The sequence below is a fragment of the Nomascus leucogenys genome, chromosome X (genome assembly GCF_006542625.1).
Source record: "Nomascus leucogenys isolate Asia chromosome X, Asia_NLE_v1, whole genome shotgun sequence".
NCBI classification, from domain to species: Eukaryota; Metazoa; Chordata; class Mammalia; order Primates; family Hylobatidae; genus Nomascus; species Nomascus leucogenys.
This window is the reverse complement of record NC_044406.1, coordinates 47,519,550-47,591,638: the sequence shown is the minus strand read 5'-3', so window position 1 is coordinate 47,591,638 and position 72,089 is coordinate 47,519,550. Positions and strand designations below refer to the sequence as shown.

General features: G+C 40.1%; 1 protein-coding gene across 2 annotated transcripts; it reads right to left on the bottom strand.

Annotated features, from left to right (window-relative positions):
• Window positions 1-40,525: 40,525 nt before the first annotated feature.
• Window positions 40,526-65,372, bottom strand: NDP (norrin cystine knot growth factor NDP). 2 transcript variants are annotated; one of them, XM_030807315.1, is made up of 4 exons: window positions 65,082-65,366; window positions 60,781-60,917; window positions 50,245-50,625; window positions 40,526-41,777 (listed from the first exon to the last, which is right to left on the bottom strand). In XM_030807315.1, exons 3-4 carry the CDS (start codon window positions 50,416-50,418, stop codon window positions 41,550-41,552), a joined length of 402 nt encoding a protein of 133 aa, XP_030663175.1. In that variant the 5' UTR covers window positions 50,419-50,625; window positions 60,781-60,917; window positions 65,082-65,366; the 3' UTR covers window positions 40,526-41,549. The 2 variants fall into 2 exon arrangements, with proteins under 2 accessions (XP_030663175.1, XP_030663174.1); XM_030807314.1 differs by lacking the exon at window positions 60,781-60,917 and having other exon boundaries at window positions 65,082-65,372.
• Between the last annotated feature and the right edge of the window lie 6,717 nt (window positions 65,373-72,089).

Genomic DNA, 72,089 nt, shown 5'->3' with positions numbered 1-72,089 from the left:
ACTCATTAGGAAAAAAGCAGTTTAACTCAAATACTTAGACCAAAGTATAACACTACCTAAACCAAACTGCCCCACCTACCAGCAAGAAGAGAAGAAATAATTGCTTAAGTATCAAAATAAGCTTAGTATTTCGTACGAGGATAACGATGTTCCGACTCCCGAGAGAGTGCTCAGAAAGACTAAAGGTGGGGTGAAGGCAATGTCTAGGGATTAGTATCCCACAAATTCTTTAAAAACCCAAAGTACGATAAACAAACTCAACTTGTCTATGAATTAGAGAACAAGATATTGCTGCTACTTCTTTTTGTCTTTTGAAATATACAGTATTTTGTAGGCCCTTCAATGTGAAAGCAGGACATTCAATTTGAAATTATTTGACAACTAAATTTTTAGGACCATCTAACTTTAACTGCAAAATTAAACAGATCTACCTTCTCCTTCCTTCAAACTATCTCACAAAAATAAGATAAAACAATCCAAACATGATTTTTTTAAAGTACTTGAAAGTATTAAAACTCTTAAAGGAAAGGAAAGGAAGAAGGAAAAACAAGAACAAGGAGGGAGAAAAGCTTTAAAAGAAAAGGTGGGTTGGGGGAATCAATGGGCCTTTTATTTGGTCATACGGCTCCACTCATCCACAAGGCAGCGAGGTAGTGAAATTGTACCACATACCCAGAAGAAAGAAAACACTGGAAACAGTCGATAAGCAGCACTTAGGAGTGCCACAGCTGTGCAAAAGGAAAATTCCCTGGTTAGGGCTCCACCACTGGGCACTGATGGTCACCACTAGTGTCACCAGAATGAAGCCTAAACTGCCTTCATCACCGATTCTGAATTCAAAGACCATAATTTGACTGGGCTAGGGTCAAATGACCCATGGCCTAGCTGCCAGTAGCTGTCTCCTACCATGTCATTGTATGAATTCCATGGCAGAATTCCAAATGTAAAAAGAGGCTTAGATCCTGTCCTAGACAGTCAATAGGAAGGATCATGTCCACTACATGATACATGTCTAATACATTCAAAGTGCAAGAGAAAATAGAAGAGCATATACTTAAATGGTCCTGTTCCAAGTGTCATTTCTACCTGTCCTCTGATTAAAGTGGAAATTAGTGCTACATGGCCTATTCACTCATATCTCCATTCACATATTCATTTAGGTACCAAATGTTCATTGAGATCTCACCTGCTTCCAGGCACTCTGAAGATACCAAGATGAATACGACATGGTCCTCCAGAGTGTTGTATTCCAATAGAGAAAACAGACATTAAATAAATAATTTTAATGCAGTGTAGTAAGTCTTTATACACAGATTAATGCTAAGGGCTGGCCGCAGTGACAAATGCCTGTAATCCCAGCACCTTGGTGGGGTGGATTGCTTGAGTTTAGGAGTTCAGGACTAGCCTGGGCAACATGGCAAAACTTCATCTCTACAAAAAAATACAAAAATTAGCCAGGTGTGGTGGCACGCACTTGTCATCCCTGCTACCCAGGAGGCTGAGGCAGGAGGATCACTTGAGTCTAGGAGGTGGAAGTTACAGTGAGCCATGATCATGCCACTACACTCCAGCCTGGGCAACAGAGGGAGACCCTGACACACACACACACACACACACACACAAACTAAAAAAAAAAGAGAGAGAGAGATTAGTGCTAAGGGGTGGTGTTGGCATGAAGTAGAGAGTAATTAACTTAAACCGAGGTGGGGTGCATTAGCCAGGGATGGCCATTCTGGGAATAAGCTATAGTAGTGGCAGATGGGGGTAAGCTGCAAGGTACCTGCATTAAGTAGAGATGAGTAACATAGTGTATCAGGGGCACAGAAAAGCAGATAGAGCTGAGGGTGAATATGAAGGCCAGATCGAAGAAAGCCTTCCTGGTCATGCTGGGCACGAGCTTTGTCCTGCAGAGAGTAGCAGTGCTGACATTGGGAGTGGGATGGTTAGTCCAAACTAAAGGAGGGGTGGGCTGGTGCATAGAGGCTGGTATTTTCCTTGAGATAGGGCAGAGATTTCCAAAGGACAACCACATAGGAAGGACAGAGAACCCAGATGACATGTCCAGAGCCACTGAGGCCCAGCAAGGTGAGGAAGGGTCATTTCAGCTAGACTAGGATGTCTTGCTACACGTTCTAGTTCCAGGGATAGGGTCTCAGCCATTGGGCTGGAGTAAGAGCAGTGCCCACAGCTGGAAGGTGTGAAGTCACCAAGTTCCACCAGTTGGTAGCAGGTGGAAGGGAAGCACAGGACTAGAGCCTAGAGCCTGCAGCCTGGGGCTTACAGCAGTGACTTGAGGGAGCCAGTACTTGACACCTGGAAGCTCAACTGAGGAAACCTCTGGAGTAGACAAAGCAGGAGACCAGAAAGCTAGTGAGCTAAGTCTGCACAGATTGTAGGCGGCCTCTTAAATGGGAAAACTTGCTGGCCCACAGTTCTTCTCTTAAAGTGATAGGTACAACAGAGTCTATAAAACATGGGTGAACAGGGCCGGGTGCAGTGGCTCACATCTGTAATCCCAGCACTTTGGGAGGCTGAGGCAGACAGATCACAAGGTCAAGAGATGGAGACAATCCTGGCCAACATGGTGAAACCCCATCTCTACTAAAAATACAAAAATTAGCTGGGCATGGTGGTGCATGCCTGTAATCCCAGCTACTCAGCAGGCTGAGGCAGGAGAATTGCTTCAACCAGGGAGTTGGAAGTTGCAGTGAGCCAAGATGGCGCCACTGCACTCCAGCCTGGTGACAGAGCAAGACTCCATCTCAAAAACAAACAAACAAACAAACAAACAAACAAAATATGGGTGAACAGGCTAGATGGCCCAGGCCCAGCTTTGGAGGAAGCAACAGAGGTATTGGGCACATGTACCAATCTGAGCTAGGATAACTAGCTTACAAGGTAAAACTGATTACAGAATGATGGGGGAAAAAAAAAAAAAGGCAGAAACAAAAACAGAAACAACACAGAGAGCCGGACACAAGGCACATCTTGCAGAAGGTTGATTGAATTCTCAGCAACATCTGTTATTGAAACATAGCTCCTTAAATTCTCCACAGCCCAGGCTGGACTGGGCCTGACCATGGCAGTGCTATGGCCTTGCTGCAGGAAGAAGAAAGAAGGAGTGTGGGGACAAGGAGCTACGCATGACTTGGCAGACATGATTAGAAATGATGGAGATGGGAGAGTTGAGAAAATATATAGCCTTGCTGCAGACATCCATGCATTCTGAGTTTGAAGAGTAAATCGTCTCCTCTAGCCTTCTGTGTTTTCTAGGAAATGGAAACAAGAATTAAGTATAAGCTTCTTAGCATGGCACACCTATCCCCTAACCTGGTCTCTACCCCTCTCTAGCCTCAGCTGCCACTCTACTGTCTCATATTTGGCCCTCTTATAATGCCACACTCCTGGCTAGTCTCGCCTCTGTGCCTTTGTTAAAGTAATTCCCTTTCTCCAAAAGTAGGGCTGCCAGATTTATCAAATAAAATACAGGATGTCCAGTTATTAAATTTGAATTTCAGACGAACAATGAGTTTATTCTGTGTAAGTATGCCTCATGCAACATCTGGGACATATTTATATAAAAATTTATTCATTTATGTGAAATTTAAACTTATCTGTGTGTCTTATATTTTATCTGACCACCCTAACTGGAATGCTTTCTTACACATTCTTTGGGGTGCATTTCAAATGTCCTGTTCTCCAGGAAGCCTTCCCTGAAGTCCTGGGTTGGTCCAAATGCCCTCTTCTGGGCATCTTTGGGTTCACATGTGTGCCTCCAGCCTTGCACATTGTTGTGAAGTTATCTTTGGAGGCATTGTTTTCCTCCATCAGCCTCTCAGTTTTGCCAGAGCCTGATGAAGCAGGAACGTTGTATTCCCAGCATGAAGGCTGCTCAATAAATATTGGAAGACCTGAATTAATATCTGTAGGAGTATACTTGTAGCCTTGCAAATAAATGCCACAATATACCAGCCCAAAGAGGTTAAAAAAAAAGTTTGTCATTACTCTCTCTGTTGCTCAGGCAATAAAAGAAAAGAAAAGCAAGACTCTTTCTGATGCCTGAGCTTACACCTTGCCCCTGGTGCTGGGTGAATGTAAAGGGCAGTTATAAAGAGCACTAAGAAACCATCTAGTACTCTCGCAAAGCATCTAAGTTCAAACACTGTAGAAGTTTGACCTTTCAGAGTAACTATACGTTTCTATGACTCTTTAGGAAAAAATATGGCTGGGTGCAGCAGCTCATGCCTGTAATTCCAACACTTTGGGAGGCTGAGGTGGGCAGATCACTTGAGCGCAGGAATTTAAGATCAGCCTGAGCAACATAATGAGACCCTGTCTTTACTAAAAGTTAAAAAATTAGCAGGGCATGATGGCACATGCCTGTGGTCCCAGTTGCTCAGGAGGCTGAGGTGGGAGAATTGATTGATCCTAAGAGGCTGAGGCTGCAGTGAGCCGTGATTGGCCACTACACTCCAGCCTGGGCAACAGAATGAGACCTTGTCTCAAAAAAAATAAAAAATAAAAAATAAAAAATAAAAAAAATGTATATTGGTTGGGCGTGGTGGCTCATGCCTGTAATCCCAGCATTTTGGGAGGCCGAGGGGGGTGAATCACTTGAGATCAAGAGTTTGAGGCCAGCCTGGTCAACATGGTGAAAACCTGTCCCTATAAAAGTATGAAAATCAGCCAGGCATGGCGGTGCACACCTGTAGCTCCAGTTGCTCGGGAGGTTGAGGCAGGTGGATAGCTTGAACCCAGGAGGCAGAGGTTGCAGTGAGCTGAGATCATGCCACCGCACTCAAGCCTGGGCTACTCATGCCTGTAATTCCAACATTTTGGGAGGCCAAAGTGAGACTCCATCTCAAAAAAAAAAAGTGAGAGTGAGACTCCATTTCAAAAAATAAAAAGTATTTGTATTAAAAAGGAAAAAAGAAAACGATATTTTGAATTTTTCTATCTCCGAGTGCTACTGGGACAATAAGGAAATGTGAAATATTTGATGATTTAAGAAGAAAAGCATTATTGCAGGCTATGGAATAGCCTAGGAAGGAAATCTAGCCCATTTCCTTGACTTGAGTTAGGAATCATTTCAGCAAGATGACAATCTAGCCAAGAATCAAGGATGTTCCTTATTAGTCCAAAGACGCCACTTTAAAGATGAAAAAATTAGTGACTTATCCAAGGTCATGGAACTGATTAATGACTAAGGGTTAAGGGTCTTCTGATCCCCAGCCCAGCAGTCTTGTAATTGTCTAAAAAAACCTTTGAGGGGGGTTTCCAACATCGTGGAGTAATCCATTCAAGTGTTTATTAGAGGATCCTTATTATCAAAACAAATTCTTCTTTCCTTCCATTTTATCAAAATTTTTCATTCTGTTTAATTGTTATTTCAATTGAAAGGAAAAAAATAAGTCTCACCCTCATCAGCCAGTGCTTTGTATATTTAAAGACCACTGTACTTTGCATATTTAAAGACCACTACTCAACTGACCTCTACGTCTTCCCATTCTCAAACAAAAACAAAAACAGTATTTGGTGGGGTTTGTTCTCCTGGGAAAGTGTCTCTCCTTTGAACTATTACTTGGGTCTTCAGATCCTTCTTTCATTGGAGCATATAGAATGGATATGGCAATTTAATATGGATCTGCCCAGATTGGGAATAAAGGAAGAACTACTTTTATTTGTGCATTTTCATATATCCCTACACATCTTATGATTATATTTTCTTTAAAGAAATAAAAGGGGAAAAATATTTTTAATTTTTGTTTCATGATCATGCCATTCGCTTCAAATCACAATTGAGTTTTACTATTATCAACAGTGAAGGCTCAGTGAGTTCCCAAGACCTCTGTCCTGTAACTAAGCATTAGTAACTCACATGCCCTGTATCTTAAAGGGCTTCCTTTGCTAAAGACTGGGCTTAAACTCATTCTCTTTGCTATCCTTATGTCCTGCCCTAGGTGAATTTTACTGAGAACTCAAAATCACAAGCATGCAGGCCATAAATCTTACTTAGGGCAAAATGTATTAAATATCAAGGAATTTAAGTATAGAGTTCCTTCTTGGCCAATTCTCACTCAATTTCCAATATCTATTTTACTTAATCTCCCTCCCTCTCAGCTGTATTATCTTTATTGTTAATCTACAAAGTCTCTAATTGCCCTGTAATAATACAAGCTTATCTTCTTAGAGACATTTCCTTGCCAGTTTACTTAATAATCTTTAAAGGTACATGATGCCCATACTTTAAAGAGGGTAAGCATAAATATTTACTTATAAACTGTAATATTGGGGAACTGAATTAACATTAAAATCATGTGATTTATAATCTGGCGTGAGAACCTTTTCTTCTGACACCTTTGCCTAAAAAATGCCTGCCTTCTCTCCAACTACCAAAATCCTCCCTATTCTTAAAAGTTCAGCTTAAAAATCTCTCTCCCCATGATACCTTCCTGATCCTCCTGGCCCAAGTAATTCCTCCTTAACTTTAAACTCCTATATTGCTCACTTGACCTTTAATGTTTTTATAGAATCTTACATTTTACAAAGCGTTTTCCCCACACTTGTATATCTTAAAGCATTTTATTTTTTTAAAGGTAGTATATTTTTATTTTTTATGATTTCAACTTTTATTTTAGATTCAGGGGGTACATGTGCAGGTTTGTTACATGGGTATATTGTGTGGCACTGAGGTTTTGGGTACAAATGATCCCGTCACCCAGGTAGTTAGCATAGTACCAAATAGGTAGTTCTTAAAGCATTTTCTAAGGGCTTTTGTGTCTCACAGGGCTGGTTGGTACTTTTGTTTTATTGTACTAAAGCATTTTTCAGTTGATACTTATTTGTTCATTAGTTTGTTATTAGATGTCTCTCTTCTTCCCTGTTTGTCTCCACTGGCAATCACCTCTCAGCAGTGTAGCCCCAGTAACTTGAATAATACTTGGTATTTGTTGAATAAATGAATGAATGAAAGCAATCCATCACCATAACATTCCTGTCTGTGAGCATTATTATCCTCAATTCCCCCATGAGGAAACTTAGTTTCAGTGGTTGAGTAATTTACCCAAGGTTACACAGTGTCTGACAGAGCTGGATTTCTCCAGGAAGGTTTTCTGATTTGCTAGTTGTGAGACTGCACAAGCTTCTTCCCCTTGCTGTGTTTCCATGTCCTTGTTGTAACAGTGGAGCCAATACCATGCTATCTGCCTTACAGGATTATTGTGGGGATTAAATGAGCAAACATAGGCAAAGTACAGGGCCCTTGCGCTCACTGCTGGGCATGCCTAGTTGATACTAATTCATCATTCATTGAGTAATACCATTCAAATAGCTACTAATCTAACAATTTTGTTCACAAAGATATAATGAAATACTTTGTTAAATACCTTGCTGAATTTAAAATTCTCTCAACCTATGAAATCCCTTACCTGCTGGTTTCATTAACACTATCTACAAAGGAAGTGAGGTTTGGTTTATTTCTTGGTGAACTCATTCCGTCACTCAATGGCCATGGTTTCCTTGTGTGTGTCCCAGGCTTTCCCTCTGTTATCTGCTTTAGAATTTTGCAGAGGAATTCCACCAAGCACATTCTTCCCTTGTTTCAGAACCCACCTTCCTTCCCTTTTGGAAAATGGGAACATTATTCCAACTTCAAGATAGATTCATTTAGTTTTTATATTTTGTTCCCACAGTGTCTGGTAAAATGCATTGCTCGGCCGGGTGCGGTGGCTCATGCCTGTAATCGCAGCACTGTGGGAGGCAGAGGTGAGCGGATCAATAGAGGTCAGAAGTTCAAAGCCAGCCTGGCCAACATGAAGAAACCCCATCTCTACTAAAAAATACAAATATTAGCTGGGCATGGTGGCACACGCCTGTAGTCCCAGCTACTCGGGAGGCTGAGGCACGAGAATAGCTTGAACCCAGGAGGCAGAGCTTGCAGTGAGCTGAGATTGCACCACTGCACTCCATCTTGGGTTACAGGGTGAGACTTTGTCTCAAAAAAAAAAAAAAGACAAACAAAAACATATTGCTCAATTAACTTTTGTGGATTGCTTGATTTGGTACTGAATTCTGATATAGATTGGATCTCTGTGTCCCTACCCAAATCTCATGTTGAATTGTAATCCCCAGTATTGGAGGTGGGGCCTGGGGGAATGTGATTTGATCATGGGGACAGATTTCTTATGAATGGTTTAGCACCATCCCCTTGCTGCTGTTCTTGTGATACTGAGTGAGTTCTCCTGAGATCTGTTCCTTTAAAAGTGTGTGACAGCTCCCCTCTTTCTCCCTTGCTCCTGCTTTTGCCTTGTGGTGTGTCTGCTCCTTATTCACCTTGCATCACGATTGGAAGCTTCCTGAGGACTCCTCAGAAGCAGATACCACTATGCTTCCTGTACAGCCTGCAGAGCCATAAGCCAATTAAACCTCTTTTCTTTATAAATTATCCAGTCTTGGGTATTTCTTTGCAGCAATGCAAGAATGGCCTAATACAAATTCTTACAATGTCTTTGCAATTGATGAGAATGTACCCAGAACTTTAGTATTTAAATGATCCATTTGCCTCATAATATAATAACTAATATTTTTATGTGCCAAGGAATGTGCTAAGCCCTTTACAGGCATCATTTCCTATAAGTTTTACAATATTACTTTGAGTGAATTAGTATTCATTACCCATTTCACAGCTGAAAAGCTAGGACTTATAGATTGTATTTCATGCTCCATGGTGACAAAAAAAAAAAGCAAACAAACAAAAAACATCAGAAAGAGTAATTGACAAAGAGGAAATACGATAGATACAAAATGAGAAGTGCAGAGCTGCCAGGATTCCTAGAGGATTTGGTGGTTTTCTAATTCCTGATTTTAGTCCTTTCTGGACCCTTAATAAAAAAACATTTTTTCTCCCTTAACCTAATTCTACATCATATCTGTTACTTGAAAATTAAGTCTTAAGAAGGCTTTCTGGAAGATGTTACAAACAAAAAATTGTTTTGAGGAAGTAGGAGTTTACAAGGTGAATAAAGGGCATTTGCAGAACAAGCAGCATCCAGTGAGAAGGGTATAGTGGCTCCATGCAACACTGTGTTCCCAATAGGAGGGGAATCTGAGAAGTGTGATAGGAAGTGAGGTGAAGAGATAGACAGAAGCGTAATCACGTTGTGCCTTGCATATCAAAATTAAAGAACTTTAAATGTATCCTGAAAACTAAGAGAATAGTTTCAGTGTTTAGTAATAATAAATATAAAACTAAGATAATGATTTAAATATTTAATAATAATTAAGATGAATAATTTTAAGCTGGAGATAAAATTTGGATTTTGGACTGGTCATGCTGAGTGTAGCCACCTGGTGAAATCTGTGGGGAATTTTCGACTGCCAAAAGACCATGGATTTCAGTGATCCAGGAAAGGGGTGGAGGGGACCTGAACCAAAGCCAACACAGTCTCACCATTATCTAAAAGGTAGAGGGTTTTTCTTAAAAAAAATAAAATAAAATAAAATAAAGAGACTGTTATTTATTCTTTTTTTCTGTTTCGTTTTTTTTAACTTTTATTTTAGGTTCAAAGGTGCATGTGCAGGTTTGTTATATAGGTAGACTCACGTCACAGGGGTTTGTTGTACAGATGATTTTGTCACGCAGACACTAGACGCAGTACTCAATAGATATTTTTTTTCTGATCCTCTCCCTCCTCCCACCATCCACCCTCAAGTAGGCCCCAGTGTCTGTTGTTCCACTCTTACTGTCCATGTGTTCTCATCATTTAGCTCTCACTTGTAAGTGGGAATACACTGTATTTGGTTTTCTGTTCCTGCATTAGTTTGTTAAGGATAATGGCCTCCAGCTTCACCCATGTTGAAAAGGACATGATCTCGTTCTTTTTTATGGCTGTACATTTCAGGTGAAAGGTATCCTTTCGGCCCAATTGCACGCATTTTCTTTCTGACTCTCAGTGAACTTGGAGGGTATAAAGACAAAGCAAATGTCCCAGAAGGAAGTAGACGTATGCAGTTTCATAGTTCATCTATGCACACAATCCAGATACATTGAAGTTTTATCTTAGGGACAAATAAATTCATAAAATTAATTTGATTCTGCAGGCAAGTTGGCTACTGCAGTACACTTAGAATTCAGGAGATAAACAACAAGGCTTGAGTTTAACTTTCTATGAAACTCTTGTTGAGATTCAAATATTTTATGCTAGTTTCAAATAACAGGTTTCTAGGGTTGTTAGATTAAAAATTGTGCCTGAATTACATTTGCATCTTTTTTGCTACATTTTCTTCTCATTTCCACATGAAAATAATGGCAAATAATCTCTCCATTTCTTTAACAACCCCAGAGAATCTCAATTTTTCTAAAGAAGGCTTCTGGTTTTGTTCGTTTGTTTGTTCACTTGGTTTTTAGGAGTAAGGAGCAGCAGCTATGTCCATTATCTTTGTGTGTTTCAGACTTAAATGCCCCCTGTATTTTTCCTACACTATTAAGCTAGCCTGTTGGTTCAAGACTCTGCCTTTCGTTTTGCGAGGGCTGTGCCTTTTAAGTCATTCTGAATTACGTCAGTACCCAAAGCACTTCATATCTAGGACCTCTTTATACTGAAAAGCATATAACAGAGCTTGATGCCACTGTCCTGAAAAAGGTGGGTGTTATTGAAATTCTAGGGGGAAAACAGAGCTTGTTCATTTGTTTTTTTAAGGTAATTGCTCAGACCCAAACAATCCGAAGCAATGAACAATTTTATCTAAGACAAATTTCATTATATTATATTCTAATTGTTTCAGTAACAACTGTAGAATATCTAATTCTAATCATAACAACACCGAACATTTTTTTAATAAGCTGACCAGATTTCAGAGATTGAAGTTCTGATATTTTCTTGGCAATAAGATCAAAGTTATGAACTACATGATCCTGAAATCCTTCCTAGAGGAAGACAATGCTTCCTTTATTTAGCCTGAGTCTCTCAAAACAGAAAGACATCTGTCTCAACTTCAAATTCCAAAGGTGTTCTAAGTATGAACATGAAGCACACAAAACTTTGTTATTTATAAAATTATTTTAATGCATATATTTTAAGTTTTTTGTGATTCATATGTTTTCATATTCATATGTTTTTACTAATGCAAATGTTTTGTTGTGTTTTCCATTTTTTTGTTTGGCTCTTCCCTTTACCTCGTTGCTCTATGCTCACCCACAATTACCCCTCCAACACACCAGCGCACACACACGTGCACACAGAAACGTCATGTTGACTACCCGGTGTGTATCCTTACCAAGCTTACGTAATTGTATACACACATAACAAACATATGAGTGTTTGTCATCGTATATTTCATAAAAGTGCATCATATTATATTACACACTCATTTTTGCATCATTTTTTCCTTAACGTTCCTATAAAAATTCCTCCAAATCAAGTGGCACCTTTTTTCTTTTTCTTTCTTTCTTTTTTTTTTTGAAACTGAATCTCACTCTATGCCTGTCCAGGCTGGAACGTGTGCAGTGGTGCCATCTTGGCTCACTGCAATCTCTGCCTCTCGGGTTCAAGCAATTCTCATGCCTCAGTCACCTGAGTAGCTGAGATTACAGGCGTGCACCACCATGTCTGGCTAATTTTTGTATTTTTAGTAGAGACAGGGTTTCACCATGTTGGCCAGACTGGTCTCAAACTCCTGGCCTCAAGTGATCCACCCACCTTGGCTTCCCAGAGTGCTAGGATTACAGGCATGAGCCATGCACCCAGCCGGTACTTTCTTTTTAATGGCTGCATAATAGTCTACAGTTTAAGAACATAGTATTCAACCGTACCTCAGCTTTCATCCAAATCCGATTTCTATTATTTTCAACTTCAGAATTCCAGAACTGTAAAATAATAAATTTATGTTGTTTTAAGCCACACATGAAGTGGCAATTTGTCACAGCACCAACAGGAAACTACTACAATTATAAAGAGGTGGCAAATAGAAAGTAAGAAAAAAAAGGCAAGGCAGAGAAAGAAATCACAAAAGAAATCAGAAAAAAGTAGCCAAAATTTTAAGGAAGAGTATGTATGCAAGATAGGAGGTTTCCTCTATGATGTTCACCCAAGAGTAGAGAAAGAGTATATCCCTAAATTTTATAGCTTGGTAAAAGAAGGCAGAGAATATCTGCGTTAAGTCCTAGTCAGTATAGCTTCCATAACAGGAAGCTGATAAAATAAAAAGACAGAATAACATTTTATTGGAAAATGTAAAAATTACCACTATTGGGAGACTACATAATATTTTCCTAAAACTTCCAAGGAAATAAATTTGAAATTCTTGTAATTAATGAGTGAATTTATTTCAAGGGCTCAATAAAAAATGTACAGAAGCATTATCTTTCTTATATATTTGTCATAGTGAACATTATAATTCATTTTATTTTCTGCATATTTGAATTTTCAGACTCTTATACAATTGTGTTTTATGACCTGAGTAATAAAAAAGAAATAGTGGATAATGAGAAAATGAAAAAAGTCACTGGTTTCAAGTAATTTTATTATGTTGTAAATCTGTGTTGTTTTCTTCATGTTTCTTATGTTTGAAGTTTATTTAGTTTCTTGGATTTATAAGTTTATAATTTTCATCAAAATTGTACATTTAAAACAACTTTTTCTAATTCTTTTTATTGTCTTCTTTTCTTCCTTCTTCTTTGGAGATTCAAACTACACCTACGTTATGTCACCTGACTTTGTCCCACATCTCACTGATGCCCTGTGTATATATTCATGCACGGCTCAATGACAAGGATACGTTCTATGAAATGCATCCTTAGGTGATTTCATCATTGTGCAAACATCAGCATGTACTTATACAACACCTAGGCTATACGGTATGGCCTATTGCTCCTAGGCTACAAACATGTACACCAAACTTGTCCAACCCACACCCCACGGGCCGCATGCAACCCAGGACAGCTTTGAATGCAGTCCAACACAAATTTGTAGACTTTCTTGAAACATTGTGAGATTTTTTTTGCAATTTTTTAAAGCTCATCAGCAATAATTAGTGTTAATGTATTTTATGTGTGACCCAAGACAATTTTTCTTCCAGTGTGGCCCAGAGAAGCCAAAAGATGGGACACATTGGAAGAAGAAAATTTTCTTCCAGTGTGGCCCAGGGAAGCCAAAAGATGTTACGGTACTGAATACTGTAGGCAATTTTAACACGATGGTAAGTATTTGTGTGTCTAAACATATCTAAATGCAGAAAAGGTACAGTAAAAATACAATATTACAATCTTATGGAACCACTGGGATATAGGCGGTCCATCATTGACTGAAATGTCATTATGTGGTGCATGACAGTATTTTTTTTGTCTGTTTTCTCACTCATTTTGAATGGTTACTATTGCTATGTCTTCAAGTTCACCAATCTTTTCTTCTACAAAGTTCAATGTGCTGTTAATTCCATCCAGAGTTTTTTTTCATCTCAAATATTGCAGTTTTATCTCTGGCATTCTATGAGCCTTTTCCATTTTTTCCATATCTCTGCTTAATATGCTTAATCATCTTCTAATTTATACGATATATGGAATAAAACTATAATTGTTTTAATATCCTTATCTACTAATTCTATCTTCTCTGCCATTTGTGGATATGTTTTGATGGGTTTATTTTTCTCCTCATTTTGGGTCACTATTTCCTGTATTTTTGCATGCCTGATCATTTTGTATTGGTTGCTAGACATTGTGAATTTTACTTTGTTGATGGTTGGATGTTTTTGTGTTCCTAAAAAGAATTCTTGAGCTTTGTTATAGGACGTAGTTACTTAGAAACAGATTATTTTGGAGGCTTTGTTTTAAGCTCTATTAGATGAGATCTGAGTAACCTTCTGGTAGATTTGATTTTGCCTCATGACTCTCTCAATACCCATAGGATTACTCTACCTAATACTCTGTGAATTATGAGATTTCCTCTCTGGCTAGTAGTAATACAAACTATTCCTGACCTTGTGTGAGTCCTGGAGATTTTTCCCTCTACTATTTTTGGGTTGTTCTTTTGCCCAGCCTCTGGTAACTGCCTTACACACCTGGGTCAATCAGCTCTCAGCTGGAAATTCAAGGGGCCCTTTGTGAGCTCTCTGAGAAAGTCTTTTTGGGTACTCTCTCTTCTTCGGAACTCTGTCCTGCAAACTCAACTCAGGGAGAGAACCAGGCTTCATCTGGGTTCCCTCTTCCTGCACTGCTCCCAGGAAATTCTCTCTGAGCAGCAAGCTGGGATAGTCATAGAACTCACCTCATTTGTTTACCCTCTCTCAGGAATCACTGCCCTGGACAGCCTGATGTCCAGTGTTTGAAAACCACTGTTTCGTATATTTTTTCCATTGAAAAAATGGTTTCAATTCCCCGTTATTACATATTGAATGGAGGCCAAAATCTAAAATAAACATTTTTACATACATCATTAAGTTTCAATAATTAAAAACTTTTTAAACTGATGCAAGAATTCCTTGACCGATCATTAAATCTGTTTATCATTGACAGGTGGTCATGTAATATATCATAAAGATGGCACCATAAATTAGTGGCCAAAAGGAGGAATTAATCAGAAAAATAGGGTGGAAAATTCTTTAGCTATTTGGGAATAAAATAAATTTGTATATTCACCACACACAATACTTGAAATAAATTTAAGTTAAAATAAAGAATTAACTATAAGTCAAAAATGAGCAAATCCACTAAAAAGACATGAATATTTAATTCCACCACACAAAGAGTTTCTAAGCTTAAATTTAAAACGGTGCTAGAAAACACAGAAGAATGAACAAATCTGACTTATAAAAATAAAAAATTACATGTCAAGAACTATTCATAAAATTAAGGAGGAACATTGAGAAAATATTTTCAACATGCATTTAAAATTGCTAATAACTTTTTGTAAATTAAAATAAATAAAAATGAATATCACTCCAAAGTATACATGAGCCCATGTTATGAGTATATACTCCTCAAAATTGTAAATTAAATTACTAAATAAACTTGTGATAAGCTACCGAACATGGTGGCAATCAAATAACTGCAAACTTAAAGTAACAATGAGAATCTATTTTTATCTACCAAACCAAAGTAGATTCACAAAGGCTAAATTTCAAAATTGGCAAGGTGAGTAAATGGAATGAGTGCTTACCTATACTGTCAATGGAAAGAAAAATAAGATTTCCTTTTATGAAAGCAATTTGACAATATTTATCAGCAGTCTTGAAAGTGTTTCTTTCTTCTGATTCTGTAATTCCACTTCTGGGAACATATCCTAAGCAATAACAATTCTAAATGTAAACATTTATTTGTACAGAAACAAGTTCAAGTTGTATAAAATGGAAACATCTAATATTGATTGAACACATGATAATGTGCCTAAACAATGAAATGGTATGCCACCACGAATAATGTTTACAAAGAATTTAGATACAAATATAGTTATTAATTTCAGAAAAACAGGAATAGAATAGAATATATAGTAAGTACTAAGTAACTCAACCGTGTTAAAATTTTATAGAAATAATGACTGGGATGATATTCACAAATACATTATTGATTATCACTGGAAACAGAAAAATAAGCTACTGTATTCTTTCCTCATACTTCTCTGTATTTTCCATATGTTCAATAATGAACACATTATTTTTATAATCAGAAGAAAGTTAACACTTAAAATAATGCCAATTCTCAAGCTGAATTTAAAATTTCTCATAAGGTCTATTTTTTAAAAGATACTATGCTTGCGATCTTCTGGGTAGTCTTACAAATAAAATATGAAGACCGCCTCCCCCCACCCCCCTACATCTCTGGTCTAGGAATCATCATTATTGTTAATGTTGTCAATGTCATTAATCATCTTCTGGAGCTGATGATAAAACTTCATTAGTGATCAATGACCAGGCAGTAGTCTACTTCTAAGGAAGTAGAGTTTCTTCCTCATGGTCCTCATCATGGTTCTACTTCATTTCTATCTTTGTATATAATTTACTAAGCCTGCAAGGTTCCTAACAGTTAAGATCTTTGTCAGAAGCAGTTCTGAAGTAATGCAGCACTAGAGATATAAAAGGTGCTATCAAGTAGACTGGACCTTAAATTTACCTGCCTACATCTAGAAAAGCTAATCAACTGAGTCTCAGGATTTTTACCTACAAAAATAGGGAAATAAAACCTAGAAATAAAATTCTACCTTCTAGAATTGCTAAATGTTAAAAACAAAAGTAGCTACAAAAAAACTATTACTTAGTTAAGTATTCAATAAATTGTAGCTGGTAGTAATATTTCATGCAGTAAGTGCTAAATAGGAATTTCTTGCTGACTGATGGAAGAAATGATACAATCAGTTAATCTCTTTGGAAAAATAGCAAACCAATCCTGAGAGGCACATTATTTACCCATTATTATTTACATACCTTCTCCTCCCCAAAGTAATATTTTTTAACAAGATGCTTATAAGAGCAATGTCTTCACCCAAAGAATGAACTTCTAATAGCACAATTTGATAGTGTAACAAGTGTGCAAGGGAGTGATTTGGGAGCAGCAGAAATCTTCCAGAAATAACCTCCAATCTTCCTTACTTTGCCTATGGATAAGGCCGTAAGTATAATAACGGAATGGTGAGATTTCAGGCACAGATGAGATCTTGGATGTTTTATTATCCACCAACACTTAATCAGTAACTTTGTTGTGAACTTCGAAGTTATATATATGTCGTCTGCTAGCTTTTGAATTTGTTTGCTCTTGCTTCTCTAATTCTTTTAATTGTGATGTTAGGGTGTTGATTTTAGATCTTTCCTACTTTCTCCTGTGGGCATTTAGTGCTATAAATTTCCCTCTAAACATTGCTTTAGCTGTGTCCCAGAGATTCTGGTACGTTGTGTCTTTGTTCTCATTGGTTTCAAAGAACTTATTCATTTCTGCCTTAATTCAGGAGTAGGTTGTTCAGTTTCCATGCAGTTTCACGGCTTTGAGTGAATTTCTTAATCCTGAGTTCTAATTTGATTGCACTGTGGTCTGAGAGACTGTTTGTTATGATTTCCATTCTTTTGCTTTTGCTGAGGAGTGTTTTACTTGCAATTATGTGGTCAATTTTAGAGTAAGTGCAATGTGGTGCTGAGAAGAATGCATATTCTGTTGATTTGGGGTGGAGAGTTCTGTAGATGTCTATTAGGTCTGCTTGGTCCAGAGCTGAGTTCAAGTCTTGAATATCTTTGTTAATTTTCTGTCTTGTTGATCTGTCTAATATTGACAGTGGGGTGTTAAAGTCTCTCGCTATTATTGTGTGGGAGTCTAAGTCTCTTTGTAGGTCTCTAAGAACTTGCTTTATGAATCTAAGTGTTCCTATGTTGGGTGCATATATAGCATATATAGCATATATATTTAGGATAGTTAGCTCTTCTTGTTGCCTTGATCCCTTTACCATTATGTAATGCCCTTCTTTGTGTTTTTTTAATCTTTATTGGTTTAAAGTCTGTTTTATCAGAGATTAGGATTGCAACTCCTGCTTTTTTTTGCTTTCCATTTTCTTGGTAAATATTACTCCATCCCTTTATTTTGAGCCTATGTGTGTGTTTGCACATGAGATGGGTCTCCTGAATAAAGCACATCAATGGGTCTTGACTCTTTATCCAATTTGCCAGTCTGTCTTTTAATTTGGGCATTTAGCCCATTTACATTTAAGGTTAATATTGTTATGTGTGAATTTGATCCCGTCATTGTGATGCTAGCTGGTTATTTTGCCTGTTAGTTGATGCAGTTTCTTCATAGTGTTGATGGTCTTTACAATTTGGTATGTTTTTGCAGTGGCTGGTACCGGTTGTTCCTTTCCATATTTAGTGCTTCCTTCAGGAGCTCTTGTAAGGCAGACCTGGTGGTGACAAAATTTTGGGTTAAACATTTGTTTCTTTAAGAATGTTGAATATTGGCCCCCACTCTCTTCTGGCTTGTGGGGTTTCTGCAGAAAGAACCACTGTTTTTCTGATGGGCTTCCCTTTGTGGGTGACCCGACCTTTCTCTCTGGCTGGCCTTAACATTTTTTCCTTCATTTCAACCTTAGTGAATCTGACGATTATGTGTCTTGGGGTTGCCCTTCTCGAGGAGTATCTTTGTGGTGTTCTCTGTATTTCCTGAATTTGAATGTTGGCCTGTCTTGCTAGGTTGGGGAAGTTCTCCTGGATAATATCCTGAGAGTGTTTTCCAACTTGCTTCCATTCTCTCTGTCACTTTCAGATACACCAATCAAATGTAGGTTTGGTCTTTTCACATAGTCCCATATTTCTTGGAGGCTTTGTTCATTTCTTTTTATTGTTTTTTTCTCTAATCTTGTCTTCATGCTTTATTTCATTAAGTTGATCTTCAATCTCTGATATCCTTTCTTCTGCTTGATTGATTCAGCTATTGATACTTGTGTATGCTTCACGAAGTTCTCCTGCTGTGTTTTTCAGCTCCATCAGGTTATTTATGTTATTCTCTAAACTGGTTATTCTAGTTAGCAATTCCTCTAACCTTTTTTCAAGGTTCTTAGCTTCCTTGCATTGGGTTAGAACATGCTCCTTTAGCTCGGAGGAGTTTGTTATTACCCACCTTCTGAAGCCTACTTCTGTCAATTCGTCAAACTCAAGCTCCATCCAGTTTTGTTCCCTTGCTGGTAAGGAGTTGTGATCCTTTGGAGAAGAGGGGTGCTGGTTTTTGGAATGTTCAGCCTTTTTGTACTGGTTTTTCCTCATCTTCATGGATTTATCTACCTTTGGTCTTTGATGCTGGTGACCTTCGGATGGGGTTGCTGTGTGGATGTCCTTTCTGTTGATGTTCATGCTATTCCTTTCTGTTTGTTAGTTTTCCTTCTAACAGTCAGGCCCCTCTGCTGCAGGTGTACTGGAGTTTGCTGGAGGTCCACTCCAGACCCTATTTGCCTGGGTATCACCCGTGGAGGCTGCAGAACAGCAAAGATTGCTACCTGTTCCTTCCTCTGGAAGCTTTGTCCAGAGGGGCACCAGCCAGATGCCAGCTGGAGCTCTCCTGTATGAGGTTTGTGTTGGCCCCTGCTGGGAGGTGTCTCCTAGTTAGGAGGCACAGGGGTCAGGGACCCACTTGAGGAGGTAGTCTGTCCCTTAGCAGAGCTCGAGCACTGTGCTGGGGGATCCGCTGCTCCCTTCAGAGTTGGCAGGCAGGAGCATTTAAGTCTGTTGAAGCTGCTCCCACAGCCACCCCTTCTCCCAGGTGCTCTGTCCCAGGGAGATAGGAGTTTTATCTATAAGCCCCTGACTGGGGCTGCTGACTTTCTTTCAGAGATGCCCTGCCCAGAAAGGAGGAATCTAGGGAGTGAGTTATTTTTTTTTTAATCTACCTGTGTTCAAACATATCCTGGTCTCTGTAAAAATGTCTGTCCCTACTATTCCCTACTTAGCCAGAAACATCAGGGACCTGCAGAAGCAAAGTAGATTTGTGGGATGTTGTAGATAATTTTTTATTTTTATTTTTTAAAAATTTTTGTAGAGATGGCATCTCACTATGTTGCCCAGGCTGGTCTCAAACTCCTAGCCTCTAGTTATCCTTTTTCCTCAGCCTCCCAAAGTGTTGGGATTATAGCCATGAGCCACTGCACCCAGCAACTATTTTATTTTAAAATTAGAACTCTTACTTTGTCATCAAATAATATCTTCCTAACTTAGGCACAATGTATATCTCATGGTAACTCTCCAGTGACTGATCATATAAGCCCTGATAGCAAATTCATACTCGTGAAGGTTTTTTTTTATTCTTTTCAAACAGATAAAAAGCTTCTGAAGTAAATATCTTCAGGCTAAGATATTATATTTCTGTTTTTTTCTTGGAGATCATTAAAATTAAAATTGTGGCTGGAAAAAAAACAGTATGTAAAGTATCATCTACTGGTTTCAAATACCATGAGTTCATTAGAACAGCAAGACACTAGCTGATAATTTATCAGAAACTGAACAAGGGGGCACCTAGCAAATGAAGAAAAGTAAATTTAATCTGCAGTTTAATTAAAGAGCAAAGGGATGAGATGATTATATTAATCATATATTTTCATGGGAAAAGTACCCATAGAAATCTAGGACATAATAATTGACAGTATCTTTGCAGTTTTAACATTTGGAATTTTCATGCAAGAGTAAAGACACAGTTTGAGCAAGGTCTGGGTGCCAGGAAATTGCATGCTTAGATTTAATGGTAATCCTTGGGATGACTTTATGTAGCTCTTGGTTTCAGTTCCTTCACACAATGGAAGTCATCACAATTCTTTATTTTCTCACATAAATCTTGATAAACGTTAGTTTAAGAAATATACCAACCAAAAATATTTTATTATGTTGAGCCTTCTGGACACATGTGGTCTGTACTATTACATAAACATTTTCAAAATAGACACAAAGAATGATTAAGAATAAGCAACTTGCATTCAGACATGATGAAGTGATCTTCTTTCCAAAATGCATCCTATTTTCCAGAACTTGTGGGAATCTTAGTCCACTTTGTGCTAGGCTACTAATACCTGAGACTGAGTAATTGATAAACAATAGAAGTTTATTAGGCTCGCAGTTCTTGAGGCTGGTAAGTCCAAGAGCATGGTACTGGCATCCATTGAGGGCCCTTATGCTGCATCATCCCATGGTGGAAGGAGAAAGGGCAAGAGAGCAAGAAAGGCTTCACAATCACAAAGCTACTCCAGCGATAATGTCATTAATCCATTCATAAGGGCAAAGCCCTCCTGGCCTAATCACCTTTTAACAATCCCACCTCTTAATATAGTCACAAAGGCAATTAAATTTCAACATGAGTTTTAGAAGGGACATTCAAACCATAGCAGGGCACCTGGTATTATGAGACAAGAGATGGAGAATTCTAATTGCTGAAACGGAAATAATGCGTCTGCTTTTTGGGCATTTAAAAATCTTCCTTTTTTTTCAGCCATGAAAAAACACCAGACTAAAAAACACCAAATAGCCTTTATTTAATTATGGGCTAAGTGCATTCTGGTGGGAGAATAATGCAACTTAGTGATACTATGTTAATATTCTCAGTTATCAAAAAAAGCAGAGTCTCACTGATTTCAACATACATTTTGTCAAGATTTATATCTGAGAGTCTTTATTTGCAAATTCTCTGCTATCTCTTATGAATGTGCCATCCAATTATTTAACCTGTCTGCAATGTCTATCAGCATACGAGATATGGATAGATTGATAGATATTGACAGATGAATAGCTGTGGAGCTGTGTGTATAATTCTTTTGACAAATTACTCTTTAATTCATAAATGTGTAGAAATATTATGAAAATAAGTGAATTCAGCCCTTTCTTGCTACTCTTGCCCTTTCTCCTTCCACCATGGGATGACTACTCGAAAATTAAGTTTCTGAAAATAATCATTTTTTAGCTTACAATTTTACAAATTGGCAACTTGAGCTTGGGCCAGTTAGGAAGGTTCTTCTGGTGGTTTTGGCTGGAATTATTCATTTATCTAGAGCAGGAGTCAGCAAACTTTTTCTGTAAAGGTCCAGATAGCGAATATTTTAGGCTTTGTGGGCCATACAATCTCTATCACAACTACTCAACTCTACTAAATAAAGCACTAAGGGAGCCATAGATGGTAGCAGATGAATGAGCATGGCTGTTTTTCAATGAAACATTATTTACAAAAATAGGCAGCTATTCAGAGAACTCTAGTTGCCATACTCTGGTTTAGGGTCAGAAGTCTGTTGGCTATGGGCTGGCTGGTCTAGAATGAACTCAGCTGAAATGTCCTGCACTTTTCAAGTTTCTGCTTGCAACCTGTTTGCTAACTCCCCATTAGCTAAAGTAAATTGCCAGCCAACCCAAATCTAAGGGCTGCAGAAACAGACTACACATCTTGATGGGAGGGGAATAATTTGTGGCCATTTGTAATTATTTAGTTCCCAGTCAACCATGATCTATGTATCTAAATAATCTTCAGCAAGATATGCTAAGAGACAATACACAATTAAAGCTCATAGTAGCCACACATATTCAGTGAGGAATCCTGGGTAGATCCTGGATGTCCTCATTGCTGACCAGGGCTGGAATTCACAAAATCTCTTAGAATGCTTCTTCTCCTTCCTGAAGAGGTGGGATGGCCCTGGGAAGATTGCCACCCTATGCATCTTATATGTAGTGAGCAACTAAGTAAGATAACCTGAGAATATAAAAGGACCCAACTGGTGCAAAAGCATCACTCACTACCAATAACATCTTCTACCATTTGAGCCACTTCTTTGAGGTTAACAACAGTGAGGCACTTATCCTCCAGAGTATCTGGTTAAAGTGCATTCAGGCCAGCAGAAAGCCCAACTTCTAGCTCAGATTTACTGCCTGCCACCTTGTGGTTTGTCTCAAACCTCTCACAGTGCTTTCATGTTGTTCTATAATGGTCTCTTTGTTGTTTGTTCTGTTTTCTCCTTATCATTGATAATAAGAATATGTCTTACCCAATATCTGTTGAAGGGCCAGTCAGATGTAAATTTGGGATGGGAATATGGATACTGTAGGGTGAGAGAAAATGTAGGCACAGAGGGCAATTTATGGGAAGGCAGATCCTAGGCAGGTTTTGCTCTGGCATCCTAATAGCAGCATGAGAAATCCCAAATCAAATACAGCATGTTTCGCCATTTGCCTGGTGGAAGGAGAATATCCTCAATTGAGTGTCTGTCATTTTGCAAGGCCTACCTTTAAGAATTTGGCTTACAGCCCCTTTTTCAGTCTTCTTAAAAATCCTTTGGCATATATAGTATTATCCCCATTTCACTGATGAGAGAACTGAGGCTCAGAGATGTTCAGTGAATTTGCTGAGGCCACTCACCTAGTAAATGGCAATAATCAGGATTGAAACCCAAGGCATTCTCTGACAACTCCAAATGATGCTGCCAAGACTGACAAATTCATTCAGATGTTTCTTCCATCCTATTGTCTAAACCCTTCAAAGCAAGCAGCATTAACTTACCAAATGTTTGACATGTAAGCTTTCCTTTGCACTTTACCTGACAAGTTTTCCAAGTTATCTAGTGACTGTCAGCAACAATAGCATTTGAATTTGGACTGTGACACATAACACACTTTCTACCTTGTGCTCAGTATCTTGTCATCTTTTATTAGAATCAGGAATGTTCCTAGGGAATCATCCATCATGCCTGGCCCTCACTTCAAGGCTGTGGAATTGTCTCAGCCTTTCTCAAGCTGCTATCCTGTTCCTTTCTCAAAGTTCTCTAGCAGAGAGTTCCTATCTTTTTCACTGGAGGCCTCTTCTAGCGTTTTCTTCTCTTGAAAGAAAGGAGTTTCTTCTTAATGAAGATCTAAAGTTACTGTAGTTCTAAATGAAATCATTCCTGTATTTTTGTCTTCTAAGAAAATAAAGAAAGATGATCCAATTCATCGCCACAAAAACTCCATTATACAGTCATGTGCCACATAATGATGTTTCAGTCAACACCAGACTACATATACAGTGGGTGGTTCAGATTATAATGCAGGTGTCCTATTCAGGTATGCCATTTTTCATCTTTTATACAATATTTTTACTGTATCATTTCTATCCTTAGATATGTTTAGATACACAAATAGATACCATCATGTTACAGTTGCCTACAGTATTCCCTACATCCACATGCTATATAGGTTTGTAGCCTAGGAGCCATAGGCAATACCATATGGCCTAGGTGTGTAGTAGGCTATACTATCTAGGTTTATGTAAGTACAGTATATGATGTTCACATTATGACAAAATCGCTTTATGATGCATTTCTTAGAATGTAGCCCCATTGTTAAGTGACACATGAATACATAGTTGAAGATAGCAATTATGCCTTCAGCTTCTCTTGAGTACCTCTATCTTCCTCAATTAGTTTTTGGCATTCTTTAGGAGCACAATACTGATCATAATTATTTCTCCATCTTTAGAAACTCCTTATTTACAAGAATCAGACTGACAGTCATAATTTCACTTCTTAAGAGATGAGTCTCTGAACTTTGCCATGTCAAGTAATAAATGATCATGGAATCTGGAGTCAGATGTTCAAGATTTGAACCCTGGGTCTGTCAATTATTAGCTTATTTACCTCTGAACCTCAGTTTTCCCTTAAATCTTCTACTGTATTTTTTCTTTTTATTTTGCGGGGAAAGAATACATTTCATCATTTAGGAAATGTTGTGTGTTTGTTAATACCTGGTATATAGTTACTGTGGTAGACAGAATAATGCCCCCACCAAAGATATTCTCCTTCTAATCCTTGAAACTTGGGAATGTGTTACGTGACATGGCAAAGGGGGATGAAGGTTGCAGATGGAAGGAAGGTTGCTAATAGCCAACCTTAAGATAACAAGAACATCCTGGATTATCTGGGTTGCACCCAATGTAATCACAGGGGTCCTTAAAAGTGGATGAGGGTAGCAGGAGAGTTAGAGTTAGAGAAGGACATATGATGGTGGAAGCAAGGTCAGAGCGGTGCAATGTGAGAAGGGCTCAACTCACATTTGCTAGCTTTGAAGATTGAGGAAGTGTTACTAGCCAAGGAGTGTGGGTGGTCTCTAGAAGCTTTCAGAGGTGCTAGAAGATAAGCCACTTTCTTGTTTTTCCAGCTTCTAGAGACTACACACACTCCTCGGCTTATGGCTCCTTCTTCCATCTTCGAAGCTAGCAAATGTGAGTCGAGTCCTTCTCACATCACTCCACTCTTTCCTTGCATCCATCATCATATGTCCTTCCCTGACTCTGACTCTTTGCCTCCTTCATCCACTTAGAAGGACCCTTGTGATTACATTGGGCCCACTGCAATAATCCAGGACAATCTCCTTATTTTATGGTCAGGTTATTAGCAACCATAATCTCATCTATAACCTTGATCCCCCTTTGCCATGTAACCAGAGGCTCCCCTGTGCCATCTAAACCCCCAGTTCTCATACAGTCCATACGTGAGTGATGCATTGCTAACCACCCTCTGAATCCTCTCCAACCTCCACTTCCTTGGCTTCTGTCTCTCCTGGTCCTGCTTCAGCATCTCTGGCTGAAACCCCCAGGTGTCTTCATCAGCTCCCTCTCTTCTACCTGCCCCTGAAATGTGAGTGTTCCCAAGGTCTCCTTTTAAGTTAGTTTGCTCTTGTGGCTTCCACTACCATTATAGGCTGCAGACTGTCACATCTGTGTCTGTGTTCTAGCCTCCATCTTGTCCAACCCAGCACAGTGCTTCTAAGGGCCTATCACCCTGCCCTCTGCAGAATGTGCCAGGTAATTCACAAATGGGGCATTTTAGTACTGCCCTCGACATCTAAACACCTCACTTCATCTGCAAATTATATGTCTCTTCCCTCTCTACTAATCCTTCTTCTATTATGCCCTAATGTAACCCTTGGAGGATGACAGATATAGCCAGAAGAGCTACAGCTTCCATCTTCAGATATGATCACGTCACTCCTTTAGTAAATGCCATGTCTTTACTCCAATACTCCCCTCTCCTTGAGGCCTTCCCCGTCTACCTGACTTAACATTGCTACCATCCCCTGCCAACATTCCTAATTCCCCATACCCTGACTTATTTTTTTCTTTCCTCCATAACACATACCACCTTCTAACATACTATACAATTAACTTATTATGAGCATTGTTTGTTGTTTGTCTCCCTATTAGCATAAAAGCAGGAATTTGTGTCTGTTTTGTTCTCTGGTGTATTCCCAGCACCTAGAAGAGTGCCTGGCACAGAACATAGCAAGCCCTCAATAGTTATTTGCTGCATGAATAAATGAATAAAGCAATAGCAGAACAGTGATTCATGAGGGATATGAGAATTAGAAAGAGAAAAAAAACGAGGACGCAGTGAAGGCCAGAGTACAGGGTTCAAAATTCCATCCATATATAATGTCATAGGCCCTAATGTAGGGCACTGCCAGTGGTTATGCAAAATGGATTACAATCAGAGGACCTGGAAAGGGCGCAGCTTATATAATAGATGGATAATTTAATATCAGAATTACTATGCTATATTATTAAAACCTGAGAGTTGTGTGCTTGGTTAAGTCCCAGATGACAGGTGACAGGTAGACAAAAGCTGCATAAAATAAGCCCTTCTAAATGGTTGCTTATTTCTACTTGGATGGGGTTCCCAGAGTGTATTAATCATTTTTTTAATGTTCTGATGCTTTGATATCTTCAGCTTTCCCAGATCCAGGGAAGGACTATCCCTCCCAAGGGTGGCTAATTCCTAGTGATAGCAAACAACATACCACAAACCAACCAAGCCCAAGCTCATATTCCCCTTCTCCTTCTTTTATTAAGCTCCTGTTATCTGGGACACCATCTCCCTCCCCTAAAACACCCCAAGGCCAAGTACCAAGCAACCCTACAGCCTAGACTTTGCCAACATTATTCAAACTATTCAATCCTAAAACTGCTTAGCTTGCTTACCCTGACTTGCCCATTTTTTTTTTTTTTCCCATGGAAACCAAAATAAAGGCTCTGGCCCATGTGTTCTCCTCAATCCTTCTGCCTGCTGACTGACCCTGGTGATTTCTCATGTGGCCCTGCAGCCTTCTCTTTTCTTTTTTTAAAGACTCTAGACATGCTTAAGATAATTTGATCTACTAAATAAACTTCCCAGATTCGCAGACATGGTAAGGAGGATTTTACTTGTTAGATTTGTGAGTTTGCCTTTGTAAAAGTGAGAGAATAAAATATATTAAACTTGTAAATGCAGTTTGAAATAGCTAAGGGTATTTGATTACTTAAAGATGAAATTGGTGCTAAATACTTGGATTTAATCTGTAAAATTAATGAAACATTAATTAATTGAACACTAATCAAATAACCAATTAAAATGACTGTTCTTTTTCTTATATAAAAATACTAAGTTTATAAATATAACCTAAAAGATGGGATTAAAAGCTTAAGAAAGCATAGGTTTTTATAGTTCTTATTTTAAAAATTAAATAGTTGGAGCCAACCTATGGAATGAGAGAAAATATTTGCAAACCATATATCTGATAAGGGGTTAACATCCAAAATATATAAGGAACTCATACAACACAATAGCAAAAAAAAAATCTGATTTTTAAATGAGCAAAGGATCTGAATAGACAATTTTCCAAATAAGACATACAAATGACCACCAGGCACGTGGAAATGCGCTCAACATCACTAATCATCTGGGAAATGCAAGTCAAAACCACAAACACCTGCTAGAATGACTATATCAAAAAGACAAGAGATAAGTGTTGCTGAGGATGTAGAGAAAAGGGAACCCTCATATACTGTTGGTGGGAATGTAAACTGATACACTTATTATGAAAAACAGTATGGAGTTTCCTCAAAAAATTAAAAATAGAATTATCACATGCTCCAACAATCTCACTTGTGGGTATACACTCAATGGAAACGAAATCAGTAGCTCAAAGAGATATCTGCACTCCCATGTTCATTGAAACATTGTTCACAATAACCAAGATATGGAAACAATCTAAGTGTCGTTTGACAATGAATGGATTTTTAAAAATGTAGTATACAAAAAGGATAAAATACCTAGGAATACAGCCAGTCAGGAAGGTGAAAGATCTCTACAATGAGAACTACAAAACACTGCTGAAAGAAATCAGAGATGACACAAACAAATGAAAAAATACTCCATGCTCATGGATAGGAAGAAACAATACTGTTAAAATAGCCATAGTGCCCAAAGCAATTTACAGATTAAATGCTACTCCTATCAAACTACCAATGACAGTTTTCACAGAATTAGAAAAAAAACTCTTCTAAAATTCGTTTGGAACCAAAATAGAGCCCAAATGGCCAAAGCATCCCAAGCAAAAAGAACAAAGCTGGAGACATCACACTGCCTGACTTTGAACTATACTACAAGGCTACAGTAACTAAAATAGAATTACTCTGGTACAAAAACAGACACATAGATCAATGGAACAGGTTAGAGAACCCGGAAATGAAGCCACACACCTACAACCATCTGATCTTCGACAAAGCGAACAATAACAAGCAATGGAAAAAGGACTCCCTAGTTAATAAATGGTGCTGGGATAACTGGCTAGACTTATGCCTGGTGAGACCCTGTCTCTACTAAAAATACAAAATTTAGCCAGTTGTGGTGGCGCACGCCTGTGGTTCCAGCTACTCAGGAGGCTGAGGCAGTAGAATCGCTCGAACTTGGGAGGAGGAGGAGGTTGCAGTGAGCTGAGATCCCACCACTGCACTTCAGCCTGGGTGACAGAGTGAGAGTCTGTCTCAAAAAACAAAAAACAGAGAGAGTCTCACTCTGTCACCTCCTCCTCTCAAGTTCGAGCGATTCTACTGCCACAGGCATGTGCCACCACAACTGGCTAAATTTTATAATTTTAGTAGAGACAAGGTTTCACCATGTTGGCAAGGCTGGTCTCCAACTCCTCACCTCAGGTGATCCACTTGCCTCGGCCTCCCAGAGTGATTTTTGTATATGGTGTAAGGAAGGGGTTTAGTTTCAATCTTCCACATAAGTCTAGCCAGTTATCCCAGCACTATTTATTAAATAGGGAGTCCTTGGCAAGGCAAGTCAGCCCCTGCCTGCTTTCCCATGTCATATTTATGCTCCTCCATCCCCTGCCCAGCTTCTCACTTCCCAGTCTGTGTGGCTGCTAGCTGGATGCCAGCTCCTCCACTTCCCATATGTGTTTGGCACCATCCAAACCCTCTTCTTCACCTGGCTCTCTCTTGCTCGTCCTTCAAGTCTCGGCCTGAATGTCTCTTCTTTGGAAACCCCATATTCCAACTAAATTCGTTCCCTGTCCCTGAAAAAAAACTCTCACAGCATCCTGTAGTTTTCAGGTTGAATCCACACTGAAATTCTGATCCATATACTTATTGCCTTTGGGCATTGCTAGACTCTCGGTTGCAGCTTTTAGGGCAGGAACGACCTCCCCTGAGTGGTAATTTACTGTTCAACCAGGTCATTGATGGGAGTTTTCTGAAACAGCAAGCAAGTCTCTTGTGATTTTCTGAAATTCAGGAGGAAGACCACAAGTCACATCTCAGACCCCCAGGACTAATTTCCAATAACTGACATTCAAGCCAAAAGAATACAATCCCTGTCCGCCTCATATGACCACACCTCTCAATGCAGTGCCCTCTCCACCCAGCTCTGTATCAGGGTGCAACTCTTTGGCCAAATTTCTTCATCTATGCAAGATTTCTGAAGATTAGCAGGACTGTAATGCTTTAAACAAATGGAACCAGAGCAATTGGATAAAATTTTAAAAAAGAACTTCGACCTCTACACCGTTGACAAAAATTTATTCAGAATAGATCATAAGCCTGAATATAAAGCCTGGAGCTATAAGCTTCCAGAAGAAGACATAGAAGGACATCTTCATAACTTTGGAGCAGACAAAATTTCCTACACAGGACACAAAAAGTCCTAACCATAAAGGTTTTGGTTATTTATTCAAAAACGTCATTTACTCTGCCACACACATCAAGCTGGTGTCTCCTATATGATATATTTGCTGTGCTGACACTTAAAATTTGATTTGTGATATAGCCTCTTTCAGTTTCGAAAATCCTAAATCTTAAACAGTTCATATTTATTAACATCACCAGTAATGTATCCTAGTGGATCCTGGATCAGAGGGAAAAATATTGTTACAAGTGCATCAATGAGACAATTGCTGAAATTTTAGTATCATTTTACCCTGGTTTTGTAAGAGAATGTCCTTGTTCTTAGGAAATGCATGATGAAATATCTAGGAATAAAGGGATATTATAATGCTGTTTACTGTCAAATAGTAACATATATATAATATACATGTATTATATATATAGTGGGAATATGTGCTTGCATATATATATATATATAAATAATGCTGTTTACTGTCAAATAGTAACATATATATACATATAAAACAAGGTGATATTATAATGCTGTTTACTGCCAAATAGTAATTATATATATAGAGAGAGAGAGAGGAAGAAAATACGGCAAAATATTAACAATTGAGGAATCTAGGTGAACAGCATATGGGTGTCCTTTTACTTTTTTGCAACTCTTCTGTAAGTCAGATTTTTTTTAATTTTTAAAAACTGAAAAATGCCATTGGAATTGAATTGAAATCTATCTCCTCAAGATTTCTATCCCTTTGAATCTAATTCTACCCCGACATGATCTTTCTGGAAAAAATATTTTTTTCCACTATAATAGAAATCCAGACATTATAATAATGGCACCATGATCCTCCCAAACCTTTTTCTTGTTCAGTGTTTTGGATGGGAACTTCACCTCCATCCTGACTTTTGCCCCCTTCTTGCTCCTGAGTTGTTCTTCTAATCGGAGTGGAGATACATATACATGCAAATACACATTCCCATAAGCACCATGTATCTATATTAGGCGTGACATCTGACTTTGGAAACCTATGTCAGCTCCCACATTTGCAGAGCCATCCATGTGAATGGACAAGAAGTTATTTTCCTTCCTGCAGAGAAAATGTCATCAATGTCCAGGGCTTCTCAATGCATAAGAAAAATTGGATAGCAAAACATTGTCTCTTTTGGCAGGACTCTGAGGCTGATGGAGTCTCAGGAACTCACAACGTGTGGAAAAGAAAAGAAAGAAGACATAAAAGCCTGTTGTAGAAATGTTGCTGTACTGTGATGTGCTCTTCCCCATCCCTCTTTTCAGAGCAAGAAAAAAATGAATGATGCTAGAGTTTTACCAGTTCTTTCTTACTCGAATGAATGAGGCTTTCCTGAAGAAAATTGTCCCATAAAATGAATGGCTCCAACACACAATCCAGCAACACAATCAGACATTATGAACCAAGATTGCCACAAGCTCCAGTCAATACACAAAGACACAAGATAAATCTGAATCCAGAGGATGTATATTCGTGTTTAAAGTATTGACTGATGGCGTGGATTGCATGAGACCTGCCCAGAATAACTTGGTACATTTAGCATCACCAAAACTTTGCTGTGACAACCAAAGCCCCGGAAATTTATTCTTGTCAAGATGCCTCCAAATCTGTGAATGGGTTTCCCTGACTGGGCACAGGATGTTTGAAATATAGCTAGCCTCTTGAGGTCTCATCCACCTCTTTGATTTCAAGTATAAAAGAGTACTTGCAGATTTTGTGTTATAGTAGACCATTAGCACCATCTAAAGGCTTCATACCAAATGTCTTGACAGTCAATGTGCATGTTGCTCAAAATGCTTTTTGCTCTGATGATATAATTATTTGGGAGACTGATACTCTGAAAACTTTTGCCTACCTGGAATGACACAGTAGGCCCCTATTGCATACTATGTGTCTGTGACTTTGGTTGTATTCCTGGGGAAGTGCATGTTGTCTGTAGCGCTTGCCTGTTTGAAAGAGGTAAAAGCATAGTCCATGTGTATCAGAAGCTGTGTTGGCCTAAATTCACTCTGCAATTGAGCCTCGTCTAAACTTGGCCATGAGTGCAGGAGTCAGGGGAGCGGGGTTGGGAAGAAGAATGGGGCAGACATCCAATAATAACCATTAGCTTGGGCCTGAGTGATTGAGGCTCCAGTCCTGCATTACTGTGTCCTAGGTTTGTGACTTTAACCTCTTTGAGCCTTTCATTTCTAAAGCAAGGCCATTATCTCTAGGGGCCCCTTCTATTCCGCCATCAGTGTGGCCCTGGGTTTTGGGAAGATTATATAGATGGCCCGGTCCCTTACCTCTATTTCATATCATTGCAGGGAGCAAAATAAAATGACCCAGGCAAGTCTTTGTTATACAATTCTTAAGCCCAGCCAACTTTCGCTCAAATTATTTGGACTCAAGGCCAAGAGAAGTCTGACTTAAAATTTCCTTGGGAAGTTTTAAGTTTATAGGGGCCCCGGTGTTTCGCTGGAGTCCCTAGAGTCCCTGTAAGCTCATGTGCTCCCAAAGACATTTTAGAAATACACACTGGTTTTATAAAAGACTTGGGTGGCATGTGGTTTTTAGAACAAATTTGCCTTTGATCCTGACCAGGTACTTTGTTGTAGTCATCCAATGGGAAAGTGCCTTGTATAAGGGTCAAACCCAGGTAGGTGTGAGAAGGGAGGGTGGATGAAACAACAAAGAATCTTAAGCTTAGTAGACATAGAGATCTGGGGGTCGGAGTTTGCCCCCGTCCTTTACTGGCTGTAAGACTTGGCGAAAATCATACAACTTCTCTAGGCTTTAGTTTCCTTGTCTGTAAGATGTGGTTAACTAAAAAGTTGTTAGGCTCAGCACAGTGGTTCAGGCCTGTAATCCCAGCACTTTGGGAGGTTGAGGCAGGAGGATCACTTGAGGCCAGGAGTTCAAGACCAGGCTGGGCAACATAACGAGACTTTGTCTCTACAAAATTTAAAAAATAGCTGGGCGTGGTGGTGTTGGCCTGTAGTGCCAGCCACTTAGGAGGTTGAGGAAGGAGGACCTCTTGAGCCCAGGAGTTTGAGGCTACAGTGAGCTATGATTGCAACATTCCGTTCCAGCCTGGGTAACAGAGTGAGACTGTCTACAAATAAATAAATAAATCTTTAAAAAATTGTTGAGAAGATTAAATTAGTGTATCTATCCTGTCTAGCACCATCCTTGATACAAAGTAAAGATTCGATGAGGGATGTCATTGACTTCTTATCTTAAAAGCAGACACTCCTGTTTAAGGCAACACACTGCACAAAGAAAGGCTGAAGGCTCTCGCTTATGAAAACAGGCCCCAGCAATAGATTGCGAGTCTAGATTCAACAAACTCTTGCCAGTTTTCTCTGACTCACAGCCTGGGGCCTTGCCTTTGTCTTTCAAAATGTCCTCTCTGCCCACTGTTTCTGAGTATCTGCCATGGCTCTGCATTTCCCCTGCGTGATCCTGCTGCTCTGCTTTCAGCACAGGTGGCTTTTGCTATCAGGGTATTTGAAGTTTTCCTTTGATGGCCCTGCAACTAAGCAACTTAATTATGGATGAGCACTCTGACTAAATGCTTGTATCTCTCTTTCTTTTTTAGTCAAATACCCCTGGCATATATCCAGGGCTTCAATGCACAAAAGCAAAGGGAAAGCTGACCCACCCACCACTGAGCAACCCCCAATCCCTTCCCATCCATCTGCTGCTTGGAGCCTTTGTTAGAAAGGAAGAGGGAGGAAGAGTGAGCTAGGAGGAAAAGAAAAGGAAAAATGAGATGCATTTCCATAAAATATGGAATTTAATATTTTAAATTCTCAAGATGAATGATGCATTATCAGCAATGCTACTGTATGTAAAATAATAGAGTTAACTATGTTCTGATATTGGTCAAAACAGTATTTTAATGAGATTACTAGAATACTCCCATTTTTAATCACATATATAAAACATCACCCAGGCACAACCCTCGAAAAGAAGAAAAGGCAAAACAGAGAAACCCAAGAAGTAAAACATAAAATTTCTTACTGGTGAAAATAAAACAGGAACAGATTTTTCTAAAGTACCTTTACCTTGAGTACAGAGAAATATTAGAGGAAGGAAGCATGTGCTTGTGTGTGTGTGTATGTAGAAAGAATATTCATGGTACCGGAAGAGATATTCACAATCTAGCCTAAGAAACTGAGAAGTAGAAAGGGTAAGTGGTTCACTTGGAATCATGCATTTGGTTACTGGTGGAGCCAAAGGTGCATTCAGATTTCCTGACTCTGAGGGGGATTGCTGGGCAGAGCCATGTTGACAATAAAGTCTCTGAAGTGTCCAAGTAACTGTTGCTTGCTAAGTGCTAAGCTGGCTCATTCAGTTTACAGTCCCATCCTCTTTGCTCTTGTTCTTAGACTTGCTCACCCTATTGGCCTTTTGTTCCCGGTGATTTCAGTATGCCCATGAAATCTCAAAAAGAAGCTATAGTTCCAATTGATATGCCCTGTAAGCATAAAATACACACCAGTCTTGAAAGACTTGGTATAAACAAGAATGTAAAATGTCTCATTAATAATTTTTCATATTGATTACATGTTGAAATGATCACTTTTGGGACATAGTGTATTAAGTAAAATATGCTAACACTAATTTCATTTGTTTCTCTTTATTTTTTTAAATGTGGCTAAAAGGAAATTTTAAATGATATGTATTTATAGTTCATATTATATTTCTATTAGGCAGCACTGACTTATGTAATATAAAATTGTAATTTTTCCCATTTTAATTTGATATTCCACCCTTTATTCAAATTTAAGACTTGCTACAAAATTTCTGGCTGTGGATGAATGACTGCTGTTTTGGAAAAATGGGAATTAGGGTAAGAAACAAATGATTAAGAGATATTAAACTGTGCTAATTAGTAATTGTGCTGTTTTTACAAAATGTAGAAATTACACTAATCAATAGTTGTATTATTTTGGAAAAATAGAAACTAATGAAAACAATCAATGATTTAAATGTATTAACTTGTACTATATATTTAAATCCTCCCCTTCTTGAGGTGGAACATACAGTCCCTGACACTCTGGTATTCTTAAATTTAAAATTGACCAAAAGATTTACCTTCGTGTGGTTCTTCCATCAGACTACTACCAGAACATACTTCAGAATGGGCTAACTCACACGTTAAAGAGGAATCGTTAAGGCTGAGGTTGTGGGGGTGGGGGGCGGTGCACAGTGTTTTCGAGAATAATTGGATGATGAGAGAAAGAGAAGGTCATACATTTATTTAAGAGTAAAATAACTTCCTGAGAAAAATGTTCAGAAACTCGCACATTTCGTTGCTTTAGTTGTTCTAATCTAAGCCTGATTCAGACGTATAGTTGGGCACATAAAATAATCTCATAGGTGTTTTCTGCCACTACTATGAATGTAATTTGTTTTGTTTTGTTTTTGTTTTTTGAGACAGAGTCTTGCTCTGTCACCTAGGCTGGAGTGCAGTGATGCGATCTTGGCTCACTGCAACCTCTGCCTCCTGGGTTCAAGTGATTCTCCTGCCTCAGCTTCCTGAGTAGCTGATATTACAGGCGCACACCACCATGCCTGGCTGATTTTTGTATTATTAGTAGGGACGGGGTTTCATTATGTTGGCCAGGCTGGTCTTGAACTCCTGACCTCAAGAGATCCACCCACCTCGGCCTCCCAAAGTGTTGGGATTACAGGTGTGAGCCACCGCACTGGCCCATAATTTGAAGGAAGAACACGCAAGCTAAAAATTAAGCAATAAAATAACAACCAGCTCTAATTCTTTTCTATTAATTTAGTGCTATAACCTTAGAAAATGAAAACTTTTTAGTGTAGAGTAATATAACAAGAAATGTCAAGAATGCATAATTTTTGCTGGAAAAAAAATGGGGGGGACAGTCTGAATAACATTCACCTTAGGCAAAGCTGTATTTGACAAGTTACAACTTGTTCAAACTATGACTCCATAATGACAATGGCAACTAATACTCAAGTGCTTACCAGGTTCCAGGGATGGCTCTATTTCTCTATTTCTCATCATATGTTAACTCATTTAGTCTTCAAAATGGTACCATGAAGTACAGTATATACATATTGTCCTTTTCCTTGCCTTATAAATGTGGAATCTGAGGGACACAGAGGCTAAATAACTTGCTCAAACTCACATGGTTAATAAACAGCAGAGTAGGAACCTGTAAACTCTGGCAATCTAGCCCCAGAGTTCATGCTCTTTACAATGAAGACAACTATGAACTGGCAAGTAATAGTCGACAAAGAGTCAGAGAAATTCACAATGTGTTGGTTTCATCAACAGTAAAGAATAGTTTTGGGTGGTCCATGGAAAACTGTCATGCAAGAAAAATCACAAACAATATTGGCCAGTGGGGTGAACATCAGTTGGGAAGTCAGGAGACAGAGGATCAAAAACCTCTATAAAGTGAGAGAGTTGGACTACGTGCCTTCCACGTTCCTTCTCAAGCTAGCAATTTTGTTAGTGCTGTGGTTTCTTGTGACTTCTTCCAACAATGGTTACCTAAAGAGTTATGAATTGCAAACGGAGTTGTGAAACCTAATAAGGGAAAGAGAAGGAGACAGTCCCAATGCGAAAGGGGAAATAATTTGATATATTAGGATTATGGGGAAAAAAACCACACTGCTAGAGCACACCAAAGATTGAAGAGAACACATTGTTAAGAATTTAATGATTGAAGAGAACACATTGTTAAGAATTTAGTTATTTAAAACCACAGCAGGGTTTATAATGTCAGATCTTACAAGGATAGAACTTGCCCCTTTAAATTTATTTCCAGAGCATGTATGGATGCACAGATACTTTATCTACACTTTGTGATGATGATGGCAGTATTAGTGTTGGTGATCATTTTGAAGATAATGAAGAACTCTGGGATATTTTTAAAAAGCCAGAGTGATTAAGAACCATAAGCACTTATTCATACCATCTGTAAAGTGCGGGTAATAATAACCTCAAGGGCTTTGGGGAAGATTAAATGAGACAAAGCAGGGAAAAAGCTAAACACAGTGTCTGCTCCATTATATGCTATTAATCAAGGGTAGCAATGATGATAGAGGGTTTTTTTGTTTTTTGGTTTTTTTTGCTGTTTTTTTGTTTTGCTTTGTTTTGTTTTGTTTTGAGGCTCGTTATTTTGCCCAGACTGGCCTTGAACTCTTGGGCTCAAGCTATCCTCCCATCTCAGCCTCCCAGGTAGCTGGGACTGTAGCACCACACCCAGCCTCTGATAGAGTTTTAAATTCACAAGCATGGCTTTGTTTCACATGCAATTTTTGAACATATTTATTTTCTTCAGAAATTCATATTAGAATAGGTTGTAAAGGTCTGCTGGGTCAGACTCTGTATACTTTATGTCAGCAAGCTCCTCACATTCTGGGATCATTGTTTGCTAATGACAATTGACAGATACCTACACAAGATGGTCTGGTGGTCCTTTTCTTTGTCCACATGCTTTAGAAAAAAGAAAAAGATGGTTTTTGGAATAACAAAGAAGACATAGACTTTGAGGTCAGAAAATGACCTCAGGTTTCTTTTCTGTGAAACTTTTGTAATAATTAACTTATTCCATAAAGATATAGAATCTTTTGAGAACCAAGTGAGATACTATCTGTGGAAGTGCTATACAAATGCTAATGTTATTATTAAAAGTCATATCACCTTATGTTAAAATGGTTGCTTTCAAACCAAGAACACCAGATTATCTCTTTGTAGATTACCTCTGTATGGCCTTAGCGCACTTATTATAGTCATCTCTCACTCTCTCAGTCTGTGCACATATTAAAAGCAAGGATATGACTTTTTGATCTCAATATCTCCAGCATTTAGTATTCTAGCTGACACATAGGAGGCACTGTCACATATTCTTAAACCTTGCATTTAAAGGAAGCAGAAACATTAATTTGAACCTTTAAATATTATGAGCCACACAATGAGACTAGATGGCTTAGATCCAAAACGAATGAATTTCTTTCCTTTTACAGACCAATAAATATATAAAATTTACTGTTGCAGGCTTGGTTCTCAAGAGTCACATACTGAGTTAAAGTTTGTGGTGCAGGATATTTATTAGGGATCAGCATCCATAGAAGACAAGTGGGGAATCAAGCTTAGGTAGAAAGAGGAGTGCTTATTAGAGTTGTCCTTCACTGGGCCAAGATAGCCAGGCCTTTAGACCCTGGCCTTCGTCAGTCACTGGATATGAGCCATTCTGGAAGAGCATGTCCTTGGGCAAGGTGACTCCTTGCAGCTGAGGCCATTCCTGAAGGGGTTGACAGCTGAGGCAACCCCTTTTTAAGGGGGATCTGGCTGGTGCATCTCTATGTTTGCCATAGTCACCAAATTTAAAATGTTCTGTGCCCCACATGAGAAGATGGCATAGAGCAAGGATGACTTTAATCAATGAGACATTTCAAATTACATTTATAATTGAATAAAAGGCTTGTACTGTCATAGATTTATGGTAGAATATACCACAAATTAATTACTGAAGACTTACAGAAAAGCAAAAGGCTCTAACATTGATTTGTTGGCATGTGATGCCAATTTCTCATGAAATGCTGTCTTTTAGCAGGTGTTGCTGAGTACCTTGTTGTGCGTTGAAACAAGCAAAGAGCTCCTCCCAGAGTGTAATGATGCAGTGATGGGAAGAACTCCTCCCAGATTCAAGTCTCTCCACTGTTCTAGCTCCTGAAGAGAACAGGTGTGTCTGTCCACTAGGAGGTGTCTGTACCCTAGAGTCATGATGAGTGCATCATCAGCGGGATATGGCTTCCCTTTCTGGTCTAAGCCTTCTCACCCCTACCCACCCCTCAGCCCCAACACATTTGGTGTTTCATCTTGGGCAGCTCTCTTGCTCAAGTGTATAGGTTTCAGTGCTGCCCAAAGAAGTGAACAAAAGCAAAAGCAAACCTATACCTTAATCCATTCAAGGTCACAAAGAAGAAATCAATTTACTCAGTTTCCCAGTCATAACGTGTATGCGATCTGCTCTACCTAACACAAAATAATGTATTGGGTGGACTAGCAAACACAGGAGTTCAGAAGAAAATCAACCACTATTTCCTCAGGACCTAGAAAGGTTGATTTGTCCTTCATTTTGAGCTTCTGGGGATAGTTCAGGAGCTTATGTGTATTAAGATTTAAGGTATTGGTCTGTAAAACTGGGATGTCAAGAAAATCAATTAAGTTCATAAACCTCTCTATCTTCCACTGCAGTACTAACTCATTATTATTAAATGCTTAAAAATGATGAGGGCAAGATCAGTTTACAGGAAGCTTGCCCTCCACCATTATAGATTATCAGACAGATTTCTAAGAGGTAAGCTACTAAAATTATAACATACTTTAATTTTCTCATGAATAGTAAATGGGGAAGCAAATGAACAGTTCTTAGGCATTCCAGGAGTAATGTTTTTAACTGATCGATGTTTTCATTTGGTTCTCTCTCGATCCTTAGCGGTAGACACCAAAATAAGGCTAAATATGTTTGATTTTTAAAAGACAGAAAACAAATTCCGTAGTAACTTAATATCCAGTAATGTCTGAAATCTCTCGGTTCCCAAGGCTATTTTTAGGTCTTTAGGGAAAATATAACTATTTTTCCCCTTTCTCAGCCTTGCTATTCCCCAGTTAAACTTTACCCTGTCTCGCCACACCCTAAGATCCTGAGAGGAGCCAGGTTCCTTTCACTGGTGGCAGAAAGGAAATTAAAGCAGTCAGGGTTGTGAGGAGCAGGAAGCATGGGTTCGAGTTCCAAATCCAAGAGTGTCTGTGACTTTTAGCCAGTTCCTGGATTTCTACAGGCCTCCATTTGCTCATGTATTTAAGGAGAGAAGAGGATGTATGCTTTCTAATAGTTCTTCCAAGGCCACTGTCCTGTGATTCTTTAATGCTCCAAGCATATTCTGCTCATTTCCATGGGGGAAACTTTGACAATAGACCATGTAATGGGATTTGAAGGGACTATTTTCTATGGCTTCCAGAGAATTTGGAAGATATGAGTCATATAACTGCCCCCTGTAGTCCCAAATTGGTAGAAGGAAATAAAGACTAGAGTTTAGGGTATAGATTATAGATTCTCAAAGAAAATTGAGTTTTTAAAGCCAAGAAAATACTTTTTAAGGCTGGAAGTATTATTTTTCACTTTTTGATTAGCAACATGAAAGAACAGTCATAAATGTGACCAACAGTTAATACTTTCATTATCAGTTAAAAATTATAACCATTTAACTTTCAGTATTAAATTTAATTCCATTTATGACAAAATTCTTCACATAATGGTCCAAATTGCCATTTCACATTTGCCTTCAGAATGAGGAGAACCTCCAATTTAGGAGACTGGCTGGCTGTGTTACCACAGAGATTAAGATCAAGGTCAAGATTTAATAGTATTAGTTTCATTCTGTTTCAAAGCCATGAATACAAGTATAACCCTGATGGCTTTCTTAAGAATGTGTGAAAGCTGTGCCAAAGAGTGTTCAAAAGCATTATCTCTACTGGAAAAGTAATTCACAGGTTGGCTGTACTAACAGTGGGGGAGTTAATATCATCTCTAGTTAACCAGGACAAGGTTGCCCTGGAAACTGAATTGCCAAGTCTGGATTTGTATTGAGATGCCTAAGATGGACACAGCACTGTGCTAACATCACGAGTATTCTTGTAATGCCCAGTAATATCATTTGATCCTGAGCACTGGACAGTCAATGGCACAGAAATGTTGTTAACTATTTGCCCTTCTGCTGATTCTTCCAACTTCACTTATGGATATTTATTTTCTTCTGAGAAAAGTGAAGAAATTAAAAAGGAGGGGACTCCTCTGTTTCATTCCATAGCTTCCAAGGAAGCCAAAATGCATTAGATTTTGTGTTTATTCAATGGGCTAAAATCTAAAACTCAGAGCCAAATTTAATAAGCCCTCAACACCTTGGTACATTGATTTCAAAAAAATGTTCCCACCATGCATTCTGGAACCCCATTTCTCTCTCCTTTTTTTTTTGACTCTTTTACCATATCATAGGAGATGCTCAAGCACTAGCTACATGTATGTTCTAGTCCACATGATAGTAGGATATCAAGTAGGAAAAAAATAAACAGTCAAAATTTTGAAGATACTGTCTTTTTATTTCAAAACGTGGGAATAACTCAAAATTTGAGCCTCCAGGACCAAAACACATTTGAACCAAACGTTCAGAAGACAAGCCAGGCCACCATTTTGGCAACACGTTTCACATGGACAAGTGGATATTAGAGAATGACGCCCGCGACACGGCTAAAGCTATAGCACACCCACAAATAGATTCATACTTGGTTGTCTAATTTGCATGCATGAGTATGGTGCATTCTCCATGCCACTAGTACATAGATGCCTTTTCCAGAGTCAGTGCAGGATCCATATTTGTGCAAGTCTTTAAAAGTCTGCTCCCTTACAAAATTTTACCATAATTTATCTGAGACAGCCTTCCTGTGACAAATTCTTTATGCTGCTTTTACTTCCAAAAAGTCATTTCTGAATAATAATTACAGCTGTCAAGAGTTCCAGCATCACATAAAAGAATCTGTTTGTTAGTTATTTTAATGTCAGTTCACTGGCTGTGAGTAAACCTAGCTAAACATATCCACATGCTTGGTATCTGGAATTTGAAATCGGTAACCTTTAGCAGCAGTGGCAACCTTAGACCAAAATGACAAGGTAAAAAAAACATCAACAATAACAGAAGATGTCCCAGGAAGAGCTGGGCTTTTCTACTTTCCAAAGTAAATTCTTCCCCAACATGCACCAAACACTGACAGCCTGACACGCTTGTGTATGAGGGCCCACTTTTTCCCACTAATGCTGAATTGTTGGAAACCCAAACAGCATTGAGAGCCAAGGGGGAAAATGCCTGAATCTGAAAATGAACCAAAAGAAATTGTACCAGAGAAAGGAGATGGGAACTGCAAAGAAGTTCCCAGAGTATCTCTCTCTGTCAACAAGCATGTAGAGTCTTTATTACTAGAATATGCAGAGTCCCGGGAGAATTGTTGCATCCTTTTTTGCCTTAACTCTTTTCTTGCCAGTCTTTCCCTGGCTGGTCGAACTGCCTCTACAGTTGTCCCATCCAGAAGCCACACACAGCAGCAGGCCTCAGGAATTGCATTCCTCGCAGTGACAGGAGAGGATGTACCGGTAGGTGGCAGTGAGTCGCATGCCCCCTGAGCATCGCAGCCGCAGCGCCTTCAGCTTGGAAGTCTGGGGCCGGCAGCAGTGACAGGAGGAACGGAAGGGTTGCTTGAGGACAGTGCTGAACGACACCAAAGGCTCGGAGCGCGACGCCTGGCTGCAGTGCCCCTCGCACCTGGCCAGGAGCACCATCTGGGGAAAGAAGAGGAGGTGGTTACTCTGAGCATGCCACAACCTTAGCCAGGTAAAACAGCATCTTTTGAAAGACCCTCACACTCCTTGCCAATTCCTGCTAGATTAGACCAGTGGCTCAATGCATGTTGCATTTTTTTTTAAGTCAACATCCAGGCCCCATTCAGATCGACTGAATTAAAATCCTTGGGGATAGGGCCCAGGCTTTCATGGTTTTCAAAGCTTCTTAGGTGATTTCTAAGTGTACTGAGAGTTTAGAACCACTGAATGACGCCCATCACTGTGATGTGCGAGTAAAAACCAAAGAACAAAAGAAATTTCTCCTGACGGGTAGTGGGTCTACCACTGGCCCAATGCATTGCAATTCTACCAGTAGCAAAATGCAGAAAGTCAATCCAAATTGAAACCAAGAAGTAAATTAAAATGACTACCAAAAAAAAAAAAAAAAGAAATTGATTTGTGCAGGAAATAGCTAAAGAACAGGAATATGGTTTCTGAAGAAGAAAATAGGATAGCCTGAGTAATGCTTAGGAAGAAACATTCTGGGTGCTGCAATTTGGGACAAGACAATGAAGTAGAGACAGGGCATGTCTGGGGCCCTGAAATCACACTTCTGGGTTTATACATTGAAGGAGCCTGGGATTTGTGTAATTGCATCTGCATCTTCAGAGTCAATTGGGGCAAATATTAGGATGTACCCATTCTGATAATCTCTATTTCCAAAGATTGGGCTGGAATAACGGAGGCTATGTGTTCTTTATAGTAGCTCTTAATCTGGCTTTAGCCAACAGACACCTTTAAGAATCTGATGAAAACTACCAAAGTTATCCCCAGAAAAATGTACATAAGCGCACACACAATTTGCATACAGCTTACCGGGATGGACAAAAGGATCATTTATGTATCCCATACATAAATCCTGGTATCCTGGGAGTGGGAGTCATGGGTGGGTACGGTGGGGCAGCTTGACTCATTAAGCTGCATAATCCTAATATCAAGATGGGGAGGGGAGTGGAGAATCTGAGATTATTGGTCCGTGGTTACGTAAGAGGTTTTGCTTGGTGAATTTCATGTTAAGTGATGGAGAAAAAAATCCCCTGGGCCAGGTGTATTGTCTCATGCCTATAATCCCAACACTTTGGAGTCTGAGGCAGGAGGACCACTTGAGCCCAGGAGTTTGAGACCAGCCTGGGCAACATAGCAAGACTGTGTCTCTACAAAAAAAAATAAAAAGTTAGCCAGGCGTGGTGATGTGCACCTGTAGTCCCAGCTACTTTGGAGGCTGAGGCAGGAGGATCACTTGAACCCAGGAATTAGAGGCTGCAGGAAGCTATTATCAATCCACTGCACTCCAGCATGAGTGACAGAGCAAGGCCCTATCTCAAAAAGAAAAGAAAAGAAAAAAGAAAAGAAAAGGAGAAGAGAAGAAAAGAAAAATTTGTCCTATAATTCCAGAACCAACAGCAAGATCATAAAATGTGAAACAGTTCAAATGAAAGATTAAAAGATATATATATATGCATGAAACCTTTTGATGTTTACCTTACAATATTGTAGGAATTAGCAGTTGTTATTAAAGATTCACCAGCTATTATCTCTGACATCATCCTGTAGGGCAGAATTAAACACCCAAGGTTTACAAGAAAAAAATAGCCAGTCTAGCTTTCCAAAAGGGAGAAAAGATGAATTCTGGTAATTATAGATTATTGGCATAGTTATCTGAGAATATGCTGGGGCTAAATCCAACAATCACTTAGCAACCACCAAGGCAATATGAGATACTAGAAAAAAAAACAGCAAGGCTTAGGGAAGAATAAGTTGGACTAGACCAGTGAATTTATTTTCTCTGAATGATTACAGAGGCAGAGAGAAAATAGCAGCTGTAAGCTGTTTTGATTTTTTTAAAGCTTTTGATTCTATCCTACCTGCTCTTCATTTTGACAGGCAAAGTAAACTATCAGAAATGGTTTTGTTTGTTTGTTTTGTTTTGTTTTTAGAGAGAGAGTCTTGCTATGTTGTCCAGGCTACAGTGCAGTGGTTATTCACAGGCATGATCATCGCACACTACAGCCTTAAACTCCTGGACTCAAGGGATCCTCCTGCCTCAGCCTCCTGAGTAGCCAGGGCTACAGGCATGCACCACTGTGCCTGGCTCTGAAATGGGTTTTGAGAGATTATGCCATAGGTCAGTAGTACACAGGCTAGTCCCTAATTCCCACCCCCATTTCTCTAATGAGAGAGAGAGAGAGTCCAAGATCTTCCTTAGTCTGTTCTCCTCCGCATCTGCCTGTATGTGGGAAGAGATGCTTGATACCTCACCTTGGAGTAGTGTTAAATTTGCTAATCTCTCATCTAGATCACCTATTAGGTTGATTAAGCAGTTATTCGCAGAGTCACCTTCCGTAATGGAGTCTTCAGAGGTGCAGTTTCAGTCTGGGTGGACAAAGTAAATCTGTGCCAACAAACTTAACTCAGAAGGGCCAACAGTGATATGGGACATAATATCCAAGTGATGTATATACAGGTGAACCAAACGTAGGCCTAACTGACCGGGCCATTAGCACTGTCCATAAAATGACCAAGTCAACAGCGTAGGGCTATTTGTAAATGAGCTAATCTGGTTGCAATCTCACTAAAAGTTTTCAGGATGTCCGGCTCCACCCCCAGCCCACTCTGAAGGACAAGAACTCCAGGCACTGAAGGACGTGGGGCCACCTCCAATGGGCTGGGCCCCTCTTCCTCGGGAGCTGGATTGTTTGTGCAAGAAGATTGCACAGACATGTACAATAAATGCCTTCAGTAGTTCAGAATAAAATCCAAAATCTTGAAGAGGAGTCAAGGCCCTTCATGACCCAGGTTTCACATGTATTTCCAGTCTTACTTACAGCTGTTCTCATCACTCTACTACCCACTCCCTACTCCAGTCAAACTTAACTACTTAGGAGTCCAAGAAAGTGCCCTGAATTCTCCTGCCTCTTGCCTTTGCTTATGTCTTCTGTCTCCCAAATATGTCCTTTCCACCTTGCTCTGCCTAGTAAAATCCCACCTATCTATTCTCTGTAGCCAAATTCAAATGCTCTTTCCTGGAAGAAAAGACTATGAAGCAATTATTGGACCCTTGATGTTCTCAACACACACACACACACACACACACACTCCTAGAAGGAAATCTATCTCTGTTTTGTGTGTTGAAGTGGTAAAGCAGAAGTTTGAAAAATAAGATCCTTAAGGGATGGGAGGAATAACCATCTGCTCTCCTGGTTTACTCTCAATACTTCACATTTTAGCTTCTGCCATACCTTACCTGTGTTTCAGCACTTGAACATCTCCTGATCTCTTCCGGATCAGAGCTTCTCAGACTGGAAAGTGCATGTGAATCATCTAGGATCTTGTTAAAAGGCAAGTTCTGATTGAGTAGTTCTGGCCTAGAGCCTGAGATTCTGCATTTCCCATCAGATTCTAGTTGATGTCAGTCCTACTGGGCTGATGCCCACACTTTGAGTAGCAGGTCTCTGGACGCATTCAAGTTTGAGGGCTCTGCTCTAGATGAATCACTAGATAATCATCATTTCGCTAATAAGAACATTTATTGAGCACTTACAATGTGAGTTATTTCATCCTTGTAACAACCCTACAAGAAAGTACTGTTATGATCTATACTATTAGGACAGATAAGGAAACCCAAGCTTTAGAGAGTTCCAGTAACTTGCCCAAACTCACATAGGTGGCAAAATGCAGAGCTGGAATCAAACCAAGGTCTATCTGAAACCAAACCCCTGACCTAAACCACTATAATACCTGCCTCCTGATACCATGTTTTCCTGAGGCATATGCCAACTCACACACTTCCTTATCTACATTGATTTGCCTCAGGAACCCCTGACCGTATCCATAGACATACAAGTCTAACTTTTTCTTGTGGGCTTCTTGGGACATTGGCTTCACCATCCCCAAGCTTATGCAGAGCTGAATCTTCCAAGGGCCTTGACTGACCAGATGTCACCATTAGCATCAGAATAAAGACCCACCTGTCCCATCCTAGAAGAGCATTTTTGCGATTTTACTCCAACAGAGTGGAAACATAGTTTGCCTTTTTCGCAGCAGTGAACACTGTGCACCCTTATTTCCATGGCACCTCTTGAAGCACCCCCTTTCTCCTCAGGAACAAGATTCACCCATGCTTCTCCCATTCTTTCCCCACAGGCAGCCTCAATAACTCCGCTCATCTTCAGGGGCCCAGGTCAACCTCCAAAAGATCTGTGCTAGGCTGAGGGCACCAAGACAATTGCAACCAGGGAACAAAGCAGCAGAGAGATGGTGGGGGCTTTGAAAGGGTGGATGGGAACTCAGCTCACTCCAGCTAGAGACTGGTCCCTTCACTCAGGTCATGAATCAAACGGATACAAACTGATCTTTGTGCACAGAACACCTCTCCTCCCTCCCTCCCCATTTTCTTGTAAGCATTATGAAGGCAAAAAAATTGTCTCTTTTTTCCTTCTTTCTACTTCAGAGTCTCCAGCACCTTCCACAGCACCTGGACATGGTAGGCACTCAGTATAAATTTGTTCCTTTAAAAAAAATCAAATTATATCTCTCAAGTAGTCTATTGTATCGTGAACACAATATTCCTGACTCCCTCCATTTCTCCTATCACACCATGAGCTTGGTGGGTAGCAGTAGAAGATGGCTTGGGGGTCCTGTTAGGAAGCTGTTAGGACTCAGCCCTTAGCATACCAGGTCCTTTTTTCCTAGGTTTTGTCCCTCAAACCTCTTCCTCCTTATCCTTTGTTGTTGCTCTTCTGGCTCCCCACCTGCTCCTGTGGCCCTTACCAGTTCAGACAGTCATGCCCTGGTTCCATGCCCTGGTTCCACGCCCTGGCCTGGGGCCAGCATCCCCCACTCCTCACCCAACTGAGACTTTCCGGGTCTCCCCTGCCAGTTTGCTTTCCCACCCTCCATTCCTGAAATCCCCTCCCTGGCCCAAGTCCAAAACTCATCCCCCTCCAGCCCCTCCTTCCTCCACTCATCTGGGAAGGAAGGTTAGACAGACATCGGGGCTGTTTCTCTTTTACTTTTATCCTCCCTGTTAGCACCCAGCACAGTGGCTTACATTTACTTTGCTCTTCTGCCCCACCCTGTGCTTAACAAGAACTACAATAAGGTTCATTTTCCTAATCTTTTAAGGCTATAGGAGATCCCAGCAGTTATTGAGATCTCAGTTGTGACTGAAATAGAAAATTGAGTCTAAACACCTGCTTAGTTTATAACTTTATCATCAAGATCATAATATCATCTATTAAATGGCTATTATGTGCTGGACACTGCTGGATGCTTTACGAATCACCAACACCCATACCCATACCCTCAGGTAGACAGCTCTATTTTGCATGGGAAGAAACTGAGGCACAAAGAAGGAAGTTACTGAACTTCCTCAAAGTCACTCATTCGGCAAGCCATGGAGCTGGAATTGGAAACCACGTCTCTCTCACTTCAAAGCCTGGCATGCCTCAGTTCTCATAGAGATTCCACCAGGAAGTCTGTTTCCACTACCAACTGGTCTTTTGCCTGTTTGCTCTACAGCCTTTACTCCAAATTTTAGAGAAACTTAGTCTCCCATGAAGATTATAAATGAACCTGCTATTCCCAGGATCTTTTGTACCCAATCCCAGGAGGTGCCACCACTTAGAACTATCAGACACATCCTAATCTGTGGCCACACTGTCCTCTTTGGTGGGCCACTGTGGCCAGTCTTTTCTGCCTGACTCCCTCTCAGTCCTTTCCTGAATTGCTAGGAGATGGGCAGCAGGGACCTAGGACTGGCCAGCTGCAAGTTCAGGGCTGGGATGAACAATCTCATTGAAAGCTCCCAGAAAGGCTTTCACTATTTATTTTTTCTAGAAACATTGCTGAGTATAAATTATTACTGCCAGCAGATCAGAAGTAGAGCCTGAACTTCTATGTGATGGCTCCTACATTCTACTTGTGTTCCTCCAATATGAAGATCCAAGTAGCGGGAAGATGAATGCCATGAGGCAGACATTGCCACTCCCTGGCTATATGATATCAAGCAATCTGATTATTTTGGGCTTCAGTTTTCCTTACCAGGATAATGGGAATAATAATGCCTGCCATCACAGGTTTCTTGGCAATGATTAGAGTATACAGTATGAGGTGCCTGACACATATTAGGTGTTCAAGCAGGTACACTCCCTTCCCTGAGCCTGGATCACATTCTCCCTTTCTTGTCTTTACAAGGCCAGATAATGGATGAATGTGAGTCAGAAAGCATTAACAATTGGCAGGCAAACAGTAGGCACATGTTTATTAAATAATGACCCTTGAACATGATGTCAAGGGAAAATTTTTATAGAGACAAAAAAACCTACCCTAGTCTTTTCTTTGTAAAAAGAAGCTAGGGTAGATTGTTGTTGACTCTTTTCTAGACATAGACTAAATGTTTTATCCAAGTCTCTAAAGGCAAACAATTTCATTAAGTGAGACCCATTAGAGAAAAGATCAGCCTGAGAATGTAAGAGTTAAGAATTATAGAACATTTCCAAATGAAAACAGTTTTGCTCCTGGATACATAGAGAAAAATCTAACCTAGAAAAGGTCTGGGTAGTTGAGATTTTGCCAGGCATATTTTATGGCCAGGGAAGAAAGGTTTATAATTGCAAGCACCATTTACATAAAACTATTGCTATATTTGGGATAGTTTGGGATGTTTGAAAACAGATTGTTCCCATGAAATTACAAACATTTCTCCTACTATCACAATTTTGCGCTGTTATTTGCCATGGCATTCTGGAAGAAACAAAGGTGAATAACAGTACACTAAAGTCTGTTTCTAAGACTCATGCTCAGAATTCACATGTGAATTTCTTTGGTTTGAGTTCATGATGTCTCTTCTTTGACCTTCGCTAGATTAATGTGATTGTTGCCAAAGTACTCCTCCATCATTTCATCCAATCTTTCCAGATTGTTTTCTAGTTTTTATAGATGCTCCTATTTCTTTGTTCCTTTCTATCATCATAGTGACACTTTCTTTGAAATAATTTTAATTCCTTTTTTAAAAAAAGAATCATGATTATGGAGGACAACTCAATACAGAAAGAAATTATCCATAGAATAAAATCACTAAATATTCGTGCTGTCTGTTTCTGAAGGGGGAGGGAAGGAGAAGCTAATAAAAGCTTCAGTCAACCTTACGTGGGCCCACAATTTCTGAGCAATCACACTTGTAAAAGCACTTCTCATGTTTTTTCTCAATTTTAGTTTCCTTTTCCTAAGAAGGAATTGTAGCCCTGCAAAAATTTATGTTCATCTATTTACTCCATTTTTTTTGGTTCTACAAGCACAAATAAGAGCCAGAAAGTTTTTATTAAATGGAAAATCTCTATTTTTTCCCACAGTCATAGATCTTATTAATATAATGGTTAAAATGATTTAACTCGAATTCTGATCCTCCTAAACTAAAATGAATCATCATCACTGAGCTATAATCAGAGAAATTAATGGAAATCTTCAAGGCATACAAAAATCATAATGTTTTTGAATGGAGAGTGGAGGGATTGGCTTATATGGTCTTAATTCTAGTAATTGATATTATAAAAAATTCTTAATTATACTGGTAATTTCAAAAAATACTAGCCATACGAGAATGTTTAAGTGATTTTCATCCCAAAACTAAATGTGAAAATCTCTGAGGTTGGGCTAAACAAATTATTATTTACCAAATGTGGACGAATTTCATTCATGTGCCTGTTTAGGGGCAGTGACAGTCGTGAGATCTCATATGTTCCACCCTACAATGTGCCTCCCTTCTGGGTGGTCCACGTAGCTGCCACTCTTGGTGGCCTTTTAAGCATGATATTCCTTTGCACACCACTGAGGCATGGATTGCCTCTGCAAGAAACATGCATCCTTTTCCGAACGAGAACAATTTGGTTAAGCAATGTAAAAATGATAAATGAGCATATTGCCACCTCATCTTTTGAAATCATTTTAACAGAAATGTAGCACCTGAAGAAAGGCTCAGACCACAAAGCCAGTTATTTCACCAAGAATCTCTTTAAAGAGCCCTCCAAGAAGTATGTTCCACTGCTCAATCACGTTCTTTGCATTCTCCTCCTCTTTATTGATGATGGAGGTAGAGAGTTATGCTAACTTGTAAACTCCATTTTTCTTTTTTGGAAAAGCACACTACCACTCATAAACGTCACAGCCAGGGGCAAAGGACACCTGTCCCACTGGATGGGTGTGCACATGATTGATTAGGCACTTTTACTGACAACAGTGCAAAGCACGGGGGGAAATTCTAAAAGCCTCATTCTCCCACAAGCCCTGTGGGCCAGCCACATCACTTAAGTTTGGGCTATGATCATAGTTCTACATCCCCTGACAAAGAAATATGGCTTCTCGCCTGTTTCTGAGGGAAATGCTCTCCTCACAGAGACCTTCGTCTTACCTTTGAGCTACACTTGTACAGTGGGTGACTGATAGAATCCACATAGTGGTGCCTCATGCAGCGTCGAGGGTCCGAGTCCATTATGAACGAGCTGTCCGTTTTACTGTCTGTATCTCCCATTATCACCAGCAGGGAGAGCATAGAAAAGGATGCAGCTAGTACATGTTTTCTCATTGTTGTAAGGAAAAACTTCTCTAGAAGAACAGCAGAGGGAGGCAGAGGACAAAAAATTGGGAATGGCTTCACCTCCTAGGATCCAGTCCCGTTCAAGGAAAGGGCATGATCGGGCTGAAGCTTTCTGGTTGTCATTGTCCTTTATGTGCTGGAGTTTTGTCTTACTCTTTGCACTTGCAATCCATTATCACAGTATCTGCTGCACAGCTGGAATGAAAACAGAAATTATTTTCCCCAGAATTATTTACCCAGAACCACTAATGGAACCCAGGAGGTATTAAGTAGAATTTTTCCATGTTATTTTGAGAGGAGAATATTGGTTTCTAGAGTGCCATTAGCAAAGGCTGTCATCCATTCCACCCCAACTCTCATAGCTTATGCGACATATTTATAACCATTTGGAGGTGGACACAATGGTTTAATGGAAGCACATGCTGACTTTAATTGCTGAAGTCCATGTTCCTAGGGGCAAGAATAGTTTGAACCCATATTAAAGATTAAACATGTTGTTCTGGCAACAACGTAACCAAATTGGGTGGTCTCATCTTTGTCCTTGGTTGGTGGGGGCGGGAGGGTCTATTCAGTTTCTCAGAGAGCTTTGGTGTCAACGTCAGCTTACAGGGCTAGAGAGGAGGCAGGTCAGCACTAATGAACACAAGCCATGTCCCACAGGGAAGCACATTTTCCATTTCCAAGTCCATACTCACCCACCCACCTAATTTTCCACTTCTGTGCTCTAGGCTCATCCTGTTTTTGTTTTAAGCCCCATACCACCCAGCACTGATGACAAATTGCATCTGAAATACACATTATGCTAACTGGCCTCCAGCATGGTTAAGGTATCATGCGTGTATTTGCCAACAGAGTCACATTTGCGCAGAGCCTTTGTAGCCTGAGCACATGGTGTAATTCGAAAAAGAAAGCAGTTGTTGGAACAGACTTACCATTAAAATAGGATCATATCATGCCGGTTTTTCCGAAATTTGCTTTGTTCTTTTGACCATACCTCTTGGACAAAGGACTGGGGTCCAGAGATCTCTCCAGATTACCTCACTAACTCCCCAGGCATAGCCAACACTGGTGCTTTCTTTTTTTTAATCACAACAGAAGACAGAAAGTATCAAAAATATTTTCAAACATTTAGGAAAATTGGGAGGGTCTGATATTACATCCAAAACAAAAGGGACATGATAATTAAAGCTTCGGGAAAACTTTCAAAGGTATTTCAGATAAAAGTTTGATAATTTTGTTCATAGGCAACATTTTCCTTAACTTCCTACTCATGAACAGTCTGAATAAACAGGGCAAAGTGTTGATAAAATCAAGATTAGGAGTTCAAGTTGGCATAAGCCAATTTATTTTGCACTAATAGAATGGCGTCAGACCCATTTAGCCTCAATTAGCTGTCTTGGAAGTGTGAGGCAGGGGATCCTAAGTGGAAAGGGGTGTGTGAGATAGGGCTGTTTCAGAGCAGAGAATCCCTGGCCATAGCAAAGCCTCAGCACATATGCCTCAGGGAAGTCCTATAAATTGCAGGAAGGGCAAGGACCAGTAATGAGGCGACCTACCTGGACTTGAGTCCTGGCACTGCCATTAATTAGCTGGGGAAGCCTTACACAAGTCATTCAACCTCCTCTAGCCCAAGTTTCCTCATGTGTAGAGGGAAGGAGTTGACAGAGATGGCATCTGCTGTCCCTTCGTGTTCTAAAATGCCACCACTTGATAACTATGGATTCAGTTACTATCATCTCCATATGCAGACAGTGAGCCCAAAGTTGAGGAGACCATATTCCAGTACAACTTTGCACCACTTGATGTGCATGCTAATAGCAACATCTCATTGAAATAAATCAAACCTGTGCCCAAAGTTTCAAATCTGCAAAGGATGCAGAAGAGCATGTTTGTTTTCTTTTCATCTGCATAATCTAGGTTTTCCTATACACGTTACCCTGAAAATTGCCAAGACATCAACTCAAAGAGCCAGAACTTTCTTGGGGTCTATGTTCAGAGGATGAAATATTACTGACCATTTCCCAAGTTTCAGTGTGACTAAATTATCCCAAGTGGTTATCTGTCTCTTTGAAGCCTTAATTAGTGTCAGAAAGAGAATTGATTAGATTTCACTGCTTCGGTCTACAGATATTTCCCCCAGGAGTCAATGGCAAAAGGATGAAGAGAGAAGCAGACATTCCAGTCCTGGCCCCTCTTCTGCACTGCCAGCAACTTCTCTTCAGAGCCATGGCCAGGAGGTATGGTTAAATGAGCAAAGCAAATTAAAGAACATCATGTACAGCATGATGGCAAAAACAAGCTACATCAATAACAAAACCCTACATATGTATATGCATCGTTGTATTTATTGGCATTTCCACTTTCTCCACAGAAAAAGGAAATATAAAGGGCCCTTAAAGATAGAAAAGAATTTAAGAGAATAAAAGTCTCATTTAAGAGAATGAAAATTAAAGTACTTTGAAATACATTGTTCAACCAATCAGATTTACGAAGATTCCGAAGTCTGATCATGCACGCTATTGGCAAGGCTGTGGGAAAACAAGCCCATTTTGGAGAAAGTTCAGTATAAATTGGTCCAAACTCTGTAGAGGCCAATTTGGCAATACCTTTGAAAAATGCAAATATATATAATTTAGACCCAGCAATTCCACTTCTGTGAATTATCCTACATGTGAAATCACATGAGCACATGGCTGAAATAGCATAAAATTGGAAGCAGCATGAAATATCCATTAATAGGGGTCTGGTTAATTATATTCTAAAATATTCACACAACAATATACTAACCAACTATATATGGAAGGATGCAGAAACTATATGTATTGATTTGTGTTAAAATGGGGAGAGATAAAAACACATATTTGTATAGCAAAGCTCTGAAAGGATACCCAAGAAACTAACAAAATTAGTTACCAGTGGTAGTTGAGGGACAGGCATGAGAGAAAGACTTTTCACTATGTATCTTTTTGTATTTTTAGATTTTTGAGCTTGTGAATGTATACTTTATTTAAAATTTCATTAAAAAATAAGGCTTTCTCTTTTTAAAGCTCAGCTTAAGTCTGGTAACTAAGTTAATGGATGTTTACTGTTTGTGCCAGTTTGAGTATTTTTAAAATATTATATTTTTATTTCTTATAATTACGGGAAGGCATGCTAGTCTCTTAGTAAAACACTCTTCCAGGGCGACCACATAGTTCTTGTACATTACTGCCACCTAGTAGCACCATCCTGAATTGCAAGCACAGTTTAAAATTTTTTCCTAAAAATGAATAAAACACTTTGCAAGCAGATATTATGACATTTACACAGATAAAGAGATAGTCAATGTCACATGCAATGTAACTTGATCATCTGGCTTTCTCTTTAGAGATGGTGAGCTGAACCCAGAAGTAATATTACAGAATAAAAGATTAACAGGAAATGTTGTTTTACCATTAATTCTAAGAAATAGATTTTTCAACACACTCAGAAAACGTGATAGTTGCCCAGTTTTTATCTTAAATTCTGAAATAAGAATGTAAGCAGCAATGTAAATATGCCACAAAACTCACAGAACCCTCAAAACAAAAAGGTAAGATTCTGAAAACATAACCTGGGATTTTTTTTTCTTTTTTTTTTTTTCTTTTTTTTTGCCTTAAGTGTTCAAATTGAATGAACCAACACTGTTGTATTGAAGAAGAAATAAAAATAAAGCTCAAGAAAAGAGCAATGCTAAGTCAAGTTGTCAACATTGTGTTGCTCAGGGTGTGCATAGGTGAGAATGTGCAAAGTATGGGAGTGGGAGGAAGACCTCACAAAGAGGAAAATCAGGAATTAAGAAAATGTACACCACTGAGATCACCACTTTCTGGCAGCCTAGGATTATCTCTGCCTTACTGTAGCAGCTTCTGTTGTTTTCTCAAAACTAAATTAATTCCAGTTTGCCTTAATTTTTTAAGCCGTGTGTCATAAAATCAAATGCTGCCTACGAAGACTTAGAACCTTGGCCCAGGCAATGATGGACTGAACAAGAGAATGACTCTCTTGCTGAACTCAGTAGCCCTGTGGCCACGCTATGCTCTGGATACAGTCTCTGAGACATGGACTTGGCCGATGTACAGAGCCCACATTCTAATAGCTCCAATGTGGAGCCTCTGCCGGCAGGAGAGGCACGTAGGCTGGCGTGCCCGACTTTGGAGCTACCTTCCAAATGATACCAGTGGAAAAGAACAACTGGTGCCCAGATTTCCCCACCTGTCATCCTCAGCGAAATAATATAGCAGAGCTTACAGCGGGCCCAGCCTCCTGGGTGAGAGATGGTGTTGTGCCCACAGATCAGCTCACTTTTGGGCTGACCTTCTGGCTGGCAGAGGGTAAAGTGCTGGTTTCACGCAAGTTATCTCAGCAACAGGCTAAGACAAGTGGCATGTGCCAAGAATGGCCTTATTCTTGCCTTGCTTGCCAGGCACAGGAGGGTGGTGCTTCAGTATCCGTATTTCCCCCTAGGCTGTTTTCAATACTAATGTATACTGATATTCCCTTCTGTGGCTTCTTGCAACAAATATTTTTTAACATGTATTTATTGAGCACCTACTGTGTGTCTCCTTTTGCTCTAGCAGGTAAGAGATAGGGTCAGGGGAAAAATATAGGTCCTATCCTCGATCCCTCTTCTAGCTCACTGACTCTGCAGGCAAAGAGTCTTGGCCTGTTGTTTTCCTGGATGATTTTTTAGACATATTGATAAACTCTCTGAACATCTAATTTGTATCCAATATTCATTGCATCATTTCTAAGAAGACCAAGTTAAGCAAATAAAATATAATGACCTTGGAATGGAGTCAGTATATTAGCCAGAATTACTTGATATTTATTGTAATTTTTTAAAAAATTATGGTATGAGGCATAAAGTGAAGATGGTAGAACATAAAGCCTCTATCAAAGAAATTGCAAAAACATCAAAGATTTATAAGCGGAAGAAAGCTTGCTAGATAACCCTAGATAAAACTTCATACAGTACTAGGATCAGAAAAGCAAGAAACTCTAGGTCTAATTCAGAAAGTGTGAAGTGTTAAGTAGCCCCTTCCCAGGAACTCAAAGGATTCCAATTGGATCTGGTCAACTAGATGCCTTGGAGAATAAGTCAAATGCCTCTTCCCAAGGCAGTTAATTTATAAACAGTAAACAGCATGTTGGATTTTATAAAGCATCCTGTGCGTTCAGTGAATGGTTTTTAATATTCCTATCTGGCAGCACATCAGTAGCAGCCAAGGAGCCAAGCCTGGGCTGACCCGGAGGCAGCGGCACTGACTGCAAACGCTGCTAGGCCTCCAGCCTGCCAACTCCAGGTATCTCCAAGGATGGGCAGGCACAAGGTCAGTGGGGAGGAAGCAGTTCTTGCTCCTTTCATCTCAGAGTTAGGCACATTTCATGTGTCTAATCCAGTGCAGGGGTGGTGGGGGGTGAGGGAATAAAGATAGCAATGACTGTCCCCAGATTGCTACCTTAGGAGAAAGAAGACAACATTCTTGTGATTAAATAATAGTCCTCCAGTCTGTGATAGGACTCTGTGTTCTCCCAACCTGCACTACTAGCCAAGTGTGGCCAAGCTCAGCTGTGGGGGTGATGGAGGAAGAAAAGAGATGGGAGACACAAAAAGGATGGAGGAATATGGCCAGGGAAAGAGGCAATGAATTACAATCCTGGGGTAAATAGGAGTACTAAACTGAAGGACTAGAAATATAAATAATTTGGAGGGTGGGGAGATGAGCCAACTGTCAAGTGCCCCCACCTATATGTATGTCCTTGGCTTGAATAGTTTTACTGTCTGAGGAGGGACTGGAGTGGGAGGACTCGACCTTGAGCCTGACTGAAGCTTAAAATCCTGATTTTTTTTTTTTCAGGCATTGTCAGGAACTCCAGAAAAACATCTCATTGTTATCCAAACTCCCACTTACCTACAGGTTTCATCTTTTCCTCCCTAGGCCCACTGCTCGCCTATGTTGTTAGTGTTCCGTGTCCCGATACTGATTTGAAAGAAATATGGGATAACAATTTCACTGCATTCTGAAACCGATCCTCAAGCCCTGAGTCCTACCCTCCCATCATTGGCTGTGTGAACTTGAACAAGCCACTTGCCTTTTCTAGGACTCAGTTTCCTCATCTGCAAAATGAACAGATTGGTCTAAATGCTTTTATGTGTCTATCCATTTCTAACAGCCTCCAACTCTACCCAAGCTTCTCAGAGTACAGCCCCTGCCTTGGGGTTACATATTCCCCAAAGCAATCCTACAAAAAGAGTTCCCTTCTTACTTAAGGAGTTAATGACTGCAGAAAAGTTCTAAGGTGGTGTCTGATCCAACACTGAAGCCCAAGCTATAAGTATTTGCCCCTTGCCTGAAATAAAAACAGCCATTAATAACCATTTGACTGAGTGTTTGCAATATACTAAATAGTTTCTAAATTAATAATATCCTGTTAATCATAGGAAGTGGGCCAGGTGCAGCGGCTGATGCCTGTAATCCCAGCACTTTAGAAAGCAGTGTTGGGAGGACCACTTAAGCCCAGGAGTTCAAGATCATCCTGGGTAACATAGGAAGACTTCATCTCTACAAAAATAATAAAAAAAAATTAGCCAGGCATGGTGGTACACCCTTGTCATCCCAGCTACTTGGGAGGTTGATGTGGGAGGATCACCTGAACATGGGTGGTTGAGCCTACAGTGAACTGTGATCGCATCACTGCACTCCAGCCTGGGCATCAGAGTGAGACCCTATCTTAAAAAACAAAAGTTAACAGTAATAATAATAACAATTATTATTATTATTTGAAGTAGTTAGTGAGGATATTTAACCAGTTACTATTTCTCTTAAAACTGTCTTAAAATTTGTGGGGTTTCTGTCCAGTATCCACCAAAGCATAAATGGGGAGAGAAGAAAGGCTAATAATAATAAATCATGCTAGAATTAGACTTCTTGCATTTGATAATGACAATATAGGCTGAGTTCCACTCTCTTGCACCTTTCTTTTGAAAGACCCTTATTTCCTAGCTGAGCTTGAGCCACAGATCCTGGTGCCCTAATGGGACAATCTGTGATACTCTGGTTCAGGATAGAAGAGAAAGATTGATTAGAAAAAATGTCTTCTCTGCAAGTAGAATCAGTAGTCTTGGGGTCAAGAGCAAGGCCCTGTGCTTGGTAAAGTATCTACTACAGAGCTTCTCTGCTAGGGGAGGTACATTCCAGAAACCCTGGGCTGGGACTTAAGTCTAAAAGAGTTGACCACTGGGTATGGCACTTGGATCCTGTGCTGAGTATCTGTGGGCTTCTATGGCCACAGATACTCAGAAAAGACTTATTCTGAAGAATGGAAAGACTCATTCTGAGTTTTTAACAGTTGATATAACTAATTGACTTTTAGAATACAAACCTTGCATAAATTGGAAATGACCAGGTTAGGTTACCCAAGTGTCAGGAGGTACTTTTCTGTTGAAGTCTTTTCTTCCAGGGATTTGATTATTTCTGTAAATCCAGCTACCCAACTAAAAGCTGTGACTGAGATGGGGATGAGCTGTCAGCAAATGCTTAGGGGTGGCCTTTCTATAGTGCCACAAATCAACAGTAGCCCTAAACACGGAGTCCTCTTCTATCCTTTCTTCAATGGGGAATTAAAGTAGGGAGAGAGCAGATCATGGGAGAAGTAACAAAAGAGGAGGAGGAGGAGGAAGGATTCGTTTTGAAGTTCAAAATCTGCCACTGCCCTTTCAATTTTTTCAAATAGCACAATTTCAGTCAGGGAAGGATCCCTTCATTTCACCCACTCCCTCCCAAGAAGGGGATTTTGTACGAGGAATGAGACACACTCTACTGCTCACCTTACATAAGACCCTTTAGAAAGAAAATAGGAGAGTTCCGAGACACCCAACTCAGAGGACTCAGTCTTGCCAAAATGCATGAATGTACATTCTCCCTGTGGAAAAGAAAAGGTGCCAAGGGTTCTGGGGACACTTGTGCTGAAATAGCTAAACACTTGTTCTGCTGCTGTACTGCTGGCTGTGATATGGCCTCAGGAGAAGAGAGGTGACCAATGTTAGCTCAGGGTACAGGCTCCCTTTTACCCTAGAGCCAAATGAGCATGTTGGCTTTTCTTCAAAGAGTGCAGCAAAGTGTTTCCAAAGCTGCGTTTGAACCTCCTCACCCGCAACAACACTTTGGAATGGTGGGTAGTGATCTCACCTAACAGCTGTAGAGCCCTTAGTTAGGAATGGGGCATAAACAATAGGAGCAACTCAGTCTTTCCATTCCCCATTCAATTTGCCTTTTCTGCCCAATGGTGGGATTTGAATACTGAATTCAATCCCGTTGCAATCCGGAATGCTCCTAGACTCAGACATATGTCAAAGGGGCAAGGTTCTCATAAAAATCACATAAAAATACATGTCCCTATATTGCTGATAACCCTGAACTTGTTGGGGTGGTGGTTTTCTGCTTGTCTTGATTTGCTTAAACCATGCATGCTGCAGCTATGTCTATGTCTTTTGACTGCCAGCTTCCCTGTAACAATACTATTCTGCTGCCTTTGGATTCCACACCTCAAAAGAAAAATTTAAATTCTCAAAAGGAGTAATTTTTCATAATTTGGTGGGGGGCAGTGAAGTCACAGCAATGTAACGAGTCCTAAAATATCCTCTCAAGTTTTAAAGAAAAATTGGACTTTGATTAAGGATTGGATTTCTTTGATTCTTTACATCCATTATAGTTTGTGGATACAAATTGTACTTGTACCCACATAATTAGGTACAAATGTGTGTACCTCCATTTTACTTCTAGTTGAAGATAGGGGATGTTTTTTCACTTGAGGAGTTGACCTCCTTTTCAGGTAAAGACAGCAACTTCAAACGCCTTCCTGGGAGGGAGAGTGGGTGAAATAAAAGGATCCTTCCCTTTCTGAAATTGTGATATTTGAAAATATTGAAAGGGCAGCAGCAGATTTTGAACATCAAAAATAATCCTTCTTACTTCTCTTTTGTTACTTCTCCCCTGACCTGCTCTCTCCCTATTTTTATTCCCTACTGATGAAAGGATGGAAGAGGACTCCACGTTTAGGGCTGTTGCTGGTTTGTGGCACTGTAGAAAGGCCACCCTTGAGCATTTTCTGACAGCTCATCAACTTTCTTGAATGTCTTAACCTGTTGCCCTTTCATTTTTAAAAGATACTGCAATTGGTTGGATCATGGCTTAAAAGAAAAAGTTGGGATTGAGCCAGGCCTTGGAAGAGAGCAAATTGTCTGAAAAATTCTTAGCTTCTGTGGAAAAAAAAAAAGAAAAGACAAAAATATTATCTATTGCAAATCTTATAACCAGTTTAAAGCTACTAGTCAATGTTTATGTCCAGATTTTGCCATGAGGGTGAAATGGTCCCCAACTGGGTGAATTCCTGATTATGAGCACTGGGGATATGTCGCCAACTGAAGTTACCCATTCTTTGAATTTTCTGAGTCAGCACTCTTCCTAACAAGAAAGTAGTTGTTTCAGATTGCAAACCCCATCCAGGGTTTCACGTTCTTACTGTTGAAAATGGGTCTGGGGGTATGACTCTAGTGACATATCCTTGACCATCAGGCTCTGAGAACCTCTGATGAAGGGGACAGTGCACATGAATGGTGACAAGCAAATGACTGCCGGAGACACAAGAAAAAAGCTTTGCAGATGCAAGGGAAGTTGGCTTCAGAAATAATGCCATCGGCACAATCTTCCTCAAAAACTCAACTGTGTGGGTGTGTGAATTTGCAGCATGCAACCTGCACAGCCAAGTGAGTACTGATTCAAGTTCCAGCCTCCCCTGCCCTGCTGCACACACATAGGGGTTTCGGAAGGATTTCCCACCCTTTGTTTTCTCCTGAAATTAAACACAGAAGTTCATGATTGCTGACCTGATGGGCGAGGAGTGGGTACTACCAGCTGGAACATTGCCACTGGCAGGGGCAGACAAGAAAACAGGAATGCTCTTAATGTCCTCCCAAAGAAAACCTTTGATGGACAAAAGAGTGGTTGTATTTTTACCCTCTCCCTTCATGCTGCCAGGCATCTTTAAATAGATCCTCTAGCCTAGGGACTTGTATGGAATAATTCATATTAAAACCCAAGAAGTGGTAGTGGAGGGGAATTGGTTCTTTCTTCTCTTTCTTTCCCTTTCTTTCTTCCTTTCTTTTTTTCTTCTTGTCAGGCTAACACGGAAAGACTCATTTTAATTCAGCTGCTTTAATTTTTTCCTTTTGGGTCCTTTAATGAATTTTAGCTAATTTGAAAAAGACGACCAAAGCCCCCAGAAAAAGAAAAGGAATAGGAAGCCGCCTGGTAGCTTGCTCTTTAATACCTTTTGGTCCCAGGGACATTAGCAGCATCTTTTAAGGATGTCACAGGGAGGTTTACGTTGAGGCTCTTAAATGGGAATCTCTAATTGAAAGGTCCACTTCCTTCCATTTGCAACTCATCAACGAAACTGTTGTTCTGCTGTTAAGAGACAGAGACAGAAAGAAAGAAAAAATCCTGCCCCATCTCCAAAGCCCCATGCATTTTTTAGTTCGGATCAACCCAGAATATATTTCTCCCCTCTTTCTTTCACTAAATGGGTTTCATAAAGACATTCGGGTCTGTGCTGGCCAAATTAGAAGTCCTGTCTCTCTTTCTTTCTGTTTGGGGAGGGAGGGATGTGGGAAGGACAAACCGGGAAAGGGGGCAGGGCAGGGGCCAAGGATCCAGAGAGCTTTGTTTCAAGCCACTTGTCTCTCCCCCAAAACAGAGAATAACCACATTTCTCTTAATGTAGGCCGAAGTGCATCCAGGCATTCCCATAGCGCTCCCACCCCAAGGCCTTTGCCGGAGATGTTCGGGTCACTGTGATGGTATGCTCGTCCCTGCCAACCCGGTCACTCCAGCCCCGCTCTCGGCAGCCCAAAGGGCAGCTAAGCCATGTGGCTGCTCCTCTTTGTGAGTGGATTCAGGCTCGGGACTACAAAAAGCCCCCCAATCCTATCAGCCCGGCAGAGCTGGTGCCAAGAATGACATCCTGGGAATACTATGGAGATGGGGGAGATCTCATGGGCTGTTCTCCCCGGATGGAACAGGACCCAAGCTGTCTGGAAAACAGGCAGAGCAAAGAGCCAGCTGACAATGGAAGGAGCTCAGGCGAAGGGAAAAGGGGGCGGGCTGGGAGCGGTGGTGAGCAAAAGAAAAGAAAAGCCACATGCCACCCAGTAAGATTCCAGGACTGGCGGGAGGAGGTGGAGGAGGAAGGACTTGCAGGAAACAAGTACCCAGACATGGCACTGCCAGTCTAGCTGGATTCTTTTCTGAATTAGATTATGCGAAAGAAAGAAGGGAAATATATAGCCAGCCAGCTGTTCAAAGGCTTACAACCTTGCTTTTATTGTCCGGGTAAGTTGGTGAGGTGGGGCATCAGAGGAATTCCAAACATACCATCCCAGAGAAATTTTAATATGTTCCACAGTGTCATACACGAAGAGGAAATGACAGCTGATCACAGCCAGGGCAGGCCACAGCAACCCAGGCCCTGGATCTCACCCACCCTCTCTCACAGCCCTGCTTCCCCGCTCTGCCTTAGCACTTCACAGTCTGTCCACCTGCCTTCCCATCCCCTCTGCTCCCACTGGCCGCTGGCCTAGTGAAGAGGGCCTGGGCAAAGAAGCAGTCACTGGCCGTCATGGGAAGAGGTGAGGATGGGCTCGAAGGCTGCTGGCCAAGAAGCTGAGGGCTGACTAGGGTGAGTCAGGCACCCCAGGGAGTCAGAGGCATTTTAATCCAACCAAGGGGGATTATCTGCTGATAAGGACCAAGTCAAGGACCCTGGTGATGCTGTTTTCAGGGTTTTTTTTTTCCCCCAATAACCTAACCACGTGATAAAACACCATACTGGGTTATTTGAAAGCAACACTGTGTGGATATGATGGAGACCTGGGTTTGGGGAAGAGTTCCCAACAGCTTCTTCCCAGGGGCCTCTTGAATTTAGGCCAGGCCCAGAGGTCTTTGGTTTTGATACTGGGGGTGGGACAAGTAAGTGGTGAGGGATAGTGACTGCATCTTCCTCCATATGCATGTTTCTAATTTGATGATTCATCAAGTGGCCCTGATGTTAGCTACTGAGTAGGCGACTCACACCCATCCCCAATAGAGACAGCATATGGTCCTTTCCACAGGGTGCTCAGGAGAGCAGAGAAAGGATAAACTACTGTCTTTTTCCAGGATTCTTCTACCCAGGCTGGAAAGATCTAGGCCGTGTTAGCTGTGCAAAAGACGTGTACCCAGGATCTGGTGAAAAAGGCCAAAGGGGAATCCCTTAATCATAAATGGAAAGAAAACCCACTGATGAGTGAGAATCATTTCAAGTAAATCTAGAAACCAGTACATGTTTTAAATAATTCTTTATAACAAGAAAGTTATTGCCCACTTTACCCATTGGCAATGCCCATTTCAGTTCTAAAATCTAATTAGAGATGGCATATGGACTGAGAATTAGAGTATGGGACAATGTCTCATTCACCTTTGCATCCGTCGGGACTAGCATAGCACTGGGCATCTAGAAAACGCTTCATAAATATTTATTTAAAAATTGACAAAATAAATAATTAACCAGAGAGTAATAGTACTTGAATTGTGAGTTCTTAAAATAGAGTAAAGATTGCTGGCCACCATTGGTGGCTATAATTCCAAGAAACTCACCACATTTTTCAAGGGCCCAGGAAAATAAATGAGTTGGAAATTATTAAATGTATTGAAAAATGATTTATTTTTCCCTTGACAGTGTCATTGGAACTCGAATTAAGATTGAAAACTCCACAGGCACACTTCCATCTGTGGGTGTCAGCTGCTTGGTACACAGTGTAAGAAGGCCTCAGCCAGTTCTCCCGTTACCTGAACCAAATGTATTTTAAAATAAATGATGCAAAACATTGCATTTTGTGTTCAAATACTCTCATGTAATGATCTGAATAATAGTTTAAGAAAATTGTTTTGATTCAGCTAAATGCTTTGCTATCCGCAGTTTAAAAAAAAAAATTACAATAAAATTTTACAGCAATGGAATCCATAGTGTCTTTTATGGCTTTCTTGAATAATGAATGCCCCAAAGTTGTAAATTAACCTATTCAAATATCAGATTTTCATTCAGCGATGCTTATTAGGCTGGTTATCAGAGAAAATCAGAAAAGTTTTGCATAAACTGTGTACCAATTTGCAATGAAAACTGGCAAACAGGACCATAAAGTTTCCTTGAATTAGTAAGACTGATGAGAAGAAAATGAGCAGATATTTGCATCTGGTTTAAACGCTCAGTTGAGAAGCATTGTGCAGTCCCCGCTGTATTTGGTTGACACGCACAGCAACCCCGCATCTCAGTCATCTCTCTGTTTTCAAATGCACCTGGCATTTAATCTTATGTGTTGGGGTAATTTGCCAATGCCAGCTCCTTGTAATTAAGATATACTAATATTAGAAATGAAAAGAGACATGTTTCACAGCAGCCATATCTGTTATTAATGAGTTACAAATAACTGTATAAGGGACTCCCATCTTGCCAAATAGCTTCCTTTCCCGCACCTGAATCTCAGTAAAGATGGGAGTCTGCCTCTCATGGAGGCTTATCTGGGTTTGTCTATTACAATGAGCCTCAGTGACTGGGCGTTCTGAGTCATTAACATTCTGTACACAATCAAACTTCCTGTCCCCCAAGAAAGAGTTATGCCCAGGCCTCCTACAGCTCAATTGTTCATTTAAAGAGAGAACTTGTATTCCAAAGTTTGAAAGAAACCTCGGAATATTCCGCAGGTAGGAGTCATTCCTACAGGTCCTGGTCTCTGTGCTGGTGGGAGCATCCTTTCCCGGTCACTCCTTGAACATCATGCTGCAGGGACGAGCTGATGACTAAAAATAACCCCCTGCAATAAGTCCAAGGCAAACAGCATGCATTTCCTCGGACTTTTTGCCCAATCAAAATCATACAGTAAATCCATCCTCATCTCCTCCCGGTGCTCCCGAATGCATCTATGGAAGCGAAGACCTGCACGCTGAAAGAAGAGTGCAAGGGAGCAGGATTCCTGCAAAGCGTGACACAGAAAGCTAGAAATAAATGTTGCCTATTGTTTGAAGTCATTCTGAGCACTCCGGCAGAGCCCTGGCAGGAGATCAGCAGCATACATAAGTAGTAATAAAAGTAAACAGTGCGCTTTTAAACTCGCAGTCTTGCCTGCGTTAATAGTGCCCCCATTGTAAGTGGGATGAGGGTGCTGGGGAAGATACTGGGCTCCATGAATCCATGTTGGCGAGTTGCTGCTTCGCAGCCCCCTTTCACGGGGTCAACTATAAGAACCATCACAAAGTTACATCTAACTACGCAGAGAGTTTGAAAAGAAAAATCTCTTTAAGTCAAACCAAAAGATATTTTCAAGCTTTTCTAGGAGGCTCCCTGCTCTGTTACAGACTTCAAAGACCCGTTCATTTAAGAAACACAATGCTAGCATGCTACAGATTAATGCAAATTAAAGTAATGCAAATTTAAGTGGTATTTAAAGGTTGTCTCTTTGTCTGAGAGGAGGATGAAATGCTCGGTTTGGAAAGAAGCGATTTCCTAGGCAAGCCGGCAGCGCTTGTTTTCCTGCTTACCTTAGGGGAACGCAGGGCTCCTTTCTTCTCAGACTTTTCTGAGAGCTAGAAAGAGGTCCTGTTACTTCCAAATGCTTTTGTTCTTCTGTCCCTCTGTCACATGGCTTGCCTTTTATATTTGCAACACACAAAAGTTAGGACTGTTGTTTAAGCGACACAGGGAGAGAGAGAGAGAGAGGGAGAGAGAGAGAGGGAGAGAGAGAGAGAGAGAGAATGTCAAATGGAAAAGTGCCATTACAGTCATATATCAATCAGGCGTGCGGCCGCAGCAGCGCACTAGCAAATGGGAATGCCACGGAAATGTGAGGCGCTCGTTATCGGGGACTCAGCCGCTGCCCACCGCTCGGCTCCCTTCCACGGAGCATCTTACGATGGGAACAGCGTAGCAGAACAAGGGCGAGGAAGTTTCTTTCTTTCTTTCTTTTTTAATGGTATTATGAAACTAATAAGAGGCCAAATGAATATTCTGAATTTAATTCTTTTGCAAGCATGTGGCTGCCATAAAGATGTGCCGTCCGCAATAGAGACGCATAGTTTTGGAAATACAAAGGCAGAGTGGCATTCTGTTGAACGATTCGGCAGCTGACTGTGATGAAGTTGAAATTCTAAGTAAGAGAGGGGAAAGATGGGAACCAGAAATTTTTTTCTCAGGCGATGCTGTTGAAGCAAGTGCAAAACGCTGCCCTATTTTATCACGATTTGTGTGGGTGGTGAGAGTTCTTTTTTTCCGGGTTGTTCATCCATTAAATGATTTTTAGCAGCATATACATGATTAAATTCACAATGGCACTTTAATAAGCCCCTTCATCTGCATCATTTAGAATAAAACTTTAGGTCTGATTTAGAAACAATGAGAACGTGTATTCCATGACCCCTTGAGCTATATGAAGGAGAAACTAATAGATAAGGCTAACCCATTACACAACTAGTGGAAAAGTGACAAAGGTAACTATGTGTGTGGGTTAAATACCTGCAGCTGAATCATGCTGTGTTATGAGCTGTGGGACTGCAAAGGCAAATATTTCATAATTCTTGCCCTTTAAAAGCTTAAAATTAACACAGAAAACCGTCAGGGATTTTGGAGGAAAATACAAAGAACATTTAATAATTATTTTATGTCAGGTAAACTCAGAGCCAGAATAATTTGTTTTATTAATACTACTGATGAAGAATTAAACGGAGAATTTAAAAAAAATATTTCGTGGAAAAAATAATACATTATAAAACTCAAAAAGAAATTTTTCTTGGGAGCTTCATATAATTGTTGATACTGAAACTGTCTTGTTCAACTCTGTATCAAACCATGTTATTCATTAATAAATTTACATTCACCTTATTACTTTTCCATGGGACCTTTACTCCAGTCACTGATATTTACAAGAGGTGTCTTAAAACTTTCCGTTTTACTGCCAGAAATCCCTTTTCTTATGCTCCACCTGGAAAAAAAAAAAAAATACCCTGGCTACCTTGGACCAGCCAGTCACAAACAGAATCCACCTGTGAAGATCATGGATAAATGACAAATTCAAAGCCTTGAAAGAAAACCTGGCACTTGGCTGATGATGATATTGGCTAAATGTCTTAAAAGCAGAAGATCAAAAAGCAAATGGAAATTGGGCCTTAAAACTGGAAATAATCTGAAAGGGGAAATGACTTGTAGCTGACTAAGAGCCATGGAAACAGTCAGGAATACATTTTCTGGCCTAATTTTGTGGGTCAGATTGGGAGGGGGAATAAACTCTTTGGCCACCAACATTTTCAAATATCAGAACTTGACATCCGTCCACCTTTTCATTTCTCCCAAGAAATAATCTGTGGCTTTCTTAACATATGCTCGCCGCTCCAGCCTGCCATCTTTCGCCTTCAGGTTGTCAGGGTTGCATGAATTCTGCCCAGTTCCTGGGCAGAATTTTCTAGCATTCTACAATCTGCCCTTCTGAAAGAGCACCACAGAAAGTGTAAAGATTGCAAACACATTGACTGCTTGGCCACAGAAGACAAGATCTCTCCCAGATGGAGTCCCACTGCTTCTTCCAGCCGTTATTTTGTCAGGAGTGGTGAAGAATACCATCTGCTGCCCCATTCAAGAGGAAGGCTTTGCCTCCCCACATTGGGCTCCAGAGAACCCATTTCTAAGCCTGTCAATAGAGAGCTGGCAACAGCAACTGTTTTCATCTCATCACCATGCTTTTTAGAAAAGTCACTGTGCCACGTGTAGTTTCTTTACTGGACATCATTAATGTTGCTGAGAAAGAAGGACTCCCTTTAACTTTGCCAAAGGGATGAAAGGACCCCTGCTGTTATTTCGTACATATTAAGGGAGAGAAGAGTTTGCAGAAGGAGATGTCTATCAGCTGGCTGAGAAATCCTTCAAGGGATCACTTCTCAGCCTTTTATTTCTGGTCCTGTTTCAGGTTGGGTTTCTCTTTCTTGGTAGCCCTAGTGGATACTTACAGGAGTCACCTAGCATTCAAACACCCCTGGGGGGATGGGTAGTCCCAAAGCAGGTGGGAGACAGGACCCGACTTCTTGTTGCAGAACCTGTAGAAGCAGGTGTTTCCCCTCCCCTCCTCAGGACAGCTGAAAGAGCCAGGTGTAACCAAGCCTGGTTCACCAGATGAGCCATCTGGGAGGAATGACCAAGGCATGCCGATTTTGTGGTTCCACAGGAATCGAGATCCCAGAGGTTGCAGCAGCTGATGTGGGGAGCTGCAGAGTCCAGCAGTGTGACAGTGAGTAATCTGGGGACACAGGGCCTGTGGCGACATCCTCAGTAGTTTGGTCTCTTTGATTGCATCTGTGTTTGCCACCATTTTATGAGCCTGGGGCTCCAGCTTTCCTGGTGATTCTGTGAACTGCACCCCATCCCCACCCCCACCAAGATCCTGCCAATAAATTCCTTTCTCCTTTAATTAGCTAGAGACAGTTTTTGAGGTTGGCAACTAGGAATCCTAACCTGAATATTACATTTTCCAAATTTAGGCAAACTAACATCATTAACATACAGATGGAAACACAGTCTCCGCTTCCTCATAGTTACTTTCCCAAACAAATAAATGGCTTCAGATTCATTGTCAGTCTGCTCTAGTCTCTGCTATAGTATTTCAAAAGTAGGAAATTCCTTTGTGGGTATAAAACAAGATCCATGGTGTATGTGCATTTGTGTAATCCCAGTATACCAGCATAATCTACGAGGCACAGTTTAAAATTTTCTGTGAGAATGCTAATTTCTATTGTCCATGAATATGATAGTATTCATTCATTCAAAAATACCTGTTAATAGTAATAGCAACCACTTAACGGGTGTTTACTCTCTGTCAGCCTCTGTGCCAAATATTCTATATGTATTATCTCTTTCAAAGAGATATACAACAACTCTATAAAGTAGATACCATTAATGTCTCTATTTCACAAATGGAAAAACTGAGGCTCTGAGAAATTAGGTGGCTTGCCTGTGGTTGACACAGCAGGCAAATGGTAGGTATGAACTCTGGCTTTCTTGTCTCCAAAGACCATGGCTTACCTACTATGCTCTGCTGCCCCTATTCAACAGAACTCCCTGAGCAACACCTACATAGTAACGCTCTGCTATTTGTTGGGGAGACACATAAAAGTAGGACATGGATCCAGTTCTTAAAAATGTTTATGATATTACAGGGAAGAGAAAAATGTTCACTTGTGAAGATACCGCAAGGTAGAGCATGATAAGTGCCACAAGAAAAGCAAAGGTACAATAAGAGGAAGTGGTGCATCCAGGAGAACGCCACTGGATCTGGGCTTTGAAGGCACAGAGAGGGAACTAGAGGACAAAGGTGAGTTTTTGAAGTGACTTGCAGCCATACATTTTGTCTGGGCTTAAATTTAGGCTACCATAAGCCAGGAGGTGTGATGAGCAGAGTGAAACGAGGCCACGGATCTGGGGCCAGGTGAGGTTAAAAAGGAGAGGATAGAATGGCAAGCCAGACAGTTAAAGAAGAGGTTATATATGTGGAAGGAGACTAAAGCAGAGGAGCAAAGGTAAGTAGCCTGGCAGGGGTGCAAACAGGTACTTTCTTTCATCCATGCATTCATTTAACAAATATTCTTTTATGAAAAAAAAACTGTTTTTCAAAAAGCATGACCATTTACAAGTCATTGTCACAAAGCCATAGTAAATAATTTGAAATAAACTTCGAAATACAGAAAAAAAAATTTCTTTGAGTGCCTCCTAACTGCCCGAGCTGTGTTCATCCCAGGGGCTCTGGCATTGAATAAGACAGACAAAGTTTCTACGGTTGTGGTGTAGGAGTATGTCCATAAGGACACATGAAAGGCAAATGACAAAACCTTGAGTATCAATAGCTTAAAAATAAGGATATTTATGGTGCTCAATCTGGAAGTGGGCAGTTCTAGGGCTGGTATAGTGGCTCCATGATATCATCAAAAACCCAAGCTCCTTCCACTTCCATGATACTCAGCACTGTTGGCTTCTGTTTTCCTCTGGCAGGTCAATTCATGGATGCCAGATGGCTGATGGAACTCTAGAAATCACACTGAGATTCAGGAGTCTAGAGGGAAAGAGAGAAGAGTTTGCTCTTTGTCTGTCTCTCAGTCAGGAAGCTCACTCTGGCTCATATGTCAAGATGGATCATGTGCAGATAAGGAGGTTGAAAGGAACAAAGTGTGGCAGGAGAGAAGTCACTGAAGTCTCCTAGACAAGAGAAGGTGGTAGCTTGCACCAAGGTTGAAGTAGTGGAGATAGAGTGAAGTGAACAGATTTCAAATATATTGGCCTCTGCATTAGACGTGGGAGTTAAAAAAAGGAGAAAAATCAAGGGTGATTCCTGCCCCATGGTGGAGTGAGAGAAACACAGGTTTGGTGAAGGGTGGCGCTGTATGCATTAACTCCATTTGTAACAGGTTCAATTTGACATTCTTGTAAGACATTGAAGTTGAAATGTAAAGAAGATGGGTTGATTTACAGGTCTGGATTTCAGGGCCAGTTTCAGAGCTGGAGCTATACATTTGGAGGTTGTCAACCTATGGAGCGTATTTAAAGCTATTTGATTGCGATCACCCAGAAAGAGACTCTAGCTAAAGAAGAAATGGTGAACTAGGAGGAGCCCTGGATCTCCCCTACACTGAGTAAGACTGAAAAGAAGAAGTCAAAGAAGTAGGAGGAAAGCCAGAAAAGTAGACTGTCACCAGTAAAACAAATCGTAGCTTTGTTTTTGCTTTTAATCATAGAAAGCTACTGCGTGAAACTAGAGAAAGGTTTCCACGGCTTTAGACTTGTGCTTTTAAACTTTATGATTGAATGGAGAGTTTAGAAAATGCTAAGGCTCAGGCCTCACCCAGCCTAATTAAAATAAAATTTCTAAAAGTGGGGGCTGGGCATTTGGTATTTTTAAAAGCTCCCTTTACAACACCAAAGGCACTGTCCATGAAAGACATAACTGATAAGCTTGACCTTACTAAAATTAAAAACTTCTCCTCTGTTAAATACAATGTCAAGAGAATGAGAAGAAGAGCCACAGACTGGGAGAAAATATTTGCAAAAGACACATCGGATAAAGGACTGATATTGAAAATACACAAAGAACTCTTAAACTCAACAGTAAGAAAACAAACAACCTAATTTTAAAAATGAGCAAAATACTTGAACAGATATCTCACCAAAGGAGATATACAGATGGCAAATAAGCATATGGAAAGATGTTCTGCATCATATGTCATTGGGGAATTGCAAATTAAAACAGCAGTTAGAAGCTCCTACACACCTATTAAAATGGCCAAACTTCAAAACATCAACAACACCACACCACTCAATGCTGGTGAGGATGTGGAGAAACAGTAACTCCCATTTGTTGCTGGTGGAAATGCAAAATGGCACAACCACTTTGGAAGACAGTCTGGTAGTTTCTTACCACACTAAACAAAGTCTCACCATAGAATCCAGCACTCACATTCCTTGGTATTTAACCAAATGAGTTAAAAACTTACGTCCACACACGTGTATGTCTGCACACAGATGTTTATAGCAGTTTTATTCATAATTGTCAATACTTGGAAGCAACTAAGATGTTCTTCCATAGGTGAATGAATAAATAAACTGTGGTACATCTAGACAATGGCATATTATTTAGCATGAAAAAAGAGCTATCAAGCCATGAAAAGACACTGAGGAAACTTAAATGCATATTACTAAGTGAAAGAAGCCAATCTGAAAAGGCCACATACTGTATGATTCCAACTACATGACATTCTGGAAAAGGCAAAACTATGAAGACAGCTAAAAGATCAGTGGTTGCCAGGGGTTAGGGAGAGAGATAAATAGATGGAACACAGAAGATTTTTTAGAGCAGTGAAACTACTTTGTGTGATACTGTAATGGTGGATGCACGTTACTATACATTTGTCCAATTCCATAGAATTTACAACATGAAGAGTGAACTTCATGTTCCTAATGAAAACTATGGACTCTGGGTGATAATGATGTATCAGTGTAGGTTCACTGACTATAACAAATGTACCACTCTGGTGCAGGATATCAATAGTGGGGGAGACATTGTGGGTGTGGAGACAGAGGATACATGGTAACTCTCTTTACTTTCCACCCAATTTCACTGTGAACCTAAAACTGCTCTAAAAAATGAAGTCTATTTAAAACACACACATACACACACACACAAAGCATGGCATGTTCTCTCCCCTCCCCCTAAATGTTACCTGATTAAACAGACAACCTCAGGGAAAAAAAACAAAAACAAAGAATGTCAGATGATACCAAAGAGCAGTTTTTACCCATCATAACTGTACCCAGTGTTTAGCTATTATACATGTACATATCAATCAGTTAATAAACAATTTCATAGTGTAAATTCAAGCCAATGAACCACTAATATGCACTAATTTTAATGAATGATTTCTTTTGGCATCTTTTCCACCATTTTATGAGCTTCTTCAGAGCACTGAGAGAACATCTTTTTTTACAACATACTGTACATCTCATCAAAGGCATAAATAAGG

What these genes read in the sequence shown, in the direction of transcription:
- NDP (XM_030807314.1), bottom strand. Translation starts at nt 50,418, where the DNA reads ATGAGAAAACATGTACTAGCTGCATCCTTTTCTATGCTCTCCCTGCTG. An exon ending in TGTACAAGTGTAGCTCAAAG is followed by an intron (nt 41,778 to 50,244) that starts GTAAGACGAAGG and finishes TTCTTTCCCCAG; the next exon opens with ATGGTGCTCCTGGCCAGGTG.